This window comes from Molothrus aeneus, chromosome 6 (genome assembly GCF_037042795.1).
Source record: "Molothrus aeneus isolate 106 chromosome 6, BPBGC_Maene_1.0, whole genome shotgun sequence".
Taxonomy (NCBI): Eukaryota; Metazoa; Chordata; class Aves; order Passeriformes; family Icteridae; genus Molothrus; species Molothrus aeneus.
The window spans coordinates 55,504,978-55,577,066 of NC_089651.1; the positions used below are offsets into that span (position 1 = coordinate 55,504,978).

The following is a 72,089-nucleotide window of genomic DNA, read 5'->3' on the forward strand; positions in this document are numbered from 1 at the left end:
TTTAGAAGTCATGACAGGCAGGTGCATGCATGTACACACACAAACATCCCCCCATGCTCACAAGAGCCTTCCTAAGGAAACCAGCCTAAAAATAACCAGCTGTAGCTGCAATGTGAGCTGTGCCTCTGCTCCCTGTCAGTATGCATTACAGCACTTCTTAATTTCACATTTCCGTGGCTTGTCTCAAAAGAAAGCCTGGTATTTCTCCTGTGATCTTTTCCTAGCTTCTTTATATTTTTACCACTCTGTATTCATATTGTTTTCTGTGTCAGAGCAGTCCCTAGACTGCAATATAGGCTTAGGCATTCTGCATTCAACTTCTTTGCTTAAAGTATGTTATAAGACATGAATTTTAATAATTGTTAGAACAGTACATTTTATTTTTAACCTGCAATGTAGCTCACTTTATATGCAACTCAGGCAGAAATCTACAAAAGGTAATTTAGCTGTTAACTGGCACAGTCTATATATGCCAGCAAAAATGCGCTGTCACAAGAAAACACTATATTTAGTAACTATGTAGCAGAAGGAGTTAAAAAGATGTCTTTTTTCCCCTTCATGGAAACTATTTCTGTAGATTGGATCTGGTAAATGCAAAGTAACACATGCTAAAGACTCCTGTGCGAGTACTTCTGGCCGTTTTTTTGAAAAATTTGTTTATATAGTAATATTTGAGATCTTCTGTATGGTCTTGCATTGAAAGCCACAATGAAAAGTTTGCATGTGTTCTTTCTCCACTGTCTGCTTTTAGCTGGCCACCATACTCTCCTCTCCAGCATTGTCTTATTCATGTTTCTCTGACAGCATGAGCCAAAATAAAAGTGCCCTTTATTTTGTCTTTCCATACAGTAATAGTTCATCATCACAGAAATCCAATATAAGCTACTTAATTTCAACACATTCTGTAGCACAGAACCTTTGCTCACAAGACAGACTTCTGGAAAAATAATAATCCTGTATAATACATCTAAATCCCTCCTGATCAGTAGCATATTCTGGAATAATTTCCTTGATTCAGCCAAGTTTCCACTCAGAGGCACAAAATCTGGAGGGGAGAAAGTTGAGCCGTCCAGGTGGCACAGACAGCATTTCACATCATTCCAGCAGCTCAGGCACTCCTGCTTCCCCTCACTGTCTCAGGTTCAGGGGAGGGACACAGACAGAAGCAGAACTGCAGCGTTTGCTGAGCATCACATCTCCTTGCAGCAGACCAGAGGCCCAAATACTCAATGCATCACAAGGGAAGGTTCAAACACAGAACACCAAGACAGAAAATGGTGCAGTTATAGCACCAGAGCACACTGTTTTTGTTTATGTTTGCCAGAGTTTTTGACTGTTTATCAGAATGGCAACAGATGGCACAAGGCAAACGCAGGCACTTTTTCACAGTTTCCTACAAAACGAACAGATGTCTTCATTACATGCTACATGACCGCGTTTAACAAAATGTGACAAGAAGCAGAGGTAGAGAAAAATGGCATATCCCCTTTCCTAACCTGAACTGCCTCTTGGCACAGATTTGAGCTGTGCCTGAGCATGGGACTGAATGCACAAGAGGGAACTCGGGGTGATTTTTGCTTGTCTCTGATCCGCCCTACCCAGCCTGTGTGGGAACAGGGGCAGGGACTTTGGGGTGCCTCCATCCCTAGGGACACGTGGCAGCTCTCTGGACCAGCCAAGATGGACAAGGAGATGTTTTCAGGGCATGACAGTGCTCACCTGCATGAGGGGAGCCCCTCCAACAGAGCCCATATGAACCTCGAGAGCTTTTGTCTCTGCCAAAAAGGACACGTTACCCAAAAGGACTGTTGTGCACAGTCCAGTGCTGCTGGGCCACAGACAGCCCTTGTGCTGCCCAAGCACTTCCAGAGCCTCAGCAAGAAGATGTGGAAGACCTGAACACTCAAAATGCTAAAGGTTTCTCCAGTGATGTGAGTGAGCAGAGCACCATCCACAAAATGAATCTGTCCTGAAAGCAAGGCCCATGTTGGGTCAAATACTGCCTGTTTGCTCATCTGAGGGGCTCAGCAATTCCAGGAAATCCATGTCTTGCCACACCAGGAAGGGGAAGAGCATGAAGGTTTGCTCTGTACTGGAGATTGATGTTTGCAACATTCATTTTTGCTAACTGCTGCTCCAGCAATCAGACAGACTTTCTTTTACTTTCAAATCAGCTAAAGAAGAAACTGAGAGAAATGTTCAGGTTTGGTGGGTAATGGGCACTTGACATCCACTCACTCAGGTGTTCTGTAACTAGCCAAGGTTCTTAGCACAGCGTGAATCAGAGTAAAATCACAGTCAATGTGAAAATTTTACAATAGGACAGCAGACATTCATATATTTTATTTAGCTTCTGCTGAAGAGAACAAGGCCAACCATTTCAGACAGCTCTCTGAGTTAGACCATGGACATAACTTGCAGACCCATGTGCATTTGTGACTGTAAAGGCAGGGACAGGAGCAGAAAGGTCTGCAGCAAAGCACAGCCTTGGACACACTTCTTCCAGCTGGAAGCTTTGAATTGCTTAAATGCAGAACTATATTCCAGTCTGTTAAAGAAAATTTTAGAATCCACGTAATAAAAAATCTGTCTCCAAGCCAGGCTGTCACAACACAGTGGGAGGACAAACCCATAGTGAACAGAGCAGACTTTGCAGGCACTTCTCTTTGCCCACAATATACATAGTTACAAAGGAAGAGACTGAATCCTGTCCCTCTTCCCAGAGCTTCTCCAAATAGGCCAACAGAGTGGAAACTTTCACATTGCAAAGTGCTAAATCAGCTAAATCAGGGTTTTGTCAGGCACCAGATGTGCCAGTGAGGCAAATTCTCTTTCCAACTCTAGCTCTTAGCCTTGCTGGGTAAATCTCAGAACTCTCTCCTTGCCTTTAAGGGCTGTACAGTCCCTATGAGGGGCTTTATACAGCCAAGAAAGCAGTGTACAAACAAACATTGGCAGACTCCCTTTCTGGCAGGTGTTATCTGCCAGCCCAGGAGCAGAGACCCAAGATCTCCTTCATCTGGTACCAGCTCACCTCAAATGTCCTGAGATGTCTGCAAATTTGCCCATTTAGACACACACTGTTGGCCTGCAGCATCGTGCAGTGGGCTTAATAAAATCATACTCCAACAGAGAAGGCTCCAGAGTTCAGTACACGAAAGCAATGATCAGATAAACCTGGTGATCAGCTGCACACTATTTATCAGCACCTATTTGCATCAATGAGCTGTTGGCCAGGCTGGCTGGCCTGGCACAATGACACACGGCATCCCTGAGCTGCACTGTGCTGTCCCCTCCTTCACAGGCAGTGCTGTGACAAAGGGGGACCCTAATGGCTCCAAAGGGCCTGCAGTGCACAGAGCAGATGATTTCTCCTCATTTTACCCTGCCAGAGGCAAAGCTAACTACAAGTCTTCCTGGGAAAATAGTTTCCCCTCACTCACACAGGGTTTTATGCAATGCAGTCCTCTTGCAGTCACCCGTGGCTGGCTCTCTCTGGGGACAACCGAGGCAGCCTTTGCTGCTGGTAAAATTCTCCCACATAAAATGAAATATCTAAAACCCATCTACATTCCCATTCCCAACATCAGGAATAACTGCCCAGGTAAATCCTTTGGCTTTCAGATAACTTGTGCTCAGCCTAGCAAAACTCCATTCCTAACTAGTTAGGAGGACACCAACCAGAACTTCTACTTCAGCATATCATTTTCAGGAGTTGATCCTGTGCTGATGAGAGGCTGTAAGACCTTTCCCAAGGCTTTCAGCAGATAAAATCTGTCCCTCTGGTAGCACAAAGACCAGAATGTAATTGCAGGATGACTACCATCCCCTGAGGAGAGAAAAAAATATCAGGATGCAGCAGAGCAGGAATTCTCCCAAGGAGCAAGGAAGAAAACATTTGTCATGATTTTAGGCAGGAGCACTCTCACCATTCTTTCAACCATTTTATGACTTTAATGACTGGCTTCTCATTGTCTCAGCAGCTTGCAGAATTTTCTCCTCCCTTCCCCTCATCTGCAGCCTGAAGATTTCATCTGCAGCTGCTCACAGAGGTATTGTCCATCTGGAAGGCAGTGGCTGCTAAACCCAAAGTTTCTTGTGGAGCTGCTGCTCTGAGCAAACTGCTTCTCACAAGCCTTATGTTCATCACCAGTTCCCTGGGACTCTTCCTAGTGGCATCTGGCAGCCCCTCCAGCCATAAGAGATCACACAGGGTCTCATTAGCAGCACAAGGCACTGCACAGCGGGGGCCCTGTGCATCAGTTGCAGTGATGTCCTTAGCATTTATGTCCTGAAAGAAAGTGCAGAAATACAGGCAGTGGTGACACAGAACACTTCTTGCACGTGACTCTAAAATCTACAGCAACAGTCTCACCTACTGCACAAAAAGGAAGAACCCCAAATCTCTCCTGTGTTTGAGTGCATGTCTATGTTTTTGTCAGCACATTTAATGCAACCCTCAGAACTGTTCTTAATGCACCTATCTCTGCACAGAAGGTGCAAAGTTTGACTGTTTCCACAGCAAAAGATTAAAAATCTTTTTTCTAGTGAAAGGGGACGAGGGGGGTTGAAACTAGATCATCTTAAAGGTCCCTTTCCACCCAAACCATTCTATGATTCTATGAAAAGCCAAATATAAGAGAGACTTCAAATGTCTACATCAGGTGGCTAATTTCTGCATGTGTCCAAAACTGTGACTTGGGTGTCCTTCCCACCCAGTCAGAAGTCATTTGTCACCTCCTTATCTTAGCCAAAGTTTCATTGGACCCTCTGTTCTTCATGCTGTCTCCTTTGAAGAGAGACAAAAATGGATACATTACAAATCATATGTTTTTCAAACAAAAACTATTTATTAAAATATTCACTTCAGAACAGGACTTCTAGGTTTGAGGTCCTCTACAGCCTGAGACTACAAGCTCAGTTCCTCTCTTTACTCTAAGTGAGTCTCTTCTCCATTAAGCTGGTGTTTCTTCCTGGCTATACATCTTACCTGTCTTGCCAGAACCCACAAGAATAACAAATAGGGCCAACCTACAAGCCAGGAAGCACAAAGAGCTGTGACAGAGAAGCCTTGCCATCCCAGACATCATTCATACCAGTAGCAAAGAAACCCCTTGATGCTCAGATTACACCTCTTCAGCACTAGAAGATGTCTTTTCTGTCATTTCAAACCAATTCATCTGTACAATTGCACACACTCTAAAGGATCCATTGAAGAAAATGTGTGTAATCTGGCTTTTGCTTCAGCATTTTCCCCAGTACACAGGAGAAGAAGGTTCTCTGGCACTGGTCTCTCATTGGTAGAAAAGTCAGAAGGTTAAATAGCTTGAGTTCTCTGGACATATGAGACATTCCTCTTAGAAGGGAGCACAAGCATCCTGAAGCAAAGTTTCTCCTTCAAAAATTCAACCCACCAGTTCTGCCTCCTCCAAAAATACTTGCCCTATGAGTTGTATTCTGCTATAGAGAGTGAGAAAAGACCATCCACAATTTGTTACATCTTTTGCTCAAAGATCACTGCATAATGAAGAGAGAGACCAAATCAGACAGCAGGTCTTCCATAAACTGAGCATTTGCTTACACACCAGAAAAGGAGCTCATAAGACTATGTTTAACACCATCTGGGGATCCTTCCATACAATATTACCATCAATAATAACAGAAGCCTAGCTACAGATTGTTGTACTCTGTGACAGCTAAATATATCAGGCCTAATTAGATAACACAGGCCAAAAAGCAAAAATCTTCAAACACAAGGGAATGCAACCACAAGGGCCAGGGAGATGAAAGAAACCCTGCAAATTAAGTGATGGGATGAACCTGGATTGAAACCACCAGCCTCAACACTATAACTGAAATTTAGGAAAGGTCAGCTCTAAATAAGGAGCCTGGTTTGAACTGCACAGCTGGGGTCTCTCTGTGACTCAAACCAGAGAGCAGGCTCCAAACACTCCTTAGAGCTAGAAAGAATGCACTGGGGAATTTACCTCAGCTGGTGAATATCAGCCTGGCTCCATTGACTTCAATTAGTGTGATGTTAAATCTCCAGTGTTGACTTCAGTGGGATTACAGTGATTTACATCAGCTGAGGAGCTAGCATTTCACTTTGAGGCAGACTCTTCTGTAGCATCTTCATTAGTGGAAATTCCATATAAAGAGAAGAAAAGGAGCCATTCTCTGTTCCAACATCTCCAACTACCTCCTGTAATGGGTATATCACAAATGCAAGACATAGGCTGGCAGCCGACCATAATTAGCCCTGTTTTGTTGCAGTTCAGTCTGTGGTTACAATTACCCTTTCTTTGCTATAAAGATCCAGCTAAGAATTGCTGGAGCCACTCCTTCCTCTTCCTGCCTCTCCCCTTTATTTAACAGCTCTAAAAGCAGGTTTTCATAAAGGCACAAGGTTCTTGCCCTTTCCTGTGCGTGCACAGCTGGCAATTATTGCTAGCAGCCAGCCTTCCCACTTCCCAGCTCCATCTTCCTGCCTGTTTTCCCTAAACCTGTAAACACAGGAATAACTATAATTTTGCTGGATATCACACATGTGATATTCAGGTTTGAGTTCTACAAGATACTTAAATCCAGTACACTGTGAAACGTGCAGCAAGGCACCGTGGTCCTCCCACAGGCTGCAGTGCCAGATGTTGCTGGAAAACAACATGCTGGTTCCTCCCAGATTCTAGATGAGCCATTGCTCGTTAAACATTGAAAATATTATCTGAAACACACAAATGTGGCCTTTTGAGGAATCCAGGGAAGGCATCCATGACTCCTAGGTACCCAATCTCAGCGGTGTGCTTAGGCTGCTTTACATCCAGTGGAGACTTCAGAGACAATTTAAGAGCTAAACCAGGAGTTTACCTCTCCCCATGGAACACATAACATGCCTAAGCTCATAAATTAGGTGCCTTTATTAGAAAGCCTTAAGATGGCATGAATATTCTCAAAATACCTGTAAGATCCATTTCCCCCTGAACTCTTTTTATCGCCTGACAACACGAATCAGACAAAGTGAGGAGCTTTGCTCAGTCCAGGATTCTCTTAAAATATGAACTCCTTGAGATTTGCACAGCTGTTCAGCATCAGGTCCTGCTGCCCAGCACCAAAACTTTATTTTGGGTGGAATTGCATAAATCATGGACTTCACATTTCCCAGGCAAATTGCAGTGGTTTCAGACTGATCTAAAATGGAAGTTTGAATGTCTCAGTGAAATTGGCTATTTTAAATACTTTTTTCAGCCTGAAACAAAGGATTTCTCTTCAATGTTGTTTTGAATTTACATTTTGCTACAATTTGTCACAATGTTCCAAGGTTTAACTCAAAAATGCAGCATTTTAACTTAAAAAGAGTTCTCTTATGACTCATTTTTAATCTGAAACGATGAGACTCAACCCAGCTCTAACATGTCTAGTTTTCTCAAAAATTCATTTTCAGTAAATAAACAGGATGTTTAAAAGAAAAACATGCCACTCTGATTTGTGTATCAGTGAAAAATACACACATAAAAGTACCAAAATCTTATCCTTAATGTGTGCACAAATAGGGATGATTTCCTACCAGCTACTGGTCCTCTAAGGACTTCTTTGAAGAACAAAGTTTCTCTATGACCCAGGCAAATGCCCCTCTGAAGAAGAGTCGATTTCACAGAGAATGGCAAAATTCATAATCTGTCACCTTTTCATACCTTTTATATATTCTTGACTGTCTAAGTATGGAACAAAGTCACATGTAGGATCTAGTATAAAAATACTTCCCTGACTGGGACAGGCTGAGACTTGGCTACAGGAAAGGTGCAATAATTTCTCCTTGCACACACACTTTGCAAGCTATGATGCCTCAGATTCTCCTGTTTCCTCGTTTCCTCTTCTATCTTCCTGCCTTCGAGGGCCTAATACCCAGCCACTCATTCCTGGAAAATAACAAAAATCATACTCTCCATGGATACAAAGCTCTCCTTTCTGGTAGTTAAACATATTTTCAATTTAATGGAATGTGAAGGATGGATTAAAACTGACTGCAGAAGGAAATAAAAGTGCACACACTACTTAGAACTTTTTAAAGCATAGTTCTGTATGAAAAGGTTCATTTTCCCTCAGATGAAGTTTATTCCTTCCTTATGTATTTGTACAGCAGTTGTCATCTCACAATATTGGAGTTTAAGACTCTCTCCCCAGTTATTGGTCATCATCTCCTGCAGAGAGGTTAAGCCCAAGAAAATGCCTTTTTGTGTCAAGAATAACTTTTGTCTGGAGTGTTTCCTGGGTAGTTGATGGGAGGATGAATTTACTTTTCTAGGAAAATGTCACAGAAATATCAGACATGCTGCCCACTTTGGTTGTTATTATCTCATTGTTTCTGGTTTTTTATTTCCCCTGGAAGCTTCCCATTTTCAGGACTTTTCCTCCTTCCCTCCTCCTCCTCCCACAGAGCTCACAGATTTTTCCTCTGGTTTTGCATCATGCCACTTTCCAGTCCTGGTTTGCATAACACATTCCTACTCTGCTGTGTTTCTCAGCCTCAAACTAAAGTAATTTTAATTTGAACCATACAATTGAATTTAGCTCTTCTGAAGGTCTCTAGTTTGATCCAATGGAAGTGGGACATTTTGACCTTCTTGCAAGACAGCTGCAAATGACATCAGGAACTGCCATTCAGCAGCTGCATCTGAAAAAAAAAGAATATGGAATTATGACTAAAATTGCCAGAGATCAGAGAGAGAGGAGGCATGGGTGATAGAGAGTCCCCAGTTTGTTAAAAATCACAGGAGAGGATAGGAAATGTTCTGGGCAGCTGCTCTGAAGTGAGATACTGACCTACAGGAGCAGCTTAAAAATCATGCAGATTTTGTAATTCTAGTTCCTCTTACTTGTCCTTACAGTTCTAGTTCCTCTTACTTGCCTTTGAGTAGCTAAATACAGATTCTATTTCCAGGTTTTGAGACAGAGAAAGAAATCAGACTCTTGGCTGGTCACACGACCCCAGGAAGCTGGGATTCAATAAAAAACATTCGATCTTTTGACAAATCATGTGGATAATGGCTCAAGTACAGGTTCAATGGTGCCCTGAGCAGCCTGATCTAGTGGGTGATGGAGATGTTCCTGGCCATGGTGGGGAAAGCCTGGATCTACAGGACTGACGGCCCAACCATTCTATGATTCTGTGATACCATGACTCACTGGAAGTGCAGCCAAGCAAAGCTCTGGAAGAGCTACACTCTAACAGCAATTAAGCAAAGAAAAATATTCTGCTCTTCATGTTTTCTAACCTGAAAAGGAGTGGAAGAAGCCCCAGAGCTTCTCCCCTTAAAAATGACTCGTTCTTTAAGCTGTTCTCTCTTTCTCAATCTTGCATCTCCCCTCTTTTGACTCCTCCTTTCTTAATTTCTGTTTCTTCCTCTTTTCTCAGTGATCTCACTCCAAGTTCAAATGTGATGCTTTTCCTGTTCTCCCTCTGCCCCAGGGCCCATCCCAGGGAGCCAAGGACAACTCCTGCTGCCATCAGCAGACATTCCCAACAACCCTGGTACAGACTGGGGCTGTGTCCTTAACCTTCCTCTCCATGTAATACAATTTAATGACCTTTTGAGTTTACTTTGACAGAGAAATAAGGGATCCCCATCATTATAAATAATTTCCAAATATTGGCTTTGTCCTATTGACAGCTTTATGTGTATTTGGCAGGCCTGTAAATACACAAGAAATTAATATAAACTCTGTTTTTAAGGTTATATATTGAAGATTTACCTAGGAGCTGGAGAGTGGTAATCCAATGAATTACATGAAACCAATAACAACACTAAGATTTTGTACACATCTCAAATATCTCTTTTTACCATGTCAAATGTTTTAAAATTCTTGATCTTTTTTTTTAAAGACTGCCCATTCAAAAAAATCTTTTTTCTTTCTTTAATCCTTACCTCTGTGTTCCCTATTCAACATTTTAATGGCCTTTTTTCTAATACTGCATTCACCTCAAGTGACATTAAGCTGATGTAATAGAACCATTTTAATCAGTAACAATCAATTTTATTACTACAAAAACCTTAGGGACAGAACATTAAATACATACCATGTAATTAGTTTTGATAAAACAAGCCTTCATTTTAGCAAATCAAATATAATGAAAAGGAAATTTAACAACTATAAAAATCTATGGCATAAAGGAGGAGTGAATATGCATTCTATATGCACAGCAGTACAGCAGCACATTTCATTTCATCCACACACATAATCCATGTGAGGGCAAAGATGAATTCTGGAAAGTCTTTGGAAATGAAGGAATGCCCCAAATGTTCTTCTATTGGTAATATCTACTTTAATTGCTTTGTTTATAAGCTACACCAGTGATTGAATCATGGAATAGAGCTCAGCCTGCAAGGAGGTTGCAGAAGCACTCATTGAATGCACTCATTGATGCAATGATGCCAAGATGAGAAGCAGCACTGAGGAAAGCAGAGTAAACATCCACTACCTAGCTAGTGATAAAGCCAGAGTTTCTACCTCTGTATTTATTCACAGGGTAATTAATACCTGACATGATCCTGCATCCTCTGTGCCGCTAAGGCTGGAGGTGTTTACAAACAACCATTAGTGCTGTGTCAGGGGAGCAGCCTGGGCACATAACAGCCTCCCCTGGAGGCACAGACCAATATTTCTCCAGCAACCAGGAATTCCAGCTGAGGTCACTAGCAGCATGAAGGCACTTTATTCTGTTTCTTACAAGGACCATGTTCTTGTGCAGCTCATGCTATTCCTCGAGCAGGAACACTTAATAGCACTGAGGGGATTTGGTGACGAATTTGTCTTTTTCATTAGGTAGGAGTTGTTTTGTTTTAAATTATTTGGAAAATATAAATAATGTTTTCACACTTAGTAATGGTCCACTGGGGGCATATTTAAGTTGTAATTCTTCAGCCTGGAGTTCTACCACACAGAGTGTAACACAAGCTACAGTCATGGAGACACCATCTTTCCGGGCAGGATTCAGCAGTCTCCTACTCCAGCCCTCTCTCCTTCATTCCTTGGCCAGGTGACCTCCTGGTCCTTGGGAAAGACTCAATTCAGTTTTCAGATAACCATTAAGATTACTTTATACTATTCCACCCCAGGGGAACTGAAGAGCGAGCTGCACCAGAATCGAGAACAATTGACAATATTTTCTTCTCAACAGAAAATTGGATTTTCTACTAAGCTTAAAATCTCTTCAAGGAAACCAGATTGTTTCAGAAAGTCTTCTGATTCTAAATCAGTTTTCCCAGAACAGATTTTGATTCAATATTTTCAAGGGGTTCTCATCAAAAAACCCAGAGCTTCAAAACAAAAAAAGTCCTTGCAACTTCCCAGGAAAAGTTCTTCACTAAATTCTGTCTATAAAAATTACTTTACTACTTTCCTTAATTCTTGCAACATGAAAATAAGGCATCTCCTAAGTAGTTCTACTGAAGCATTTTCAGGGCCTGGTTTTTCTCACTCTTCCCCACATAAATCAGGAGCCACACCACAGCCAAGAGGCTGTAACTACATCTCAGGAAACCCTTCACACTTTGCCAAAAATATCCTCTGCAGAAACCAAGGAATCTGATGCAATGGAAACCCTGTGGCCCAAGAACTGAGGAAATACACCTGAGTTTGGGGAACTGCAGTTTGGGGAACTGAACGGTTTGGAGAACTGTGGAGTTCCAGGTTTGGGAAGGACCCATGAGATGGGTGGTGTCAAGGCTGAGGATGGGATTTCCTGGGTCTCTGGATCTGGGGCACAGCACCCAGCACATCACTCCAGGGCAGAAGAGCCTTGGTCTCCAACTCTTGGCCATGGGATGGGATCCGGGACCTTTGGAGGTTCCAAACAGCCTCACAGGCTGCTGGCCCAGCCCTGGGCTAGATCCCCTCTGCAGGTTGCCCCAGGTCAGTGGTCCTGGGACAGCAGAGCAGCAGCCCCAGGGGATTGGTCTCTGACAGAGAGCTGGGGCTGTGAGAGCCTGGCTGGCACTGGCACCAGCCCAGCCACAATTCCTGAGACACAGAGCAGCTGCTACCAGCAGCAAAACTGACAAGATCATCGATTTCTCTGAGAAGCTGCAGCATCTGGGGAGCAGATTTCATTACAGAAACGCTGTGTGTTGATGTGACAAAAGCAGTCTTTCCTTGGGTTTTCTGGTTCATGTGAAGTAAAGAGGAAGGCTTGTTTTAGACTGAGAGGGAAAAAAACCCGCCACAGTTTTCTGCCACCTGGAAACCCTGGGGGTTTAGCTGTCTATATTTGGCACAGTTTATGTCTGATGAAGGAATAGAATTGGGCTGAGAATCCTGCAGGATCAGCCTGACCCATCCCTTTGCTGTGCCTTATTATCCTTCTGTCTGGGGCTGCTCAGAGCCTCGTGTGGGCCAGGTCAGCTCCACCAAGTGGGATGTGCAGTCACATCCTCAGCCTTGTGTTTCTCTGAACTGCTGGTGACTCATGCACAGGGACAAAATTTTCCCGAGTCATTGCAAGCCCCACAAGCCAAAAATAAATGTTCGAAAGAAATGTTTGACACTCAAAACTGAATCCTTGGTTCAAGGTGACCTGCAGTTTTTATTAATGCTTTGATCACCTCTGTGTCTATGAAATGACATGATTTGATTACCATGTGTTACATCCTCACATTTACTCATACCTCAGAGGGCCTAATTTGTGCCTCTGATGTATTTCTGAAGCAATTTCTATGGAAATATATTTTTTAAATTCCTTTAAGTGTATAAATTTTATTATTAATTCAACATACTACTTTTGCTTCATTGTTCTTTTTTTTTTTCTTTCCTTTCCTAGCTGTTAGAATATGTGAGAGGAAATTTAAGCTGATGAGCCAGGAGGAATGTATCACCTCTTTTTATGACTGAAAGAAACATTCTGGTTCCAATCTGGAGCATGTGAAAATAATTCATGGGCTTAAATTCCTGCAGTTTGATAATTCAGGATGAAAATCCTGGTTTTGCCAAAGTCAGTAGCAAAATTCTTACTGATTTGAATGGGGTAGAATCAAACCTAGAGAGTGACGACAAGGCACCTCTGTTCAGCACGTTGGTCTCTCCTGTTATCTGTGCAACACATGGAGTTTGTTGATAACTTAATAGGAATAAAATATTCAGTGACATTTTTTATGTGTGTCTGCATATGCACTGCAGCTGGATGAAGAAGTCATCATTCCAGGATCCTAACTTTTTGTCTGATCACAAATTACCAGCCAAGGCAGTGGTTTTCATCACTTTTACTCTATTTTTCCTAAACGTGCAATGGATCAGTTTAGGAATGCAAGCTGCATTTTGTAACTAGCTCACAAATAGCCTGCTCATGTCTGCCTTGATCCAAGAGAGAACTTGAACCTGTCCCCAGAAGGGGTTACATAAGATTTAAAATATTTCCTTGCATAGTGACCTGTGTGTGCTGGCTGGCCACAACAATTCACTCATCCCAGCTTCACTAACAGACCTCACAGTTCCCTCACAGGATCCAAGAATGGAAAGGTTGTACAGGGAAGAGTGGTAACTTGTCTCCATCAATGGACTACAGCAGATATATAGGGGAGGGCTCTAAAACAGGGCATTGAAACACTTCAAGAACACTCCCCTCATCACCAGCAGCCTGAGGCTCAGACTTCCAGCAGCAGAGGGGCTTGAGGTGCTTTGTTGGTGTTTACTAAATCTGCATGAATTCTTCTCCAATAACTTGTCCATTAACTCCCCATAATCATATATGGACTCCCAACAACCAGAATATCCTGCATCAAGGAGTTCCTCAGCTTCATGCCATGACACAAAAGACACTGACTTTTGCTACACCACCACCCACACAGGATGTGAACAGACAAGGCCTTAAAAAAATCTAAGGAAATATTTCAGACTTTTGAATAGAAAAGGTTATTGTTTCTTTGCCAGAGCAGTGGAAATAACACACTGTCAAAGGTGAGGGACACTGCATGATCCCAGCTTTGTCACTGCCCATGGGTAGATCCCTGCTCTTACATTTTCCTTGCGAGTTCCCCACATTACAAGTAAATTTCAGAAAGGACATGGCACCATTTGTTGTACAAACACTCTCATGGATAATTATTTACTATATATTTCTGCTTTCTGCAGAAATTACGGAGGGATGAAATCTCACTTTCTCATCTGTTCACAAACAAACCAATAAGCAAGGCTGCAATTGCAGCCACTAGAAAATCAATCACTGACATTTCAGTTGGTTTAGCTCATTTGGAAGGACACACATGGATATATTTGTGCTGTATTTGACAATTCTAATATACATTCACGTGCCTGTATACATTCCCATGTAAAGATGCAGTAATTAGATCTGTGAAATACAAACAGCCAGGGTTTTATAGTGTTCTTCCTCCCCAACACTCCTACACTAGTAACTAGAAATAAATACACAGCAACATGAGGAAAAAGGCGGAAGGGCAGGCTTTAAAAATGATCAACTGATTTCTGCATGGAGGGGGTGGTTAGGGTAGTACCAAACCCTGTCAGGGAAAACTTGCTAAGTGGATTTACTGCACCAAGGTGACCCAACACGCTACTCCTTAATTACCAGTACAGGATGTGACATGTCACAGCACAGCTGTGGTGGCACTGTAATATACATCTGTCTCCAGCCAGCACCACCCTACAAGAGCAGTTTTCACAATAGATGTTACCTCCCTCTGGAAATAGGATTCAAAGGAACAATGGTTTTGGCTTCATCCTGGGTGAAGGCAGGGAAAGGGTAATACCTACACAGCACCTTTATTATGTGGGATTTAGCTAGGACTTATGAAATATGATGAGCTAAACACTTCTGATAGCTGAAGCGCTTAGACTTTCAAATTAGCCATGTTTGTTTTAGAAAGATCTTCAAATAAAACTGGGATGAATTACCTTCTCCTGAGCAGAATCCAGTGTCATTTATTTTCCCTTAAAACAAAGAGAATCAGCAGGATTGGAGGGAACTGCTGTAAGCACGTCCAAAACCCAGGTATGCCTGTTTGTGTGTCTGTGTGTTTATTAGTAGACCAAGGAATTATTATTGGAAAACAGCTCTTGCTTTTTAAAGGCAATCTGACTTGTGAACCCTTCCACCAGGAATCAATATGCAAACCCTGATACAGATGTTACCTGAGGTACAAGCCAGATCAAAGCAATGCTTGCAAAACCTGACTCCTCTTTTTGGGAAAGGTGCTGATGGTGGAGAGGGATTAAAAATAAGTAGGGCATAACAATTCCAGCATGAAACTGCACTCCTTACAGGTAATGCACCAACCCACATAGAAGATTGCTGAAATGCTGAAACCAGCTAGACTGGCAGGGCTGATAGGGGAAATGGAGTCCATCACACTGAGACTTCAAACAGGGTCAGATAGCACAGGGATCTGCAGGCTGGGGCAGGAAAGGTAAGAGGATAGCAGAGGATCAGATACCAGGGACTTTATAGCTGGCCTGCTGCCAGCAGACGGGTCAGAGGCAGAAAACGACACAGTAAAGGAGAAGAGGGAAGGCATTGTCCAGCAGGAAAATGCATTATTGGGTTCTTTCTGTTCTCTGGAGGCTGTCATTCAAGCTGCTTCAATACCTGCAGAATGCAAAAGAAAAGGTGTCACCAGTGTTTTGGTTGTTTGGTTGGTCTAGCTATAGTTAAGGCTCCTTTGCCTGATATTTAGTAAGTCTGGTCTGAATCCTCAGTGCTTTTAACATGATAGACCTGATATGGTTGGACTAGATGATCTTGAAGGTCTCTTCCAGCCTTGACAATTCTGTGATTTCTGATAGCTGCACACAAACTGTATCAAAGAAACCATACACCACTGACTTTCATTAGAAGATTGTTTGCATCCCAGCAGATTCCAGATTCTCAGTCAAAAGATGGATTCTGAAGATATTCCCCCCAGTAAAAGTATCCTGTAGAGGTCTTCTCTTACAGCCTCAGAGGTGCGAGAATGAGGCAGATTTTCAGGAAGAGATGTCTTTAAAAAAATAAAATTAAATTAATAAATGTCACACACAGAAAAGCAGCTGGAAAAGGCCCTGCAGATCATCTTCAGGTCTGAGACAGAAGCAAAAAACTTCAGGCTAAGAAGATTCTGAGACAAATATCCCAAGATTCACTTAATTGTACGAATTGCCTTGCCACCCACTTTTGATAAATGCACAACAGTACTCAAAGCTGCCTGAATAACAAGGTGTATTAAAAGGTGGAAGGTGAGAAAAATTTAGTGTACTAAGAAAAATACATCTCAGTCATATTAAGCAATCCTCCTTTTGAGCTGGAGGTCTCTTACAGTTAAGTATTCTCAGCAGCTCTTACAGGGAGTAAGAATTGGGCCCATTGCCTTTTTTAAACAAGGTGTCAGGAAATAAATGTACATTGCACCTTTTATGTTTCTCCTCTCATTGTTCATATAATAATGAGCAGACCCTGTCACAGGACCCAGAAGATTACATTTCCCATCTGTTACAGAAAGCACAGAGCAATGGTTTTACATTACCATGTAGGGTTCAGGACCTGTGTTCACAAAAGTCTATTAAGAATGCACACTGTCAGGAGATTCCAATTAAGCAGCAGAGGAAAGGGGGGGAAAAGCTGGAAAAAAGACTGCAAAAGTTTAGCTTTGAGTCTTAATTTCCTGGAAAACTACAATGCTTTGGGCTGGTTCTTCTCCAGATGAAAATGCAGAGCTCTCTGTACAGTAAAAAAAGCAACAAGAATGAGGCTGGCCACGTGGCCATGCACTATTGTCCAAGAGAAATAAAAATCAGCCTCTCGTGTGACTTTGCACAGAAAAGTCAATGAAACTTATTGACTGATTTACTTCACCCAAACAGGAAGGTCAGGGACTCTGCTCGAGGATGGCTGAGTTTGGATCACACCTGGTAAACAGGAAGGGCAGGGACCAGTGTGACAAGCCCAGACTGGGTATGCTGAAACCAGAGAGCAAAATAGCAACAGGATGGGTCTGTCACTGCTTTGCAGGATACCTCATCCAACACAAGTCCCAGAGGACAGGTGACCTGGACAGCATGAACTCTAGCACACAGCCTATGATACTTGTCTCCTCCTTTAGTCTCTAAGCCACCATGGCAAGGCTGACCCTTTGTCCTGTTCTTGAAAAGAAACTGTCTCAGGAAGAGCCTCTGACATTAGCTGGTGTTTGTGAATAAAGTTGACACAGAGCTAAAGATCAAACCCCCCCCCCTTTTTATTCCCTTTTTCCATGCATCTTCTCCTTTTCACTTTTAATGTGTTTTCTAGCTTTTCTTTTATGTTCTCTTTAGCAAATAAAATAAAAAGCATCTAGTTTAGATGGCCACTACTGGTCATTCTCCAAAGCTACTGTGAGTTTGGGAGATGCAGGCAACATCTGGACATAGCACTTGAAGACATGATTTAATAGTGATTTAATGGTTGTGGGTTGATACTTGGACTTGGTCATCTTAAAGGTCTTTTCTAACCTTAAAAATTTTAGGATTCTGTGGTCTTTTATATTCTGTATATTTTATATTGCAAATACATTTGGTTTTGTCATTTCCTCTGCCTTTAAGAAAAAGTCTGAAAGTGAACTGAGCAAGGTGAAGCCTTACACTCAAACCCATACCTGATGGAGGTGTTTAATGTGGCACAAGTGGCAGAATCTACATTCTAAGACTCTGAGTCCTTTCCATACCTTAAAATCAAGCATGTGCAAGTGCACCTCTCGGTGAACTGTGGCTGAGACTGAAAGCTATGTTCACAAAATAAAGCTGCTCCTGCCAACCCTTTGTGTCCAAGCAGGAGCAGATAGGGCTCTAGATGTTTGTGTCTGCAGGGGCATCATTTGTCAAAGACCACAAAAGCCCCAGGGCAGCAAAAGCTTTGCCCCCAGGGCAGTGCAGGACTCAGAAGCCCCAGATCCCAACCCTGCCCCACTCTGCAAACACAAACTTTGTGGCTGGTTGACTGTGGCCCAGCAGAGCAGTGTTGTAAGTAGGACACCCTGCAGCACAGAAATGGCAATGAGAGCACCATGACCAGCATCAATCTGGGCACACACCAACCTCCCAGCCCATTTTACAGGCTGGGGAGAGCACAGGGGGCTTGGAGGTTTGCTTGCAACCCTCTGCAAAACATGCTGTGAGCATCCCAGGGCTGGAGAGAGGAGCAGTGCAATAGTGTGAGTATTTACTCCCCAGCCATCGTGCGATGCAGAGAGTCTGAACATCAAAAAGAGAAGAGGTCATAGCCTTTAAATCATCCTCCCTAAAGCTTCACTTGATGGGCAATCAACAGCAGTGCTTTTGAAGAGAGCTGCAGGGCCAGAGAAGTTATGAAGCGAGGCAGCTGCTATTCCATTGCAGACACAAACGTCACAGATGAGCAGGCTCTGGGCTTCACCCTCCTGTGCCAGCCAGGGGAGGGACCGTGCAAGGGAGGCTTGCAGGATTTAAACTTTAAACTGCTACTCCATCTGCATACAAACCTGCTCCAGGCTTCAAAGCAAGGGCTACACACGGCCTGACTACACAACCAGGCTTTGTACACAAAAGAGGAGTTAAAAATTAACTGCGCCGGAAAGAAGGAAAGAAAGGAGGTCACCTGGCCAAGCTGTGAGCACAGGAGCAAAACACTCACAAGCAAACTTATTACACATAATGTGGTCACATATGTCACCAGCCAGAGCAGCCCCATGCCCTCCTAGAGCAGGAGAACAGATGTCTCTGAAATGAGATCACCTCAGCAACCTGTATTTTTTGGGCATCACCTTTTTTCCCTTGCTGCCAGATTTGAAAGTCCAATTTGCCAGGATAATGTCCCCTGCATGGATGGAGGCTTTCAAAGTTGAAGCATTCGTCTCTTAGCAACTGGAGAGGCTTGAAGGATCTTTCTTTTTTCCCTTTCCCTTGATCCCCACTGAGATATGTCAATTATTTAAATCTTCCCAAATAAAGATAAAGGACCAGATGTCCTCATCACACTCCCCATCCCAACAACATAATGCAAAGAAGAGAACTCCATGAAGGGGTTAACAAAACACCATTACCTAGAAAAGAAGGAAAAACCCAGTCTGTATCCTTCTGTTGGGTGGCAGAGGCCAGGGCAAGTGATTCCCACAGGTGCTTGGTCTATTGGAGAAGTGGCAATGCCAGGAGAGAAGGGACAAACCATGTGCTGAGATCTGAGACTCACACTCCCTCTAAATCTGATGGACATGGTCTGGGCACTAAAGCACAGAGGTCCTGCTCTGTGGTAGGTGTTCCTCAGGGGACAGCTCAAGGCTGGCAGGAACAGCACTTTGGTGAGGGCATGGGCACTGGGAAGTGCCACAATACCCACTGGGGAGGAGCAGCAATATATTCATTGATATAAATCACCAATTTAATGAAGTGTGATAGCAAATGAGGCGGTTGTTTAACAAGATTTGATGGCAAGTATTTCCTTCATAGGGGAAACAAAACTGTCAGGGAGACCCTCCTGTTATGAGATAGGAAAAGTCATGAGGTTCAGAAAAGACCCCCCCCAATGTGTCCTAAACATCTTTTCAAAGGACAGTTCAGGTGCAGCTGGATCCAGACTCAGTCCTGGACTTGGTCAATAATTTAAGACTAAGGGATTATATGTGCACAATCAATCCTTTATATAATTTAGCTAAGATTTCAAAGTTTATCATGCTAATAATCACTTACCAAGAATCTGCCGTGGCAAGAAACCTCTCATCCTCAAGGAGAGAGGTGTCCCCTCAAGAAGAGATCTGGTGTGCAGCCTACTGCTGTGCAGGAGAGCTCAAGAGGCCCTGGGCTGTCAGCTATTCATGGAGTAAGAAGGTTAAATTATAGAGATATTGACAAACAGCAAGAAATGTGGTTCACCATTCCAGCCAGTCCTTGGTTCCCACATTGCCCTCCATCCCCCCGGAGCTCCAGAGTAAGCTGGATGCAGCTGTCACAGCCCCACTGGTGGTTATGGCACGCGGGGAGGCAGCTGGGAAGGTCACAGGAGCAGGGAGCTCTGCAGAGCAGGGATGGCTGCTCCCCAGGCAGGAACACCCAGGAGCAAGGGGGACCCAGCCCTGGCAGTGCTCTCACCAGCTGGCACAGCCCCAGAGAGTCTGGACATGGTGAGCAGAGATGGATCCTGGTGTCTCTCCATGGTCCAAGCCCAGGCAGCTGGTGCAGCACATCCAGGGGAAAACCAGGGAGTCTAATGAGGAATAAATGGAATAAAGCCAAAGGGAGGACTGGAAACAGAGCTACTGTGCTGGTGTTCACAGGTGTCCCAGGATGAGGGAAGAGATGAGAATGTTGACTCCATGTTTCAGAAGGCTTGATTTATTATTTTATTATATATATTATATTAAAACTATACTAAAAGAATAGTAGAAAGGATTTCATCAGAAGGATAGCTAAGAATAGAAAAAGAATGAATTACAAAGGTTTGTGACTGACCGAGACAGTCTGGACAGCTGGATTGTGATTGGCCATTAATTAGAAACAATCAACATGGACCAATCACAGCTCCACCTGTTGCATTCCACAGCAGCAGATAACCATTGTTTACATTTTGTTCCTGAGGTCTCTCAGCTTCTCAGGAGGAAAAATCCTAAGGAAAGGATTTTTCATAAAACATGTCTGTGACAGGCTACAACATGGGTCCAAAGCCCATCTGGAAACAGAGGTGAAATACAAGCCTAGAAACAGCCTACAAGGAACATTCAGGATGTCCAAATCCAAAAGCAGATCCCTACAGCCCAGCACCAAGGAGGTGGGTTCACCTACAGCAGAGTTCATGCAGAGACTGAAGGCATAGGCTTGAGCTCAAGCAGAGTCTCTGGCAGAGCCATTAAGATTCATTTCTGCCCTCAGAGCCCTGACAACGTGTCTGGAAGCACTGGGGTATGGACAGCAGAAATCAGCTATGGACAATATTTGAAATTTCTTCCTCCATGAATGCCTCTCTGCTAAATAACACCCTGCAGCACCATCCAGGTCATGTTGTTCCTTCTTCTTCACAGGCAGCTTGTGGCATCAGGAGAGTACCCACCTCACACAAATGACTGAGATTTGTGCCACAGAGCATCTTCTGCACTGAGTCATGGGACTGGAATCCCAAATTGACCCCCAAAATAACCCCAGTTTGGCCAAACCATGAGCATCCTCACCAGCCTTCACTTCATATGGCCCAAGTAGCAACATGGGAAGCTCCTTTCTGCTGCAGGTACAGCACTAGCAGAGGCCCTCACCATCTCCCTATTCCCTTAAAGCTAAAAATCAGTGTAAACTCACAGACTAGCATATGGTGTGTCTGACACCACAAAAACAGTTAAATTTGTCAGCATAATTTCAAGAGCTTTGCAGGGATCTTTAGTGTAAATAGCAGGGATCTCCAATGCAAGCAAGGGGAAGGTGGAACCTGAGGCAGCTGAGTCAAGCCTGGCATGAGGCAGGATTCAACACTGAATAACAGAAAATGGAGACATTTCCTCCTCTGCCTCACCCTCAATTGTGCTTTTAAATATCCCAGAGTGAAGGGATCAAGGGGGTCACATTCCTGGCGGGATTCCCAGCTCTGACTCAAGTGTAGCACTGTCCTCTACAGAGATTTTTAATGGTGCAAAATACACTTGAAATAATTTGTACTCTAATTAGAAACCTTGCCTGCAATTCTAATTGAAAAAAAAATTCATATCTAATAAACAGAATCTATTATATCCTCACTGCTGTGCCAAGGTTTTGTTATGCTGTATTTGCTATCTCTCTTCAACCCGTGGAAGCTTTAACAAGAGTGAAAATACATGAGACAAAAATAAATCCATATCTACTCGTGTTCTTCTTTACACACACACAAGCACAGTAAAATGCAACTAACCTCAGCAACCAAACCTGACTTAATATCTTCTTGTAATAAAGAGGGTGAAAAGCCAAGAAGCATTTGCTTGCATGGGAAGAAGAATACATTTTTGGACATTTCTCCCTGAAAGCAATAGGACAGGCCAGAATTTTCTAGTTTAAGTTAGGAGATAGAAACAATTCAATGGTACTAGTGGAAACAGGTCTGCTCTGCTGCATTTACATCTCACAGTAACTCAATATGTGAGCACACATATTTGATGATGAAGTAAAGCCTAAGAACCTGCATGTGAAAAGAGACAAGGTCAGTGTTCAAAAGTGCTTCAAAAACCCATAATGTCAAGTGATCTGCTCAGGCAGGCTCAGCCAGCAGCCTGGAAGCACAGTAAGGTGTCAGCATCTCTGGCCAGTGAGCAATTGCCCTGCTGAATTCCCAACGAGCAGCAAATGGGCAGGGCAGTCCCAGCCAAGACCTTATGGCGAGTGACAGGTTCAGCCTAATGCACCTCTCTGCTTTTAGCAGCACTGGTGATTCCACCAGGGTCACCTCAGCCTTGGGTTAACAGCAGCAGCTGTCTCAGAGCTTGTCTCACACGCCCCAGTCCTTCTCTTACGGCTGGGAAGTGGCATTTGGCATGGTCACCCCACAACAAATGGACCTCCCTTCCCAAGGCAGGCAGTGAGCATACCAGGGTGTTCTGCAGGCCCTGCCCTCTGCCTGAACACCCTCTGGGGCTGAGGAGTCTCCAGAAAAGTTCTAGAGCTGCTCTTGCACAAGAAGCTCATGTGCTTTATCCCTCACTCCAAAGCTTTATCAGAGCCCTGTAGCTGCACACGTGGGAAGGACACCTGGACATAAAGAAGAGCAGGATGAAGGTTTGTCCACACCTAAAGAGTCACTGTGAACTCAAATAGAGCTATTTTATGGGAAACAGAACAGAATACAAGGTGCAGTGAAAGCACACAATGTAGGACTGGTCTACTGGAATATGTACAAAATTAGAACACAAACCAACTGTCCTTCCATTGTGTGCACCCCAGCAGAAATAAAAAGGCAGAAGTCCCAATCATCACCTGCCCTTTTTAAAATTATTTTTGACTCCTGTTTAAAACTGTGCAAGTTTACTATTGTGTATACTAGCTGCTGGAAAGATATAGGTTTTGGACTTGTAATTATTTGTGAAACTCAGAGAATATCAGCAATAAAAAGGGTGGCATTGTTTTGAGGTTATTTTTATTATTTCGTCAAAGGAACACAGCCCACCAAGGCTACGCAGTACCCATAAATCTTGTAATTTTTTTCTTACAAATGTGTACAGAAATATTTCCCAGTGTCTGCTGAACATGGTGATAGCAAATACATGTAGGCACAGCATGTAATTTTGAGAATATTTTTGTTTTATTTATAACATGGAAGTGAACAGGACAGTCTGTTTGCAGTTGCCATGGAAATTGCTGGCATTAGCTCACTTCTTACCAAAGAGGAAGCAAAGAGCTTTTGACTTTTTTGCTATTTAACCTCTTTTAATATTAAAATTCTATATACTGCAGTAGTACAAATTTCTCCTCCTTGGAAGGTCAAGGGCATTCTAGAGCTATCATTGCTTAAAAGTAATTAGCTAATTTGAGTACTGTGCATATGCTTGGTGAACATGATATTTCTTGAAACAGACTGAGCTCCTCTGCTTAGAAGCATTTCCCTTTTTTTTTTTTTTTTTTTTTTTTTTTTTTTTTTTTTTTTTTGCTTTGTAATATTTAAGAGAAGTCTTTGGATTGAGATTTGGAAAGCTACAAAAACTGGCAAAAGATGTGCAGAGGAAGTTAAAGCAAAGCACCTCCACATAATTTTTACTAACTTCTCCCTACCCTCTTGCTCACTAATACAATCCCAAAGGGTTCTCACCAGTGACACACATTTGTATTTCATTGACCACCTTCTCCCCTCTTCAGGTTCAAATAACAAAAGTAACACAAAATCCTTCTTCCCTTGCAGAATTTTGACCTTGAAGAGGCAGAAGTAACTCTACCAAGTCTGTGGTATTTCACTTTTGCCTGTGCAGGTAATGGCAGGTAAAAAGTTCCCAGTCAATACAAAATTAGTTAACAACACAAAACCCCACTTGGATACAACAGCAAAATTCACTTTCTGTGAAGACCCATTCTACCTGTATCTGCACAATCCTGGAGTAGCAGAACTGAATCTTACACAGCCTCAAGCTCAGTGTTATGAAGGCTGAGTGTCCTCAGGATGCAGCAAGGGACAGAGGAGAAGCATCCACCTTGTCTCAATCACTCGTATTTTATTGTTATCAAAGATTAAAAGGCCTGGAGCATCCACTTTTTCCTGTAAGTCTGACCACTGGGGGAAAAAACACACAGAAAACAAACAAACATTTATTTAATCCATAACTTGTCTTTTAGGAAAAGATTTGAAAGTTTCTGGTGATGGCAAATCCACCAGCCCCTTGGAGACTGGAAGTGGGGTTAATCCCTTTTTGGGGGAAAGAGGCTCATTTTGCCTATTTGGAGCAGGAAGGAAAGAGGTCAGCCCAGGGGAAGTAGGGAGGATAATTATTTGTTAAAACTTACAGTTCCTCCTCTCTCTCAGTATGTCCCAGATATCAAGGATGTAAAACTTTATAGTTCTAAAAAAAAAAAGAAACAAGAAAGAGCATCAACAGCTTTAATGCCAAACCTAGTTTCCTTTTTATAACCAATCACAAGAAAGAACATCAACAGCTTTAATGCCAAACCTAGTTTCCTTTTTATAACCAATCACTGAAACTGAAAATATTTTTAAATACAGAATAAAAAAGGAACATCTCCAGCTAAGAAGTCAAAAAGTCATTCACCCACCTTGGTTTTCATTAGTTGATGCACTTTAACTCATTTCAACCATTCCCTGCACCCCTTTCTCCTGTTAAGCCCCCTGCCACTCATTTTCAGCTGGCACCACGCTGTTTCCTGCAGGCTCTGCAGTAACACTCCGTGGTGCAGGGTGTGTGATGCTCCCTGATCCACCTCCAGCAGGCTGGGAGCGAGCTGAGCTCTGGAGTGCAGGGCTCAGAGCTGCTGCCTCTGGCCACAGAGCACCTCCTGCAACCCCTTCTGGAAAACACAGGAGACACCACTGGGCAGGGCAGGGCAGGGCAGCCAGGACACTACAGACATCGTTGGTACCAATTTTAGGTGAGGAAATTAAAAAGATATAGGAGAAAACAGGCTGGACTCATGCCATCCAGTTTAGAGGTAAGCCACAAATCATCTGTCACTAATGCAGGTGATGTGAGGCCATGTGTCAGGTGCCCTTCCCAGCACCTGCCCGTGCTTCCACCTCACTTCTCAAAGCAGTCACGTGTGTAAATGTGGATAAAAAGGGCAGTTTGTCTTTAATGGGGAATTCTTCAAGTCAATATATTGCTTAACTGGCAAATAACACAGAGCCTTGGACAGAGGTGAAATGTGGAGCTCATCTCTCTATTACAGGAGCCTGGCAGCAGCATTCAGCACCAGCTGGAAATTGTGCAGGGTCTTATCAGGCCAGGCTGTCAGGAGGCAGTGGCAATAATCTAATCTTGATGTGAGAAATGCATGGGTAACCAATTCAAGGTCAGGAGAGCCACAGACCATAGATATTTGTTAAAAGATAAGGGAGCCTCTGGAATAACTTTTAAGATCTTGATTTGCTGAGGTAGGAAAAGTATCTAAAAAAAAAAAAAATAAAATCTGCTTTGCAGCAAGGAAAAGCGCAGGTAGCCATGATGGACAAAGAGCACTTCACCTCAGACAGAGCTGCCTTTCAGCACTGCTTCAGTCAGTGATCCATCTGCATCATTTGTAAGGAGCAGTAATGGGCTGCCAATATTTTAATAAGAAGCTGCCACAGAATTCCCTCTCAGCTGTGATAAATCTGCAGGCTCGAGGGAAGGGTTGTTTGTGGAAGGAAGAGGCAAGAAATTAGAAATCTATCTATTTGTCTTCCCTTTCCCACTGAAATGTGCACTTCAGCAAGCCCAGCCCAGCAAAGGGGACACTGATACCCTGCGATACAGCACTCCACCCCCCCTGTGAGCTGGAAAGGCACGAGCTCCCTCCAGAAGCTATTTAGAGTCATCAGCACACAGTGTTCCGGTGATAATGAGCCCTGTCCTGCAGCAGGGCTCCCCCAGTTACAGGGGTTTAAGCAGGAGGCAGCTGATGCCTGTGTGGCTGAGAGGGACAGAGCTAACCTGCATCCCTGAGCCCAGCTGCACTGCCAGCCCCCAGGAGACCAAAGCAGAAAATGACAGGGGCTAGAGAGACCAAGAATGTACAGGCAAGTGGAAGGAAAGGTAAGCAGGATGTCAATCAGAAATGCAGGATTCAATGTCCTGAGCAACCTGGACTGGTGCAAGGTGTCCCTCCCCACAGCAGTGAGGTTGGAATTAAATCTTTAAGGTCCCTTCCAAACACTCCACGATTCTGTGGTTTCAGGACACTAATTGTTTGCTGGCACACCCTGCGCTATCACTGCTCATCTGGGGTTTTTTCCATACAGAAATCCCATGTCTCACAAAAATGAGCACACAACCACAAAACCATCTCTGAGTTTAGAGTATAGATGTGCATCAGACCTTCAGGGCTTTGGGTCACCCCACTAGCAGCACCCTAAAACAATACCCTTGGCTTACCATCTGCTTTTGAGTAAGTGGTTTGCATAGTGGGCAAGACTTCCTTGGGTTGGAATTAAAGGTCACAATTATCTATGCCAAGGAAGACAGGGACAGAGTGGAAGAAGTCAGAGCATCCATCCCAACCCAGATATCTGGAACAGAAAGTAAAAGCAATTCTTGGCAGCTGGCTAAATTAAGAGGGACAAAATGGGCCTCAAACAGACAATTAGTCAGTACTTTGCTGCTGCTGCTGACTGTCCCTGGTTGCAATGTATTACCACTATCTGCTATTATTATTATTATTATTAAGCTTCTGCAGTCAGATGCATACTAATATTTTATTTCTGAGGGACAATCAACTACTATAATGACAGTGCACAACCCTGTAAAATGCACCACTGATCAAGCTCACCAGCTGACACGCAGCAGTTAGCTAATGGCTTTTTTATTTCTTCTTTCTTTTCCCTCTTTTAAAGGGATGATTGTTGGCATTTCAAGCTTTTCTTCCCAAACATTCAGTAAAAATGCAGGTATATAGAACGAGTCAGTGTTTGTTGAGAAATTTGTTTCTGAACACGATTCAAGACCTTTTTTTTAACCAAGTCATCCTATTTTCCCTGCTTCAAGTTTTTAGTCTAACACAAGAAGTCAGGTCATTCCACTTCTTTTAATTCTTTTACTTAGGTAAAAAAAAATATCTATAGAGGATGTTTTTCTTTCTAGCCATAGTAATGAAACACATTTGCTGGCTTCACACCAAGGATTGTAAACAGGTATCTGTCCTTGTTTAATTTCACAGTAAATAAGGGCTTCTGTACATTCTTACAGCTGAAGTAGTTAAAAGTAGATTTATTTCTATCTCTAGTTCTTATGGCTTGGTTTATACCCATAGAAAACTATGTTGGACTGCTACAAGGTAATCAGATCCCTGGTGGAAAAGCAAGAAGGGTCACAGAATACATATTGTTAAGTAAAAATGAAATAAAAAAAACTACCTAGAGAGAAGTGAAAATGCATTAACTTTGTCCCCTGTCCTCAACTCTCTGAGAGCCATGGGGATTCAGAGTTTATAGAGACTACCTTTCTTCAGCAAATGGTAGAAAAATTGAATTAGATGTATTTGCATGACGATGCTATTGAGTGGAAGGAGAGGAATGGGCAGAATATGGGAACAGCAACGAGCTCCCCTCTCTTTTTTTGTGGCAGAACAGAGAAAAGGCTGCTAGAAAAGGCCAGCATGATCTGGTCCAAGGTCTATGGCCAGCATGGGGCAGGCATGATGATTTTTATGATTCACATTCTACAGCTGCAGTGCTCCACGTACTTCTAGCAAAGGTAATGATGCTTTATTAGTTTCCACAAAGTCCCTTTCCACTCTGTGGTCAGTTCTGTTCTGTAACTTCCATTTTTCCATTATTTCCTCCTTTCCATTTAGTTTGTAATTGCCGTTTTCCCCCTCCAAAGCCCCTGCCAGTCAACCATCATATTGGTGATTGGGGCTGAAGTGGCTCTGAATGAGCTCTAATGACAGACTGGGGCCCTGCTGCGCTCAGCAGCCTGCAGGCAGGGGAGGAAAGAGTCCTTTGCTGCAGCCTTGCAGTCCCAGCCCCTCCAGCCTATAATGCTTTGTCTTCTGACTCTTCAAACCTTATTTAACAGCATCCAGACAAGGCATTGCTAAGGGCTGTGTAGCCCCCATGGGTACACACTCCTCAGGAGACCCACAGGTAGGGGACACCTCCAAACCAGTAACCACGTAGCCTCGCTTCATTCACAGCTCTCTTCATCCCTACTTCTCTGATGATGCATTCACCTCCCACAGGCTGGCTTTTCCATGAAACAACCTCTCCTCTGGAGTCTCCCAGCACTACTTTTTCTGTGCTGGGGCCTGTTTTATAACAGGCTCCTTGTTCTCCTGGCACTGTCCTGCACCTCAGGATTGCTTCCTGCCACTGCTGGCCAAACCCACTGCCTTAAAGGAATCTGGAGCTCCCCTGGATGCCTGGCTGCACCTCAGTGCTTCTGGGCATGGACAGCACAATCCAGGGCTTTATCCTCCCCAGCCCAGAGCTGGATGCATGGGACTTTGTGTGTGTGGAGCTGAGTTTACTCGCTCCAGTCCCTAAAGTAAACGTGGCTGTGCAGCAGCACACTGGAAGAGAGGAGAACACCCCACAGACATTGGGTGTGAGGCTCCAGTGATGAAGGCCCCCTGTGTTTTCATCACATCATAGGAACACAAAATCCTAGAATGGTTTGGGCCGGAAAGGACCTTAAAAAGCATCTGTTTCCAACCCCCCCACTAGATGAAGTTGCCACCCACTGGATCAAGTTGCTCAGGGCCCCATCCAACTTGGCCTTGAACACTTTCTTCCTGATATCTATCCCAAACCTCTTCTAGTTTAAAGCCATTCCCACTTTTCCTATCACTCTGTGCCCATGGGCACAACAATTTAAACAGCCAGATAAGAAATGACAGAAAGCCTCTTCCCAACAGCATAATGATATTCTGTTGGATATCATCATATCAACAGGAAGCTTATCAATCCTGAGGCAGGACAGGAGAGATGGTGACCAAAGGTGACAGGGCCTAATGGCTTCTGAGGCTGAGAGCCAGTGCTGAAGACTCCAGCTCTGTGTATCAATTTCCAGTCACTAACATTAAACCACAGTGACCACAAAGATAAGTGCCCACACAGGAGCTAAATTAAATAGGATCAAGAAGGGCAACATGGATACAGGGAGATAATCAATAAGCTGTGCTACCAACACAGATGGGACAGACTGGTCAATATTTTATGAAACAGTTACTTCAAAATGAAAAGGACTTTGGTTTTCTCAGTGTTCAGGAGCTTTCTGATTAAATTCTGGAACTCTAATACCTTTATCTCTTTCTGAATAACGTGGTTTTTCCCTATTGTCCTTATATTGGCCCATATCAAGGTTAGCAGATACTAAAAATTTTCAACACTATTTTTAAAGGATAATTTTCAGCATTCTCCATTTCACCACTCTCTATGCAGTGATTTTTTGTAGAGCACAACCCAAAGAAGTCTGTAAATACCAGTAACAGCCACATATACCAACAGCACACTTTTGGGAAGGTATAGATCACCCAACATTATCAAGCTAGGGAAGAAAGCACAAAAACATGTTTTCCAAAGGAAAAGATAACTAAGCCTTATATTGGAATCTATATTATGGGAATTTATATAAAACATTCCTAAAGGTAAAACTAATTACAGTCTGGAATAAATTTTTGCTGATGTTTGTATTGAAAACTGTACATTCAGATATGATGGAGAGCAAAAAAAATAGGGGTGTTCCTTAGTCCAAAACCAAGTAATTTAGTTCTAATTACATAAACAATAAAATCAGGAGAAGCCTTCCAAAGGCTTCAATATGTCTCTGGGCAAAACTCTGGAAGCTAAATAACAGTGGCAGAGCTTCAGGCTGACCAAGATCAAGGATTCACTGAGAACATTAAGTCCAGCAGAGACCCCAACATCTTATCAAAGAAACAAACTGACAGGAAAATAGATCTTTCAAAAGTCATGAGATTAATGGATTCCCAGAAGGCTGTAGGTGTCTTGTAAAGCAGGCAAAATCACCTGGTTAAGTTCAGCTAATTCTGACCTAAAAAATTCAGGATGGAAATGAGAATTATCTAGAAGACAAGGCCAAAGTGGAAAAGAAAAGCATAATTCCAATCAGAACTGTTCATAACTTAGAATTTTTCTCCTACTGAAAAGCCCAACATTTCACAGTTTTTATTCAGAGTATAAATGAAAATTTGACATCTTAGTTCCCTGTAGGAAATAAAATATTCTAGCTATTTTTTTTATGAAACATATTTTTCATAATTTTTTTCTCCAAATCAGATGAAAAAGTTTGTTGCACTGACTCCCAAAGATCCTCCAAACAGCCAGAAAACTGAGAGAGAACAAAATTGCCCACTGCTATCAAGACATCTCTCACTGTCACAGCTGGGATGGCCACAATACACAGAGTATCATCATACAACTTCAGAAAGCTTCAAACCATACAGAAAAACACCAAAACACTTCAGAAGGCTTCAAGCATCTGCTCTTCTTGTTCTTTAGCCCAACCATTTATCCCCCTCATGTTGATGCATTGCACCTGTGTGCCCTCTGTTCCCTTGGGTGGTTGCTCAGTGCCCTTGGGCACTCCATGGCTCATTGCTGTCACTGCTGCTCACCTGCTGCTCACAGCTGCACCCACTGGGGATGAGGCTGGGCACAGCCCCACTCCCAATCACCACAAACTGTGTAACCTACATCCCACCATGAAACTAGAGAGTCTTTCTTTCAGCCCCGCAGTCAGGCCTGCAGCCTCTGGCCCCAGTGCAGCTCTGCACACTGGTGCTGTTGATATTGACTGCTCTGGGTGAGTCCCTCTAGGTGCACGAGAAGCCCCTGCCCAAGACAACTTCACCTCTGTTTCAGTCAAGTCCACTGAAACATGGAAAGGGCAGGAGGTTCATCACAGACTTTAGTGCTGAGGAGCAAAGTGGGAGCAGTCCTGGCCAAAGGTCTGGGCTTGGAGCCAGCACACACGACGACGGACAGACACACAGCCACAGCCTTCTATTGCTGGCCAAGCAAGGAGCAGCTGCAGATGCTGCACTAAAGAAAGCTCGTGCTCCCCGCAGCTGTTTGCAGAGAAAGCACTCTCAGGACAGCCACAGCCCACATGAAAGAACCTAAATGTCCTTCAGCTGCAGAGGAGAGAGAGTCCAGAGCGAATCGCCCTTGTGTCGTCACAGCTCCAAACTGGTGGGTCCTGACCTTCTGTTACAGGGTGCAGATGGTCCTCTGGAGATGTCAGTGGAGAGAAGGGACTGCTGAGAAGGTGGCAAACATTGTCTTTCCAGTGTTCTGCCCTCCAAACTCTGTAGTCCATGCCTTGCCCCCAACATTCACTCCATGCCTCTCTCATGAGATGAGGGTACCTGGTTCCCAGGTATTTCTTGCCTCACTGCTCTCTGAAGGGAGATATGTACATCATCAGCTGCCAAAGCACTGGGTTGGTCTTCTCCTTGTTCTCCCAAAAGGTGAGCTTCCAGCTTTTCCAGGGCCTGGCAGTAACGTGCTCCCCACTCTTCCAGGAGCTGTGCCATTACATGGTGGTGGTTGTTGGCCAGTGCTACCTTTAGCAAGAAGGGCCTGAAAGACATGAGCCAGCTCTGATCTAGCTTGACAGAACCCACACCAGAACCTCCAAACTACCTTCAGCTTATTTCTGAAGATGAATGTTTATCAGGACAAACACTGTATTTTCAGGAAAATCTGGTCACTTAGAGTAAAAGCAGAGGCCCTGTAGCAGATGAAGTAAAAGCTCACAAGCCTTTCCAGCACCATTAATACCAATTTAACAGGCTGGCTTCTTTTAAAGACAGTAATAGCAAATTCCCTCCCACCTCTCTAACTAAAAATTATTGTTTGAAACAAATGGTGCATTTGAAATCTCTTTTGATTTTAGAATCCCACACATCTTTACACACAGTGTTAGGATGCCCTAAAGTGTTAAATACTTCCCCACCATCCTCTTCCTTGCAGAAATATCTTCCCTGTATTCTTCCCTCCTCCTCCTTTGACATTAATGACTATAATTGACATTATTGTGCTGGCCTAGAACTCAGGCTGTCTTGTGCTAGGTCTTATCTTTGCCACAGATTTTTGTATGATTTTTTTGTATGAAAAGTCATTTCATATCCATGCATTGGCTTCCACGTGGATGGATGTAAGAAGTTTTATTTTGTCTAATCCTTCCCCTCTTTGGCACAGAAGATGCACAGTGCTTAAGAGAATGGGGCCCCACTCTAGGTTATCACCAATGGCCATTCCTGCCAAATAAACCCTGCTGTGCACCTTCCCCACAAGCACTGCCAAAAAGCCAACACAAAACCAAGTGAGCCATAACTTGAGCCTTCTGGAGGGAGAGACAAGGATGATTTTAGGACTCAGTTTCAAAGGGTTTTTCTCTTATAAAAGAGCTCCACGCTGAGTACTAGAAGACCTAATCATAAGATCCTCCAACAGATCACTGCTACAATCAGTTAAAAAACAGCACCTAAAGTAGTAAAATAGCCAAATGCTGCTGAATATCAGTTGGAACTCAGTGTCCAATTCCCTTCCTGCTGCTCTGAAAGGCTGGGGTGGAAGAACAGCTGAGAGCTCTTAGAGTTTCCATTATCCCTGCTCTCCATTGCCCCTTTTTTGTGTATACTGGGCCCTTGTCAGTGATATCCATTTAACAGCACTCTCCTCAGCAAAGGCCAATAGCTGCACCTAAAATAAATTGCTCTACTAATCAGCACAAGCTGAAGTTAAAGGGCTGAGTGGCTCTGTGAATATCAAGAGTGGCATTCCATCTGTGGGATGCCATCTGTGGCTTAGGCTCAACCAGAGTGCCTATGTTTAATTAATGTGGCTGTAATTTGCTCAGATCTTAATAGATCATGGACAATTCCACTTAATCACAACACAAAATTTGGCATATTTGAGCCATCCCACATGATATTCTGTGGGAAGAGCTGATGTGATGCAGAGTTTGAACTAACTCTTACCCTTCATGGAAGTTTGGGTCATTGCAGAGGTCAGGGATGTGTAAAGCAGCACAGGAAATCTGAGATTGCTGTTGCCTGTCCTGTACCTGACCTGTAAATAAACAGAGGATTGATGTGTCTAACTTGGCCAGTGCCTTCACACTTAAAAAAAGCAGAGGTCTCTCACTTGAAACGTGAGAGCAAAGCCTGAAAGTGAGGAAGAGCTGCCAAAGGCCAGGAGCAAAGAGAACTCAGGGATAAACTCATTCCTTCTGGAGTGGCAAGTACAAGGTGAGAGTGGTGCTTGCAGCAGGGAAGAGGAGACGCCAGGCTGAGGGAGATGGATGTGACAGAACAGAGGATACAGAGAGGATCAAAAGCAGCATGAGGATGTATGGGATACAGTGAGAAGAAAGGAAATATATTCTTGCCCAGTACTTTTTTCATCAAGCATCTTCCTATACCTAAATTATTTTCTTGATTATGTGTGTGGTGAGACAGTGGAACAGGTTGCTCAGGAGAAGTTGTGTATGCCACATCCCTAGAAGTGTGAATTGCAGCAAATGGTTGCATTTCACCCTCTTAATCAGTAATGAAAAGGTGCCTATTTATAGGAGTACTGAAAGTTTGATTTCCTTAAAGAAGTTTAATGAAAGCTGAGGAAGTGCAGAAGAAAAGTGTAGGGGGTGGTCAGATCAGAACAGTCTGTGAGGGCCTTTATTTTGTGGCATGAAACCCATGATGAGAAAATCAGAAATTGCTGGCCAGCATTTAACCAATTTCTGACACAGAGAAAGGTCTCATTTGATTTCAGGGTCACCCAGCCCTGATTTCCCCAGGGAAAACCCCAAAGCACCCTGGTTTGTGCACAAACAGGAGGGTCTGCTGAAAAGCATAACAGGCTCCAAATCCACAGGTATTACCTCTCCTCTGCTGACATATCAGAAGCCCTAAACAGCCAAAGTCAAGTATAAAGAAGAAATAAAGAAATTGCCATTTCCCTCCAGAGGCTGCATCCAAAGCAGAGATGGTGACTGAATGCATCTTTCCAGAGGTCTACACCTGAACTATTGGGAGATCTTCCCTCAGTTTTTCATTTAAAACAAATTCAGGAAAAAGCCCACCCCATCTCAAATTGCCAGGATGCCACTGCAGTAAGAATGCTTGACAGAGAAATGCAACAACCAATGCAACTGAAGGCTGCCTTCAAAGACCTGAATATCTTCATGTGATACAAAGATTTCTTTTCATCCAGCTGAGAAGACTCCAACACGAGGAGAGCTAGTGATACATAAGCTCTGCCAGAAAATAAGCACTGAATAGTCCTTTGCTGCTGCTGTTTTACAAAAATAACACCTACCAGCAACACGGGAGATCTGCCATCACTTGAAGTCCAAATTCTTTCCTGAAGTGCTATTTCTGAGGTGTTTTCTCAAGTGCTGGTGTCTGTACCATTGGTGGGAAGTGATGCAGCACAGAAGAGGGAGGGAGTCACTGAAAGCTGTGCCAGCTGCTGACCATGGCATCCTCAGCCTCACAGACTCATCAGCTCTATGTCACCAGAGGCAGAGCACAATGCAGGTTTGTAAGCAGCTCTGGAGGGCAGGGAGGCACTCAGAACACACCTCCAACTCTGCCTTCCTCAGACTACATTAAATTATTCTCTCTGGCCCCTCTAGCATGTGCCCACAGATCACCCTGTACTGTCAGCACAAGTGCTTCCCAGCAGCAGTAAATCCATCAGTTCTGCCCATGCCATGGCTGAGCTCCAGCCACTCCAGCTTGCTACGGCTGTTGGATTTGACACTTTCTCAGTGCTCCTTTTCACCACTCTTCCTGGGATTTGGAGATGTTTCCCATTACTCTGAATGTGTGCCTTTCTAAATGGCAATAACACCCAGATACAGGGACAGTTTTATAACACTGCTGTTGTTTGCAGTTGTTGTTTCCAATTTGAGTCACTTAAAGCCTAATTCTTATAAAGTACTCCATGAGCATGGCTCTGCACTGCACTGAGTGTAATGCAGAGCTTATCTCCCTTGCTATACCTGGCACTTCACACAGATGCCACTGACTTTCAGTGCCTAATATTCCTGTTTTCAGCAGGTGACAGCTTGTGCTGCTCTAGTGGTGCTTCACCAAACTACAACCAGGCCAGAAACCCATTCTGTAAACCTCCTTAGCAGATCATTCACAGGACTGGCATTGGTCCTTTCCACTCCACTGAATTACAGATAATTGAAATTAGTGGCAATATGCACTCACTGCAAACTGCTTAAATTTATGCCATGAAATTCTGGATCACTGTCAGAGCTAATATGACTATTGGAAGTAGATGTGACAGGACTCATCTCAGACTTTGCTGATCTTCTAGTAGGACAGTGTTATGATCTGCAGCACATTCAGCTTAGTGTGTCACTTTTTGTGGTGCATCACTTTGAACATCCCTTTTCTTTCTCAGTCTCCTTTCCCAGAGAGTTCTGGATATCTGTGTGCTTTATGTATTTCATTTTAAGCTTGATAACTCTCTTTGCTTGTAAAATGCCAATTTTCACTGTTTAATGCTTTCCAGTTTATTTTGGCCCCATGCCTCAGTGAGGATACAGTGAGGGTCTCAAAGACCTAATCCTTCTGCTAAAACAGTCAAGTCCCAGATCAGTACCAGATCTGCCACAAACTCCAGATCTCCAATTTCTGTGCTTCATTTTTGCCCTCCTGAGTTACAGGGAAAAGACAAAAAACTAACAAACTAAAACCCAAAACCAAACAAACAAACAAACAAAAAAACCCAGCATAACTAGTGAAAACATCAAATGCTTGAGAAAAAGCTGTTATCAAAATCAGGTCACCTTCTGCCACATTCCTGCTTGCTGGCACTTGTACCTTGCAAATACACAGTGAAATGGCTTTTATCTCCCAAATAACCTCTATAAAATGTTTAGCTCTAGCAGGACTTTTGGTTGTTTTGGTTTTTTGCTTAGTGCGATTTCTTGTCCCCTGGGTGGTTTCTTTTCCACCCCTGAACCCACAGGTTGTTCAGAACCACTCAGAGCAGAGGTGTTTGAGGCCATTCTGTTTGAACTGTTTCATCTCAAAGATCAGATCCCTGTGGCTCTGACCCTTCTGTGCATCAACATATGCCATAGAGGAGAGCAGTTTGGACAAAAAATGGATGGAAAAAACTTGAACACTAAACACAGATAAATGTAGAGGGGGAATGGAAAAATACAAGTGTTTAACAACAGAATTGTAATTTCCTAATGAAACAATCAGCAGAACAAAGAGCTTCTCTCCCAGCACAGGGAGAGGCAAATGGAGAGGGAGAGCCTTGGGGTGCCAGAGATAAGAAAATCACATCTGTTGGACTCTCCTGATGGTGTTGGCCACCAGCCCTTAATGATCCCTAGCAAAGCTGTGTACATGTCACTAACCCAGTGTCCAAGCTTTACCAGCTGGAACAGTGGGCAGCAAAGTTCAAAATGAGCCAATTTTATCCCAGAACATCAACACTAAATTGTTCATGCCCAGCCATCAAAAGGATTTCAGCCTAAACAGATGGAGTTTAAAGATTTAACAAATGGTCAGTAAAACACAGTAGGGTTGCTGGAGTTTCTGCTCCTGGACACAAAGCCCTGGTGGTAGCTGTGCCCATGCATGAATTTGCCATGAAGGCAGGGGGGTTTTCCCCTTCCCCCAGGCTCACCACTTGCTGTGAACACAAAGGGGAGCTGCAGGGTACAAGTCAAAGGGGCCACAGGGAATTACATATCTGCAGCACCCACGTCACACTGCCTGTAAGGAGAACATCCCAAAGACAGAGGGCTCAGGGGCACACAGCAAAGCTGACAAACCTGCCAGCCTGGCAGTGCCCATGGCAATGAAAGGGACACCACGGGTAGAGAAAAGGTTAAAAACACAGCAGACCAAGGGATGAGTTGGAAGGGATGCAGAGAGGGAAAGCAGAGATGTAAAGGCAAACCAGGACCCCAGATGATGTCGCATTTACAGCAGCCAGGCAGCACCACTCCCACCCCTTTAGCAGCTGGAGCATCGGTCAGCTGAACTCTAATGGAGCCAATTTGCTGCTGGAAATAATGACTAAATTACTCCCATTTGACCACTGAAGAGGCTGAAGTCTAAGCAGATGAACATCAGGAGGTAACTGTTAGTGTCACCAAAACTGCAGGAAAAACAAAAACCCTCCAACAACATTTTTTAAAGTTAGAGAGCCAAGGCATTGCTTTATTATCTGGGCCAGGATATACCACAGAAATAATCTCATCCATATATAACCTGGGTATGCAGAGAGAATCATTCCATGACACATGACTTTTACTAGATTTTTCAGATCTTTTATACAGTCAACACTCATAGAAACTAATTGGGTCAGTGTTTGTTGGTCCCAAGTTGTGTAGTTCTTAGTATTTGGTCCCCTATTAGATCTGGATTTCTTTGCTTCTGATGTTAGTTGGATCTTCATTCCTTGATTTTCTTATCAGTCACTTCCAGAGGAGATGTGTCCAACTCTGCCAGTAGCAGAGTCTGGGCTAGATGTTCATAGATGGCCACTGGTGTCCCTTTGTCTTTTGGGCTGCTCCCAGTCTGTTGATGTGTTGAATTCATCAGACCCCACCTGGTGGAACAAGGCTCTGGAAAGAAACTTAAAATTCTTTTTCCCCGGGGCAAAGGCAAACAAAACCCCTTGACTAAAGTTATACAAAAATTTTTAAGCAGGTGTGTTTTCCAACATTAGGAGCAGGCTGATGTATTGTGAGGGTTTCTTTGCCTGCAAAGGGAATCCCCAGCACCCTTCAGCAGCACCAAACTTCTCTTCCTGCAGAGCCCTTCTTCAAGCTAAAGTTTCTATCTCAGTTCCTGCCAAGCTCCAAGGAAAGACAGCTGGGCCAAAATGCCAGCTGACAAATGAAAGGGTTTATTTGAGGAATAAACAAGGACAAGCCCTGCAGCAGCAGCAGCGCTTCCAACCCTGCCCTGGCCCACCCCCTGTTGACAGTGGGGGGAGAGGATCAGTCACTACAGAGGAGTGGGAGAGGGCTGTGTATTTATCATTTCTGCTCAGGCAATGGCAGTCACAATCTTTGCTCTCACCCCTGGTGGGTGAAGCTGCTGAGGGTACAGCAGCTCCTGGGGAGTTTCTAGACCAGTGGCACAGCAGCCCTGTAAGAACTCGTGTGTCAGAAGATGTGTTCAATACAGCACTGCTGGAAGGTCTGAACAGCATGGGAGAACCAATTTGTTTCATGAGAGACCCCTACAAAATCCTGGTCCAGATGGATTCAGTTCAGCCATTTCACCTGGCTGCCTCTGCCCATTGCAGGGTGAAGGCAGGAGCCCAAAATGGAAACTAATGAAAAGGGCAGATGAATTCCCAAGTGCTCTAAAATAAGCAGAAGTTTTGCCAAGAGGCAGATCCAGAAAACCACTTAGGCACCAAAGCCCTCAGTATTTCCCTTGCAGGCTCTGACAGCAGGTGGGAGACATCTCCTGGCTAAGCCCCAGGGGCTGACCTGCCTCAGGCCCCACAGCCTGCTCTCACCAAATGCTGAATGGCAACAGAGGCCAAGCTCTTCTTATTTAGATGCTGCAATGCCTGGCTTTTACAAGCTCTTTTTTTATATTTTTTTAGGGGTCTTCTTTGAATCTTTTCCCAAGAGACATCAAGGTGTTTATTTCCTTATCCTATATAGGCAATTATTCTGTTACTGCTCCCAGGATAAAACAAAGAGTGAGGCCCTGGCTATACAAGCCTTGTGTGACAAGCCCTGGGAGACCTGTCAAAAGAGAAATGAGACTGAAAGAGATGGTTGCCCACCCCACATACCCCTCCCCACCTCACTTCAGTACCAGTTGATGATTCATATGCTGCCTGTCACTCAGTGGGAAAGATATTGCAACACTCCATCAGCATCACCCAGCCCTGATCCACACAGACACCCCTCAGAGAGGCAAGCTTCAGAGTTAAAAGCAGCAGCACTCACAAGGGAGGGAGCCAAGATATTCCACAGTGAGCCTGCACCACCTGAAGATGTCTGAGTATACTCCTGTGGGTATACAGCAGTTCAATAACAGGTCCCAGTCTGTGAATCCACTTGTCTCCCTTGTTCCTGTCATCTCTTCCACTCCATCTTCCCCATGCAACTGCCTGAGTGAAGGATCCCTGAACCCCCCTATCAGTGACCAGCTTTGGTACTTTGCCATTTCAAGAGAGAGTGTTCATTTGATTTCTTACAGGAGCTCAGTAGCCCTAGGCCTCCCTAGTGATTTGGCAGGTTTGAACTGTTTTGAAAGGAGCCAGAAGAGAGTTGCAGCAATTCCCCACTCCTGAAGATGATGAGGAGCAAATCCTTGCACCTTGCAATAGCCAGGGCTGTGCACACAGAAATGGCTCTGGTACAGATTGCATTCACTGGGAGCCTCTCAGCTGCTTGGACCTGCTCCTTCAAATTAACAAAGCTCAACCTGGAGAAGGAAGGGATCTCTCAGACCTTACACGCTCTTAATGCAGTTGCATTTCCAAAGCACACTGCAGCTGGCAGCTGAAATGCTCCCTCCAGGCTCCAGGGCTCCCAGTCACCCACCAGGAGCCAGGAGCAGAGCCCCAGCAGGAGACAGTGACAGTGACAGTGACCTCACCACAGTGCTGCCCTGCCATAGCAGCAGAGATGCCCCAAGCACTGGGGCTGCAGCATCATCACTGGCTCAGAGGCTCAGCCCCAGGACCAGGGGCCACCATTGCTCAGAGGGGACTTCTCAGCCCAGCATTCAGATCTGCCTTCATCATCTTTTGGCACGGGCCTGATGTGTGAGTCATGCCTTTAAACTGATTAGAGATACAGATTAGGTGCTCTGCACATTATTCATGGCAGAGCTGCAGGTAGTGCATGAGCAGAGCTGGTTTTGGTCATCTTCCTAACTGGAATGATCTTTGCCTGCTCATGGCCCAGCCTCCTGCCCTGCAGCATTAGTATGCAGGTCCCAGTGACACCAGGGTGAGTCACCAAGAGTAACACATCACAGTGCAACCCAAGCTTTAATAAACAGGGCTCTGGATTTTTAACTTTATCTCTATTTCCATTATAAAAGCTTTCTGTTATTATCTGTGCACGTAGTTGTACTTGTCAAACCAGAATATTCACAGGGATATTTTTAATTCCCAATCACTCAATAACTTATAAGGAATGCAGAGCAGGCACGAAAGCCAGGACACCTGGGGTCCTGTGTCTTGGAGCACAAGCACAGCAATGTAACTCCAAGTGAATGCACTGCATATCTGCCCAGGAAGATTTTCCAGCCTGCTTCAGACTTATCCTTGCTGAGATTAAACCCTCCCAGCACCGGGCAGCTCTGCACTTGCACTGCACAAGGCTCAGTGGTACTTGGCACCACATTTGGGTAACTGGCATTCCCCAAATTCATCTGTCAGATCAGACCCAAAGAAGGAGGAACAGCATCTTCTCAAAGAGAAAAAAAAAAAAAATCCATCCGAGCTTTGTAGGAAAGTTGCCTTGAAGACATCTGCTTGTATTCCCCAAGGGCTGTGCCACCTTTCTGACTGAGCAACAGCCACAGCATCCCAGAGTCCAGACCCTGCTGCAATCTGTGCTGTGACACTGCTCCCAGGGTAACAGCCCCTAAAGCAGGGACTCTCTGCAGTCTCCTCACGTCTCCAGCTGTTCATTCAGTGTAGCCTGGCTCACCTTGGCATGGAGACAGACAAAAATCAATACCTGACCTATCTTTCTATGTCTCTGACATATTTCTCTTCAAGACTTCTCTCATATTTGTTTACCTCCAATGAACTAATGTTTTCCAGATTTTCTAATCAATATCAGCCAGGACTTGAAAAAGGTGCTGAGCAAGATTATTTAAAAATGATCCAAATGAATCAATGAAGACAGCTAGACTACAAAGTTATTACTGTCATTGTATTGGAGAGACAGTGGGGGATGCTGGGCCAGGCTGGTGGTTTTGGGAGTTTGTTGTGTGACTGTGCAACAAAAGTCCTCAGGGCTGGGTTTTAGTGATACCTCCATAAATTCCTAATGCTCACAGTCATGGGATAGATAAGATAGGCAGTGGAGATCCATGAGAAAAGATTCACATTTAGAGCTGATTTGAAAATTGGTTTCAGGAAGTGCTGGAAGAATGAAAGGGTGAAGGGACTGGAGGGGCTGATGCTGGATATGTTCCAGAAACCCAGAGAGAGGAGAAATGAGGAAGAGAAGAAATGAGGACAGGAGGACATGGACAATTCAGGGTGAAATCCAGTCTAGAGAGGGTCAGAGGGCCCAGAGTGGAGTCAGGTCCCAAGGGGCATCTGCACCCGGTCCCTCAAATTAGACAATTAGACTAATTGCCTCCCGACAACAAGCTGTGACAGGAGGCTGCAGCTGTGCCCCTGGAACCTTGGCAGCCTGGTCCTGCCCCTGCTTTAGCCTTGGAGAGGTGCAGGCTGCCCTTCAGGGAACAGCACGGTGCCACAAGGGCAGGGGGCTCCTGACAGTGCCACCAGGCTGGAAAGTTCCAGGGCTCCTGCAGGTCCCACAGGTGCTGCAGGGCAGAGGAGAGAGAGTTTCTGCACTGCCAGAGGGTGTAATCACCTCTGTAATGCCACAGGAGTCCACTCAGAGGGAGCAGGGTACATTCAAACCATTTCACTACCTTTGAGAACTAAGGGCCTTTGCATTGTTTTCAAGGAGAGTTCTTTCCACAGGGTGAAAGGGAACACCCCAAGGACAGAAGGAGCTGCAGACTGGCCAAGGCCTGCTCCAACCCACAAAGCTGAGATGCAGAGATCCACAGATAAGGCTCAGGGCATGCTCTGACATCCTGGCACCATGTGGAGCCTGTGCTGCTGCCTGCTGCCGCAAACAGTTTCCCTGCCAGCTTTGTCCCTGCCCCCTTCTAGCCTCTGCCCCAGCCCTACTCCTTCTGCCATAATCCCACATTTGTGCCCAACTCTGAAACTCTGCCTTTGCACTGTGTTTTTTCCGCTCTGCAGTCGAAATTTCTGCAGCTTAACCTCAAGAGGGTGAATGTCCCAAAGAAGCAGAGAGGCACTGCTCTGCCTGCTAAACCCAGCCTGAGTCACCCCACAGCATCCCTGACACTGCACACAGCTCACATCCCCCAGATGTCTCACCCTAGGTGTCACAAACATTTCCTTCTGTCTCCTCCATCAAGCAGAGGCAAGTTCTGACTCTGTGACTCATTAAGGACTCTGTCTAATTATGTCTGGGATTGGTTTTCTGTCTGGACTTCAAAATTTCCAGAGGCAGGACCCCTGGAGATCGGACCCAAAGCTCTCTCTGACTGCACTGGATGTCCTCTTCCCTTGCAAAAGGTGAGCAGTAAGGATATCTCACTTTTTGGATGATGAAGGCCTCTGGCAACAGCACATAATCCTTTCAGGCATCCTAAATCTGGGGAGCTACAACTACACGAGGAAGTGAGCACTTCAGGCTCAGGCTTCTCTCTCCAGCAAATCCCGGTTCAAGTTCTGAGAAATCCAGGCTTAGGGAAGCGATTTAGGAATGAGCTGCCCCTCAAGGGCACATGCAGGGAGAGGCTGGGTAGATCAGGAGTGAATTCAGAGACAAGGTAAGTGCAGGGACTGCCTGTAGGGAACAGCCCCTGCAGCAAGGGTTCCCGAACAATACTGGGATTTACATTCGAAGAGAAATAGCTGATTGCCTCCGACGGCCTTTTTGACATTCATGGGGTGCTGGCAATCAAGAGATCAGGATGTGAGAGCAAACCATGGCACTGGTTTGTTGGACAATGCAGATAAAACCTCTGGGAGTAGGGTGACTTGTGGAAAATGCTGTTGCTTCTTAGAAAAGAGAGGGAGTGGAGGACCTGGCTTCTCCTTTGGCAAGACATCTATAAAAGGATAGAAATAGACCGTGACCATCCCCCCTGCCTTGGCCAAAGTCGTGCCCTGACCAGACTGACCCACAAGAAAGAGCAATTTCTATATTTCCTTCTGCTGTACCAATGGGAAAGTCCTTCACCTTTTTTGGATTCAGCTTGGGCATCTGCACAAGGCACTGTGACACACTGACAAGACATTCCTAAAGAGTCTTTTTATGTCCCTACTAATTACCTATATTTTTAATTGCAGAGGGGAAGTTTTGAAAGCCACACAAAGAGCAAAATCTAAAAGCAGATTAGTGAGGTGAAAGAGAAATGCCCTGAAAGTATAGATTCAGGTAGCAGTAAAAAGACTTTTTGTCATTGCTTAGAGGCATACACTAAAAGTATATTTTCAGTGCCTGGCTGCCACAAATAACTGTACTACAATTAGATGTGTGTATTATAAAATTGTGTGGGTGTGGTAATTATCACCCTTTGCAGCAGAATATATTTATACAGATCCTAAATTACAGCAGAAAGAAACATCATTTGCAAAGGTTTAAAAAAAAAAAGTGTTGAGAGGGAGGATTAAACTTTCCATTTTATTTTTGGGAAGTATTCTATGAAAAAGTAGAGTGCACCACATGTTGTGTTGGGCTAGGAATGGGTAACTGTGCAGTCAGAGGGAGGGGCAGCCTGTGCAGGTCTCAGTTCATCACAGGAGTGTCTAAGTGTGCTTGTGTGTGTGCACACACCAGGAGGACCATTACAGAGGTGCTCTGCTGCTGCTCTCTGCCTAAAATTCTCCTTGCAGCAAACTGTGTGTGATGTGAAAATCCAGACCTCTCATGGGTGCACAGCAGCCCATGCCTGCATACCCAGGATGAGGGTCAGGCCTTGTGTGTGCAGCAGAATCTCACCTTTTGGTAGGAGTGCACCTGCAAATGCCCCTTCAGCACGTGGAAAGGTCACAGGTGCAGCTGTGGAGAGCAGCTGGATCCTAAGCCCACAGGATATTTTCTGCAAGAATCTTCCTTTTTCAGTTCTAACTTTTCAGTTCTAACCTTGCATTTGGTTTTCAAATGCAAAACATCCTTGATCCTCTAATCTACTCACTACCTAGCCTGAGATTGTTTTCTTATGCTGTAGTTCTTGCAGCAGACACAGATGAATCCATCACAGCTTCCACCTTTGCCTCTACTGTGATTTTATGGGAGATTCTTTTTATCCCAAAAGTGTTTCTATTACACGTGGATCCATCACATTTATCTCTTATGTAAGACTGCTTAAGCACTTTCTTGCAACCTCTTAGCATCTGCCCAAAGCCACTACAGCTCATTGCAATGAGATGGAGCTTGACTGGGAGCTTTTCATTATTTGGAATCCAATATTCCCAGCTTGCATATTATATTTGCAGAAGCCTTGTGAAGCTTTATAAAAATTCTGTCACATATATTCTATTTTGATAGGGCTATTTTCATTGTGTTTCCAACTCTATTATTTAAAAATTGTCTAACTCTGTCTCCCAAATACCATTTTCAGGCAATTTCTTCTCCTAATTTGATGAGCATCTCCTCTGTCTCTCTCTCACTTTTTACATAGCTCTGTTCAAATTTTCTAAGAGGTCAACTTAGAGGGCAGAACATGTTTTTTATAACTGGTGTATTCTGGGTTTTCCTGGCTGTTTAAACGAAATCAATATATTATCCTTCAGTGCTGTTGTATTGATTCTCCATCTGTTGAAGGCTGTAGCCTGATTTGGTCACAATATTGTTTGTGTGAGCTGGGGGCCAGAGGTCAGCAAGGTCATGACTCCACCACAATAGCACAGTCTTGGTGTGCCTCATTTCCTCCCTCAGCCATCAGCTTCTCAAAGGCCTGGCAGGCTGGGCTGATGAAACAGAGTTGGGCTGGTAAAACAGAGTTTTCTGCAAATTCAGGATGGAGCAAGACAAATCATTGGCTGCTCTTTGTGCTGATGCCACACAGCAGGATGGTGGAAGTTTTTTAGGGCATCCTTGAAGTAATTCCCAAAGTTACTGCCCTCTGCTGCTACAGGAGCTCCCTCAAGGAGTGCTTTTATAGGATCCCCACAGCAAAGAACCAGAGGACACAGTCTCAGACTACATCAGGGAAGGTATAGGTTGGATATTAGGGAGAAATTTTTCCCCAAAAGAATAATAAAGTACTGGAATGCTCTTCCCAGGGGGGTGGTAGAATCACCATCTCTGGATGTGTTTAAAAATGTCTGGACATGGCACTTGGTGCTATAGTCTGGTTGAGGTGTTAGGGCACAGGTTGGACCTGATGATCTTAGAGGTCTCTTCCAACCTCATTATTCTGTGATTCTGTGATTCTGTGAAAGCTGTAGTAGAAGGATCCAGAGCAGTGCACATCTGTGACAGCCCCACCAGCAGCAGAAGCCACTGCTGCACCAGTGCCTCTCTCAGAGGCTGCAAGGAGGCTTACAAGACCTGCAGGGGTGTTTGTGCTCTCAGCCTTCCTCGGGCTACAGGTCCCGTGTGACACAGGACAGACCTGGCTGAGGAGGTTCCAGGTGAGGTGTGTGGGCTGCAGGTACCATCTAGAACAGTAAATCTGTGTTTCCAGCCACATTTCTGAACAGAAATTTGTCAAGGCAGCTTTTCCAGCGTGCTTAGGAAAGATTTTCTTCCCTACCCTCAATTAACACCTGGTTTCTTACAGTGACACTGATCAGCAGGAGCCAGACCAACACTGTCCACACAGCTCTGGTCAGATCCAGCAAGTCTATGGACTTTTTTTGTTAGATATGTATTGGAAGAAGCAGTAGTGCTGTGAAACGAGTGTGAATGCTGTAGACACAAGGAAGGAAAGGAAACCAAACAATATCATCAGCCCATTCAGCTTGCACAAGAACAGCTATAGCAATAAAGTCTGGGCCCACAAACTGGTGCTGCAGTGAAGCATCACTTCCAAATCTATCAGAGAAGTTGCACTGTTGATCACACTTGAATGAACAGGCAGACAAATATCCCAACATGGAAACACCAGGGACTCCTGAGCCCAATGGAAAGGGCCAGCACTAGAGTCAGGCATCTGAGTTTGCTCACCAGCCATGGCATATCCTTTAAATCAGTGAACAGAGAGCCAGCAGGCCGGCAGAAACAGATAAACAGAATTTCAACTGGAAAATGTTAATGGCACTACCACTCATTCGAATTTTACAGTCAATGACAATTTTTCCCCTAAAAACTTCTTTTTAAAAAGTATTTGGGAAAAAAAAATAGAAGCTGTAGATCCTGATAGGAAGTCTAGTTCCCTTTTCTTTTTTTTTCCTGTTCATTCATCTACAGTGCCATGTCCTCAAATGTGTTGTATTTCCCATAAAGCATCAAAGCTCTGGGAGAGGATTTGTGAGTAGATTCAAGTATTGAAAAGGAGGGGGCACATCTGAGAAGCACAGAAGGACAGAGATTCAAGAAATACCTAAAACTCAAGCAAAGAACCACTGCCCTACTTTGGTCCCTTGACTGAACAGTTTAATAAAACCCACAATTTTCTCCAAATTGTCTACACAAAAACCACCTAGATACCTTCAAGGATTTAAGGTCAGAAGTTCATCCAGTCTGGATGAAGACTCACAGAAAGGGGCCCCAGGTGGAGCAGCACAGCACACAGCACTCTGCCTCTAGAGCCTTTTGGGAATCATGGAATCATTAAGGTTGGAAAACACCTTGAATATCACCAAGTTATGAGGCTGGGTGTCTCCCTACAGAGCAAAGGAGATTATTGCTGTGCTCACCATGCCAGAGCCCTGCTCCACATCCAGTCTGGTGGCAGTGCAGTTGGGTCCCTGCCTCTAGGTTTCCTGAGTTATTTCAAGACCAATGAAGATATATTTTCCTTTGTGAGATGATACTGATTTATAAGATATTCTTCTGGAATGTATTTACTTTTTTTAGTGAAGATGTTTTCCTTTGTGATGTAACACAGATTTATAACATATTCTTCTGGAATATATTTACCTTTTTCTTCCAGGAGGAAAAAAAAAAAGCTAACAGTAATATTGATACGCTCTACAAACAACTGTGGCAAAAATTAAAAAAAAAAAAACAACAACAACAAACAAAATACAAACAAAACTTGAAAAGTTGTAGAAGTTTCATCTCAGAAGTTTTCCCTTTTTTGCTCAAACTTGAGGTTTGATGAAAGGCAGAAATTAAAAACCACTTCAGAAGAGAACAAGACCATTCAGCCAAAACCCTTGAGATTTTTCATTGAAGATTTCAGGACTCTTATTATCATTGTTTCTATGTTGATGAAAAATCAAGCAAGAATGCTTTCCCCAGTGGGTTTTAAAAATTAAAATTAGAAGTTCCTTCTTCTTTTATTGCCTTTTTTTTTTCTCCTATGAGCCCTTCTCACCCAGGTTTACTATTTTTATATTGAGTCCCAGCTGCTAACTAAGCCTTGGCTTAGTGCTCTTACTGCAATGATGAGGCATTTCCATTTCTGATTTCTAGCATATGTTGCACTTAATATAACACTGCCCTTGTGCACCAGTTACCCTGGAATAATGGCTGTACCAGCAATAGAACAGGGGTACAGTCCCTCGAGAGCAGCCAGGGCATGAAACCTGTGCCAATATGCAGATGTCACACAGTTAATAGAACAGTGATACATCCTTGAACTATACAGAGAGGTATTTTTGTAATGTATACAGAAATATGTTTGATACTGCAATGAAGGCTTCTTTTTTTAGATTTCTCTTAAATGAACTTGGAAAAAAATATCTGCAAAAGAGCCAAGAGATAATGACAAAAACCTGAACAATTAATTCTGGGGATGAGGCATCCACAGCCTGAGCTGATTATTTTTTGTTTCTTAGGTCTGTAGCCTGGACTAGATGATTGCAAAGACCAAGCTCTTGTGCAGGATTTATGGGACTTGATCCTTTTCAAAGAGGAAGAGACATTATACTGCAAGATCTGCCTTTTGCAAGGTTTTTTACAACTTCTCCTTCGGGAAACCAGAGCAGAAACTCTGAAAAGAGAAAACAAGCAATGGATTTGAAACCACTATTGGACACAACTGGCAAAGATTATTTGCTGATGGCTGGTACTTTGTATGATGCTATGAGCAGTGTCACAGGAGGTTTTTGAGGCTGCCCTGTGCAAGATGCTGAGCCTCCTTCCCTTCTGGAGATAACAGTGGAGGCCACACCAGTCCCACCAGTGACCTGGCTGGGCTCTGCACCAGCCAGGCTTTGTGACTCAGATCCATTTTTGCTTTATTCTAGGAAAGATTTAGCTGAGCAAACATCTTCAGGACCACAAGGTGAAGTTTTCAGCTGCAGCTGAAGCAGAGCATCTCCTTGCCCTGGGACTCAGCCCAGGCAGCCTTTGGGAAGATGCAAACTGGAATTTCTGGGTGGTTTGGCTAAATCTGCACACCAGACCTAGCACAACTTAAAGCCCAGCTTTTGGCTGGTGTAGAAGCCTTTGAGACCAGTGCTTACCTCCCATCCACACAGAGCAGCAGAGGCAAGCACAGGGCTGGGAGCACTTGCAGAAGGAGCAGCTTTCCCTGCTGCAGGAGTAATTGTTTCTGCTTCCAACTAAGTCAGAAGTCAAAAAGAAATTCTATCCAGGAGATAAACAGTGCATTACATAAGACTTAATAAAAAGTAAATTGTCATCAGATTTATTGCAGTTAGAAAAAGGCTCTTCTGTCTGTTGGCATAAAATGAGTACTAGTTTTTAAGAGGCTAGTGAGAATGAATGAAACAGTATATTTGGAGTTCCATGTCCTAAGGCTTTCTGTGCAGGGACCTGTCAAGCTTTTGGAGCAGAAATGTTTGAAAATATTTTTTGAAAAGTCATAAAATTGTATAAGATATAACTCAGGAGCATCAGGTCTTGATCAATTTTGCTTGTATGTGTAGTATTAAAACAAAACAATAAAATCAGATTTAATATTCCATAGTGAATTCTGATCACTGGATGTTTGTTTTCCTCTCCAGGCTGGAGAAAAAGCTAAAGTATCAAAGTTCTTTTCAGAATTTAAGTTCAAAGATTATTTAAATTATGAAAGATCTTATTTTAACATCATTAGAAACAGCTTGCTTCAAGGCTGCTTGGCACAACTGCATCAGCTTATGGTCCTTGGTGCCTACTACAAATGGATGTTTGAGAGTTCATTGCTCTTATCCTTTCTGTGAGTTGGGCTCCATACCAAGCATATATCTCCTATGATGCCTCTGTAGGAGCAAAACCCAGTCAAAGCAGAAAGATCAGTAAAGGAGCCAAGTCTGTGCTGTGGGCAGTGATTTTAGGACACAGACAGACCCAATCTAATAATGTTCAAAACAAGAAGCTTCAGTTCAGTTCAACAAACTAAATATTTTTACTTGGATTAAAAAATACCACTTTAGGGATTTTCTTTTTCCCCTCATGGATTTTTTTTTTTAAGAAACTGTGTGTCCAACCAAAACCAAAATGCACAAGATTTTACCATTTGTTATACACAGGAATATTGCATTTAATCTAAGGATCACTTAAAAACCCACCACTGTACAAAATTATAATCTCAATTCTTTGTCCTTTAAGCTGATACTTTCCAGTAAATCACACAAAAGTCTCAACAGGCAGGAAAGACAATGACTCTTGATTGGGAAGAGAAGGAAGCCAGTCAGTAACTCAGATCCCAATTAGCCCCAGCTTTAAGCCAAGCAAACTCCCCAGTTTAATGGTTCACAGAGGAATAAATCTATACAGTAAAAGCTACCAACCAAATAAATTCCATTGCCTTCCCCCAGAGTCCTCTACTCCCATAGGTCCTTCAGACAAAAGTCTATTTTCCTCCTTAGTTGTTAAAAATATTTTTAGTGCTCTTCAAATACGGAAGGCAGAAAAGGAAATAAAAAAACCAATAGAATTTGACACAAAAGCACCCTTCTCATTAGGACTTTTTAAATAGCATTAGAGCTCATTGAATTTCATACACTATTAACATTCTTACTCAATCCAAGGCAAACCAGTCAAATCCAAATCTATCAGATTTTACAAGCAAAGGAATATTGCCAAGTTCTAATATTTCTCCTGTGTTCAATGTCAGAATGGGGTATGGAGTCTCTTCCAAACTCCAGATTTCCTCTTTTAAAAATCCTTTTTAAATCTACTACTCCATGGTGTTTAAAAAAACCCAAAAACTACAACAACAAAAAAACCAACCAACCAAAAAACAAAGAAAACAAAAAAAAAAACCACAGCAGCACAAAACCAGAGTTAAAAGGGAAGTTAAATCTTGAAAGCAACATCTATGGAGGATTCTCAGATAAACAATGTTTTGGGAGTGAAGCTGGCTTTAGCACAGCAATCAGCCAGGATTTGAGATTAAAAAGTAGCTAAGACCCTACCAGACAAAGCCTTTGCACAGATAAAGCTGACTGTGACAATAATAAAGCCCCCAAAGACACAGAGGCATGTCTGAATCCTTGGCCAGTCAACACCAAGCTGCCTCTCTTCAACTGGGAAAAAGCAGCCAGGGAGCCTGGTGCCACTGAAATCAGTGAGAGCAGGCTTGGAGCCCAACAGGAGATGCTGCTGGGCTGGCTCCTTGCTGCACAGGCTCTGAAGGCTCACACAGGTAACTGCAGGGATCTGCAGTCTCAGCCACCTCCACACAGCCTTGCTGGAAGTGCAGCCACTTGCAAAACCTTGGCGAGGTGCTGTGGCTGCAGGAACAGCTGCCTGGGGTGAGAGTGTGTGTGTGTGTGTGTTTGATACATTTCCATTGAATGGCTGGCAAATAGAAGTGATAAGGAAGAATAAAGTCTGTAGTTAGAGCTCATTTTGTATGGTATGGGATGTCTTGGGGGTTTTATGGGTTTAATATATTCGCTGCTCCTGCTGGATCTCAGCACAGACCTCCAGATGAGAATGTCTACTTGAGATGCAGGTTGCACTACAACTCATTTATAATGAATATAACAACTTGTGAAGTGGATTTAGAAGTCATTGAGTTATAGATTATTTGGGTAAACGGGGCACAAGCACTGCAGCAAGAAACCCATTTAAATATTAAGGCAAGCTATAAACTGAGAAAAGAACCGATGACAGGGTAATATCATGTCAGAACATGCCCTCCAGAGAGGGACCTCTACTGTGTATTGATCTGAAAGAGCTCCAGAAATCATTCTGCAAGCCCATAAAGCTCAGCAGTAAATGCAGAAAGGTGAGCTGCAAAGGCCAGCAGAGAGATGGGATGCACAAGCTGGACCAAACCCTGCCAGCCTCATCTCATGAGGAGTTTCTCTCCCCTGGTCTGTAGCACACTCACCAACCCAGTGTTAATCAGTGAGTAGGAGTAGGAAGAGTCACTCCCTTGAACTGAAAAGCCATTTCTGGGAGGATTTTCACCATCTGTGCATCAATTCTGTTACTGTTCACAGGCACCTTATTAAAATTATTGATAACAACTTGTCGTCCAAACGTTCCCGTATCAGAAGCAACAAACAGGGTTTTCAGACTTGCCTGTCACTCTGCTTAGTTCAGAATAGTTTCAGTGCAGTTTCAGAGACCCCCTTGAACCCAGCATTGTTCCTCCCTGCTGCATCACACACACAGCACATCCAGGTGAGGTTGTGTGATTCAGCAGGAAGGGCTCAGCAAGAGAGGTGAGCACAGTCAATTCAAGGACACGCAGCTCCTGAAAAACAAGAGGTTCCTGTTTGGCATGCAGTTTGCAGCACAAGAGCACTGTTACACTTGTTTGTCGTCTTCCCTGCCTCCTGCCCTTGTTTAGAGAATGCTCTCCCGTTTTTTGCCTCATCAGGGGAAGCACTGCACCTGGCTGATGGGCCAGGGGCACCCGGCATCACCCACACAAGGCTGGAGTGTTGCTTTTAGTGAACACCCAAGCGGGCTCCTTGGATGGTGGAGCACTCTACACAACATTAAAAACGCCGAGGAGCAAAATTCAGAGAGAAGTGCAGGAAACTGTGAAGGTGTGAGCTGTTGTGCAGCGAGCACAAAGAGAAACGTGGTCCGGGTGAGATGGGGACTGGGGAGAAGGAATGAACCCAGCCTCACTGTTACACCCAGTCTCATCCAATTTATAGCAGGACATTTTAACCGGTAATAACAATCTAATAGGAGGGCATAGCTGGCACTTCTGAAACCCTCTGATCTGAAGGTCACTCATTTTATCATCGAGACAATCTTTTAAAAGCCCCGTTGGCGTGAAGCATTAACGGGAGGTGATCAAGGCTTTTAATCTAAAGCCTTTTATCCACAGCAGGCTTCGGTGGCGCATCCTGCACCTGGAGGCTGGAACACACCACCGAGCACACACAGCGTGGTGATGGCCCCCAAATTGGACTGCCCAGACATGCAGGAAGGGGTTCCACACCACATTTCCCCTTGTAACCCAGGAAGGGTCACAGCACATTTCCCCTTGCCATCCGCCCTGGCGAATTCCTGCACAGAATTCCATGGGAGCGCCGGGTCAGGCTGCGCTGGGGGCACCCCGCCAAAGGGGGTGGCTTATATCGGGGCCAGACCTCTCCTACAGCAATTAGTGGCAAAGCCTAATAACAGGATTAATTAGGATATTGCCAGAAGAGACTAATTGTCTACTGCAAAACTGGCTCTTTAACCCGTTTCTTGGCTGAAAAGCTTCCCAGAGACCTGGGTGAGAGCTCTGCAAGCCAAATGCAGGCACAGACCTGAAATGAAGCTGAGAAGGGAAAAGCATGGTGAAGGGCTGTGAAGAGAGAGAGGGGCAATGTCCGACTGAACCTTCTGAATAAAGGCATTCCAACATCAATGGGTGACAGAGTTTCTTCTCTGATAATATTTCATGAGTTCCAGAACTCACAGTTTCCTAATGGATATCAGTGAGCAATTTATTTCTAATCATCACTGAAGAACAACAAAACAGGACCCCTGTTTTTCCCTCAGCTGTTACACTAATTTCTTTCAGGCCAAAATTAGAATCATGTTAATTACAGCTAATCTAATGGCTTGTATTCTGTGTTTTACTTTTACAGCCACCTTAACAGGAGACACATCACTGCCTTATTAAAAACAAAACCAAAACAAAACAAAACCAAAACAAAACAAACAAATTTAAAAAAAGGAAAAAAAACCCCACATTTCTGCAGTACTTTTTGCATGTAAAGATGCAGAGATGTATATACACACACCAAATTCATGTCACTCTTACACTTTATAAAAATCTAGGGATTGGAAATCATGTTACAGTTTAGAAATATGAACTATTGGATATTCCTTTTTCCCAAGACAATAAGAATGAGATATTCAGTTAGAGTTACATCCTGAAAATCTGGTGCTTAGTATTTTGCTGTTGCCCTGGGGTTGTGAATTAGAGATGTCCTAAGACAGTAATACAATTCCATGGTACATCCGTCTCAGTCCTGCCTGGGATTGCATGGGAAAAATGCACTCCAGTTCCACACAGATCTGTGAAGGTTTTCAGAAACATTCCTCATCCTAAACTGTGGCAAGAGGCCAGCACTTCAAACATTTTTGGTTACAGTGAAATCCCCCAGGACCACAATTTGGAAACATCAAAGCTCAACATGCTCCCCAGCATTCTCCAGCTGCTAGTCTGGCACCCAACAGTAAAACCGTAGCTGCTGTGGATTAAAACTGGCATGGTTCCTCTCTCACCTATTCCTTGAAAACAGTTCAAAATCCATTGTTGTTGCTTCTTCAAAGGCCTGTACCTCTGAAAAGCACATTGCAATCCACAAGTGTGAATCAATGTCTTTGAATTTTGGTGACTCTGCCTTGTAGGGTGCTTAATCCCACCTGGGATTCCCAGCTCAGCAGCAGATAAGCAGCCAGACAGGTGATCTGTCAAGAAGCTATCAGGAGTTCCTTAGATGAGCCTAGCCTTGAGAAAGACCTTCAAGAAAAGTCCAGGCCCTTGAGGAAATGTGATTAGTCACCAACAGCTCATCCTATCCTCGCCCACACCAAGTGACTGCAGTAAATCCACCAGTGGGAATTGCACACTATCCAGTTTCCTGGTATTGTGCCACTGCAAGAGCTCAGATCACACTAATTGCTGCTTAATGTTCAGGACAAGGCAGAAAAGGGAAGAGGAAAAGGAGAAAACAAGGAGAGAGTCGTGGAAACTGGTAAGAGCTCAATGTGAGAGGGAAACATCTGGAATAGTCATGAGAACATTCTTCCAAATGGCTGTGAGTTGTCATTCCCTCCTAAGGGACCCATGAAAAAGGAACTGTGTGCAAGGGCAGCACTCACCCTGGCTTCCACCATGCAGAATCAGCTTTTAGAAAAAATTCTCTTTCAGACTTTGGAAAGAGAACTTGCCACTCTCTCTGCCCGAGCCTGACACTAGGACCTGATTCCCTGGCTCACAGGGAAGCTGCTGAATAAATAGGAAATTCTCGCTCCATCACCTGAGCAGTGAGGCTTCCCAGCAGGCTGAGCAATTGCTCTTAATCCTGACATACCAAGCCAATTGCTAACCATCTCTCTTGACATGAAAAGTTTTGTTAACACTGCACATTTGGGATGCTGGATAATCACATATTCTCTCTCCCTTTTATTCCTTCTTTCACTTATCCATGTCAATATTTCATTGAGTTAGTTACTCTATTCTCCTTCACCTTTTCCCCCCTGCCACCAGTATGATTTTACTAAAATTACTTACTTGTTTATTCCAGTAAAAATTTCCCCCACTCTGAAGCCAAACAAGAAGAAGAAAAGTTGAATTTAGAAAGATTTGAAATTCCTGAAATAGATGACAGCTGAGAAAAGACTGGTATGTTAAATCACTCAACTTCACAAACACCCTACTCTCATTTAGGCTTGACAGATGTAAATGCCAGCCAGGTACTACCTGCTAGTAATGTTACCTTTACTTAAATTAAGCAAAGACATAATAGAAAATCCTTTTCATGTATGTTAGCCATCTGCAGAAGAGTGGCTCTCTAGCTGCTTTTTTCCCCCCAGTTTTTCATTTATGTCATGTACAGTGGTGGGAGGACAGGCTTAACACTTTCTTCAGGTTAAATAACTAAGAAATCATCAAATGCTCCTAAATCATGTCAAAGTTCTGCCAGTGTCCTGTCCTGAATAACTTTTTTTTTTTTTTATGCAACCATGAATCAAAAATACTGACTAGGTCTGCAGTAACTGCAGTGATGAGATAGCAAGAGAAGGGCAATCTATAAGAAAGCCAGTCTTCACAAATGTACACAGTACAAAAATGCCTACCAGACAAAATAAGAAAATGAAGGATTTGATCCATTTAGAAACCAGGCAAAAAAAAAACCCCCACATTCAATGCCAGATTGAAATTCAGATTGAACAGGAGGTTTCAAACCAATTGCCAGGTCCACCAAGAAGCAACACCTTCTGCTGTGCACAGCAGACTCCTGGTGATATTGGCAGGTGCAGAGAGATCTGCTCGGGGCACGGCACCGAGGTCGTGGCGCCAGCTCCCTGAAGGTCACTCTGAACACAATATACTCCAGAGACCTGGCTTATCTCAGCTAAAATTGCAAGGGGTGGAAGGATGGGATGCTGATAGGCTTCAAATAAAAAGATCCCCATGTTTGAGGTTTTTCACTAAAATAAGATTTTCTATCAGGAGAATTGCCAGTTGCAGTCTGAGACCCAGTGGCCCTTACTCACAAGGTGATTCATTCAAACAAGAGGCTCAGAGACCATATTTTCTTGTTCAGTGTGTGAATGCCAAGCAAATACTCAGTCAAAACTGGTTGGTTTAGAGGTGGGAAATTGGATGATTGTAATGCTCACCCCTTTGTGGATGATGCCTTGCACTGGGAGGAGGGAATGGAAGCTTCTGAATAATGCTTTACACTGGGAGGAGGGAACAGAGCTTCTTCTCATTTTTATACTGTCCAGGCAAAGGAACAATCAAAAATGCAGGGACAAGAGATTCAACAGTGAAAAATCAGGTAGCACCTTCCATCTGACAGTCCCCACGCCAAAGGAGGAAATCTTGGACATCCACCCTGGGGGCCCCAGGATTTATCAGGATCTGAGCCCTCTGTGCCAGGCACTGTGCAGATTACAATAGCATACATAAAACCAGCCCATACCCCAAAACACTTGCAGAATGTTTTTAAGATGCTGTCATTGAGTAGCAAGAAGGGGAAAGGCAAACAGGGGTCAGTACCTTGGGTTTGCTATCTGGAGTGAGACAGCCCCACCCAGTCACCCTCACACCAAAACCTTTGTCTCCCACCTCTCCCCTTTCTTTAGCCTCATATGCCAGGTGACACCAGTTATCCTGTTTGAGGCTGACAGAGACCCTTTCCCCATCATATCAGATCACTCAAAGTGCTTGGGAGAGAGAAAACACATCCCCAGGTCTGCACCTGATTTCTGATTCTCCCTGTACAACCCCCTCTGGAGAAAAAACCTTGGGATTTGGCATAGGTAAATGCTTCCTAAAAAAAAGCCAAGGACCTCAGGATATGTCATAGGGATGACAGAAACCTGTGGCACAAACAAGTGGGCAGATCCAGTTCCCTGTCTTTAGCTCTATCTGCAGTGGTGCAGTTTTAACAGAATTGTTCAAGCTCCTTCTCAAGGTGTACACTGACAACAAGAGATGAGTTCAATGCTTGTTAATTTTATCACTCACTGGTGGAATGTCCCAATGTCCCAGACATCTTCCAAAAAACTTCAGGAAGAAAACCAAACACTTGCTTTCTCCACTTTCTCCTTAATTCAAATCAGTCACATTTTTTCTTGAGGTGGCTCAGCTCTGCTTCTCTGTGGGTAAGAGAAACTCTTGTAAAGGGACAGAAAGAGGCTTGATGTGTCCTGAGAACTGCAGGTAGTTACTATGCAGCCAAAAATCCTGGGGGCAGCCATAGGAGAACAGCAGGTTTATGCCTACAGCAAGCTGTGGCAGCTCCATCACAGGAGCCTCAGACATGCCAAGACTGAGCCAATATAAAAATCAGCTCAATAGAAATGTGTCTCAGAGCAGCAGCTCCAGTGCTCCACAGGGGCAAGCAGGGCAGCCACCAAATCCAAAATCCCCTGCAGGACCTATCCAAATGTCCTGCTGGGACAGGACCTGAGGATGTGTAATCTCTGGTGAGTTGCTGAGAGTCCTCTGCTTGTGTGGCCCCTAGTGAGACCCCCTGATCCTCATCCCTGCCCAGGGGGTTCTTGTATACTGGTAAGGTCAAGACTTGGGCAAGCAGGAGCAGGGGCACTCAGTATCCAGCACAGTTATGGCTGTAGCAAGTAAGAGCAAATGTTAGTGTGCTAGACACTGTACATAAACATCTCCAATAAAAAAAAATCTGAATATATAGGTTGTAAAACTGTATGTAGGACATTATATACGTAGAATACCAAATTCTGCACTAGAGTTCCCCTTAGATTGCTGAAATGTGTCAGCTCCACTGTGTTTCAGACACACTCAGATGTGAGCTCAGGCTGGGATGTTTCCCTCCTACTCGGCAGTGTAGCCTATCCTCAGGGAAGAGTTCAGAGAGAGGTATTCCTCACTGCAGGGAAAACAGCAGTGCATTTCAAACCCACCTCTAAATAACCCTGACAGGCTCTCAGAAAAAAAGGATTTGGTTTTCTTTGGCAGCAACGTCTGCTGCACACCCAGATGCTTTCTGTGCCCACCCCAGCAGGCTCAGCCCAGCCCAAAATCTGTCAGAGTCTCTGACAGAAGCAAACACCAAAGAACAGCCCTTCACTTCTCCTGGAGATGCACAGAAAAATCCCTTCCTCTGCAATGCAAATTCCAGTTCTCTCCACACCTTTCACACGCCCTCCTCTCCGCTACCGTCCCTGAGCTCAGCTGCCACCAAATCTGACTGATGAAAGGTGGCAGCTCTATTATATTAATTCCTTCCAGGAGACAGAAAAAAAATCCTCACATGCTTTTCATATCAAGCACATAGCACATTTCAGAGTTTCTCTGCCTGCTCTGGCTTTTCTTCTGCACGAAACGTGGCCATCAAGGGGAGTGCTCCGCAGACTGGGAGATGCTCTTGTCAAACAAATGGCAGATTTTCACTTACTGCTATTTTCATATTAGATTAAGATTAAGTATGCTTTTTGGCTGATCCAGTATGATAGCTGCCTGCAGCTGCTCCAGTCTAATGGACCCAAGCCCTGTCTGGGTGGCCTGAAAGGTGTGCTTGTAGAAGGCAGCCTAAGTGGTCCAGTACATGAACTCACACCAAAGGCAAAGTCTTAACAGAAAATTAACAAAAGACATACCCCCACATTTTCCCAAAGTAGGAATTTTTTACATACAAATTCTCATGCTGCATAAACTCAAATTAAAACACCTCCTGTAATTGCATCTTTATTTTAATGACAGCCTGCTTTCATCCTCATAATCTGCTGCCCATCGTACCACTATGGATGGTTTTTACAGCTTAAGCACCATCTTGACATCAGGTAATTGCACCAATCTGTGAAAAGTTTCCCCACACAACAGTAATTCCCAATAAACAGTCATTTGATCATCTGTATCTGTATCATTTTCTTTAGTTCCCTTTTACAAAACCTGTGCTATCTTTTGTCCCAATACTGTGCCCTGAGTGTTGGCAAAACCCCTTCACCACAAGATTAATCACAAGGAAAGGATCTGGACCAAAGAACCCATCTTGCCTGATAAAAAGGTAATTTATGGACAATATTCACAATTTATTCAAGCTAAAACACACTCTAGTGTCTTTAGGATTTAGTGTTTCCCCACACTACATTTGCTTTCTAAGCAAGGCAGCTCACTCACCCCCTCACCCTGGACTGGGTCTTTCTTGGAGGGCATCCTCAAGCTCAGAGCCATCTTTCCAAAACCTTCCCCACATTTCTGACCAAGCCTTCTGTCTCCAGAACAAGCTCAGCCACAGCAGAAGCAAAGCAAATGTCCCCAGGACACCCAACCCACGTCAGAAAACTGGCCCAGGCAGCCAGCTTTGTAATGAGCACAAATCAGCCAGAAAAGCTGAGAACACTTGACCGTTGTCTTCTCCACCCTGTATAAAGGAAGGAGCAGAGCTCCCAGACTCCGGTCACAGCCGGGGGACTTGGAGGCACAGCAGGTCCCAGACGAGCCCCAGAGAACACAAGGCAGCAGGATATGGAAACTTCCCTTGGCATCCAGACATGCCTTTTACAAAGGCAGGGGAACTAAGTGCATTTTGCCACTCCTCAGTTTTGGGCCAGTTCCCAAAGGCTCTTTGTGCCCTGCCGGGCGGAGGAAGCCGACCACCCCCAGGAACAAAGGCTGGGGGACAGCCCCGGCTTCAGGCTGGTGCCGCTCTCCTTGGCAGCAGACTGTCCCCTGAAAATCCCCACCAAGCCTTTTCCTTTAAGACTTTGTCCAAAATCCTCTGCACACCATTCAATGGCCTTGGAGCCAGACCCTCCTTTGCATTACTCTACTGGCCACAGCAGTAGGGAATGGCTCTACAGCAATTCCTGGGAAACTGAGAGGAAAAGCAATGGGTGGCCAGACATGCATCACCTCCTTCACAGTTTTCTGGTGCAGGGTCCAGCCCTGCTGCTGGATGTAGGAGTCAGACTCTGACAGAAAAGGATTATTTTGAAATCTAACAATGAAAGACTGTTCTTCTCCTTGCAAAGCGAAAAAGAGAGGGAGAGAGGGAAAATCCCTTCTGCAGTAGTTTCTCAGGCAGAGAGAGAATATGAACAGGTTTTGCAGGAGCAAAAGGGGAATTGGGGTCACCCCGTTACTCTTGTACAATACTTTGCCATGGAGAACAGCTGCACATTTAAAGAGTGATTAAAGTGGATGCACATATAGACATGCCCATTTATTCAGCACTGCTCCTTGGGGCACTGCAGCCTCAAAGCCCACACAGGGGTGTCTCTCCCTCCCAGCATGGTTCCCACACCCAGATGGGCTGGTTTGGGTCCCCAAGCACACAGGAAAGCGGGTCTCACCAAAATGAGCACTCTCCCTCTCTCTCCCTCTCTGTCAGACTGTATCTCCAGTTTCCACTCCCCAGCACAGCAACACCTCCCAGCCCACCCAAGTAGCCCTTTGACTGTGTCAATGAGATCAAAAACCTAGAAAAGGACAAGGGGAACACATTAGGTTGTTTTTACAGCAAGGAAAGACCCAAGTAACTTCACATTGCCAAGATGGCCAGTCAGAGAACAGCCTTCACCCATTAGCCAGCTCTGCTGGCCTCAGAGGAGAGAAAAAATCCCAAAGCTTTTGGATGACAAACTGGAACATAACTGGAACATCTGCATCTAAGCCAAGCACAGGAGGCAGTGTGGGTGAGCAGAGGACAGGGAAGCACTTGGGGACAAATGTTTCTGCCATGGCTCCAGCACTGCTGTACCAGGCAGGCACTCCTGTTCCCAGGCTGCTCCATCCCAGGCTGCTCTAGCAGGGATGTGTTCTGCTGGAAGCTGGGAGTGACCTCAGCTGGAGTGGGTGCTCACATGAATTTACTGGTTCAGGAAACTCATTCACCAATTTGCTGAGGAAGAAGCTGCCACACTCTCAGGTCATCCAAACTCCTTTGTCAGGCCACTGCAGCATCACATGTCCTACCAAACCCAAATCTAAACAACACGGAAAAAAAATTATTGACAGCCACAAAAGTAAGAGGATGGTAAAGTAATTCACTTTGGCCAGTACACTTTGAGTTTGGGAGGTTATTTCCTTGTTCCTGGGGAGATGTGGCTGTGCTTGGGATGGGGATTTTCTCCCTGTCACCCTGCTGCCCCAGGCCACACAGCCACACCAGGCAGTGATTACGGAGGGGTGAGACTTTGCAGCCCTCTCTGCGAAACCTTGATCTGATTTATTCAGTGTATCCTCTCTATGTTAGGTGCCTGGCATTACTCTGTATTAGGAGTAGCAGTTCAGCCTCTGACTTGGAAGAAGTGGGGAAGACCAGGGTGGTGTTTTTTCCACAGCTGAGAGATCCCACAGGCCTGAGGAATTTCCCTCTCCCTCTCTATTAGTAGCAGTAGGAGTGAGTGATGGGGGCAAAGCTGTTATCACATTACACTCTGAAGTGCCTGTGCTCTCTCCCAGCTTTCCCAGTGGATGAGAAGTGTAAACACCTCTCCCTCCCAGCCCGTGCCCAGCACAGGGAGAGCAGCAGCTCCAGCATGGAGGTGGCCAAGGAGACAGTGCAGCAGGGGCTGGGTCTCCTGCCAAGGGAGTGCAGGGACAATCCAGCACAGTGAAAAATGATCTGAGGGGCTGCACTTCAAACTCCCCCTGCTCTGTCTCTGTCAACTCATTCCTCATCCAGCTGCTAGGAAAATACTCCTGGAGTGCTCAGAGGTTATGTACTATGGTTTGGCCATTTGCCAATTCCATGAGGCTTTTTTTTTTTTTTTAATATTACAGCCTTAAAACTACTATTAGGACTGGGTCCTACAGCACAAACCCTCATTGCTACAGCTTAGCTGCCAAAACATTGCATCAGCCATCACAATAGCCTGGCACCAACCAAAGAAATACAGCATCTTCTCCTTGTGCTCAGCTCAGAGCACAGATGTCAAAGTCATCAATGGCTGGAGCTGCTTGGAGATTTTGGGATGAGAATAAAGTTTTGTCAAAACATTCTTGTTCCCTGGAACAGGAATTGTTTTATTCAAAGCCTCTTCAGTCTGATAAACATTAGCTTGGTGCAAGGCAGAGGTTTCCAGTAGGTCAGCAATGAGAACTGGGACCAGTTCAAAAGCAGGTGATGGATGCAGGCAAAAGTGCAGGGCCCCAGCCAGCTGTATAATGTCATTGCAATGTTGGCCACCATCCTGATAACAAAGCTGCTTTACTGAGCAGCTGCATGGTCTAGGGACATCCACTTGCCAGAAAAATGGAAATATTTTACTAATGTTCATAGTGAGATCAAAAGCAGACATACAGAAACCAACATTTCTGGCCAAAGAGACAGCCTAGTTTCCAGACAACTGTCTTCACAATCTCAGATCCAACTCTCTGCCTCCAGTCTCTTTGCATTCCCTGCATCCTCACTCAGACATCTCACCTTCCTGAGGATTAATTTTCCTTTGGCTTCCATGCTACTCTTCTGTCCTGTTTCTACTCATACCTCTCACAATGTGTCTGAAGATCCTCCTCACCTCCCTTGTCTCCTGATGAGAGGACCCTGCTCTCAACACTGCCTTTTCCAAGACCACTCCCTTCCCAGACACAAGTTCAGCAACCCCATCCATGCAGGTGGCTCCTGGTCCAGCCCTGACCCCAGACTGCTCAAACAAAGCCATGCTCTGTCCTCCAGCTGCAAGCTTAGACCACACCACTGAGACAGGCTCCAGCCTGCCTCTTCTTTCCACACCAGAGCCAGCAAGGTCACCCTCACAGGGCATTTCCAGCTATAGATTCCCCCCAGGATCATCACTGCCAAGCTGAACCTTCCAGGTTTAGTCCTAATACTGCTACACAGGCATGGCCTTTTCTGCCATTTTTACAGCCAAAAACCTGGCCAAGTTCTCAGCTTCTCAGTTACTGCAGCATCATCTCTTCCATCCCTCACAAATGCAATCCTCTCCCCTCCAGAGCCACTCTGAAGGCTGCTGCAGAGACACCCAATTTGCATCTCTGTGCCCTCAAAAACTCACCCCAGAGCACCAACGCCAACAGAGCCCACTTTCCTTTCTTTTCCACCCACTCTCCCCCACTACCTATTATCCCTGGGCCAAGACACCACCTCCTAAGAGCTCAGCCTGAGATACAGCTTTCCACAGCCACTCTTTCAGATGGGTACCCTGGTGCTTTACATGTCTGAGCTGATCTTTCAAGTTCCTCTTTGCTACAACACCTCCAAGAAGCTGGATCCTTCAAAGGTTTCTGCTGGCTGGCATCATGGCACTGATCCTTTCTGCTGCCTGATCTGTCTGTCCCCACCCACTGCTGCTAATGCTGTATTTAGGCTGCAAACTCTGAACCTGACACCAGCAAGTCCTGACTGAGTTAGGAAAATCAACTGATAATAATATCATCATACACCTATTCTGACTGCTGGGCTTAATTCAGTTCTTGAAAAAGCTTTAAGACACCTTGTATTTTACCAGCTCCATGGCCTCCCTAAAGCACTTTATCCTGAACACACCACTCTGGTCCCAGGGCAGCTTCCTGGAGCCCATCAGCAGTGGAATCACAGCAGAAACTGTGGACATGCCCACCTGCACTGCACTCAAATCAGGGAGAGGCAAAGCTCCTGTACCCTGTTAGCAGTTCCCAAGTACCCAAGAAAGTCCTACAAGGGAATCCAGCCTGCTTGAGAAAAGTGTTATTGTCCTACAGCTAAAGTAACATTTTATGGGCTTTGATGGTGTGCTGGGCATGGAGTTTCATGAGTCACCACACTTGCAGCAATGTCATTCCTGGGCAGGAAATAATTTGGACACTGCTTTAGGCTGTGTCCAAAACACTGTTGCTCATATTTATGATGCACAGTGTCTTAGTACAACAACACCAGGCATTTTTCAATGCACACAGAGTTGAGCAGAGACCAAGCTCTAAACTGAATTTTTTTGGGGTTGGCACAATTTGGGTCTTGCCAAGCTGTCCAAGCTCAGGGCTGGCCAGTAGCTGTCCCCCATTTTGTGTCCAGGAAGGCCAGAGGTAGCTGTTCATTCTGGCTTTGCATGGCCAACCCAGCTGCTCCCTGCTCCATCCACTCACCATCAGACATTGTCAGCTTGGCTTCTGTGGGACCCACAGGGGCAGGAATTGGTCTGGAGGATGACTGGGGTGGCTGCAATGGCTACACAGTGCCAAGCTCTCTGCTCCTCATTGGAACAAACCAGCAGGAACTGCAGTGCAGAGCTGCACCAGGCAGAACATTTTTGCTACTGAGCAGGTCCTGGCCCTCAGCATGACCCATCCATCCCCCTTCCAGGACCAGGCTGAGTTGCTGTGCAGCCCTGTGCCAAACAGCTGTGTCATCCTGCCCAAAGGCACCTGGTGAGCTCTGACTCACATCAGTTTGTCTGATGCAGACGTGCTCTCAGCCAGTCACAGCCATGATCCTGCCTGGAAGGGCTTTCAATGCCATCAGTCAGACAAGCAAATATGAATTTGGGTCACCTCTGCCTGTAGTATTTTTTCCTCATTCCAAATGCCCTTCTTCTCTCCTTCTCTCAGTCCCAAGGACTCTCCCTCCTTGTTGTTTTAGCAGGACAGGGAGTGCTGGAGCTGCCAAGCTGGGTATGTACCTTGGCTGCATCCTGACCTTGTGTTGGAATGAAACTTGTTTATCCAACTTCCTGCAACATCCATGTTTCCACGAGAAAAAGCCATCCAGACTTGGAAAATTGATTTACAAGTCCAAAACCCAAGTTTGTTTCCTGTGCAGGGCTAGTTTGCCTTAGCTCTAATAGGGATGCCTGCTAGACCACAACAGAATGACAGTAAAAGCTGTGCCCTTAGAGTGGCCAGCAAACACTGCAGCCAGCAAATCAACACAGACTTGTACCAGAAATAAATAAATAGATAGATAGATAGATAGATAGATAAATAAATAAATAAATAAATAAAAGACACCTCAACCTGCTTCTAATTGGGAGAGTTGCAGAATGGAAAGAACTTGTGAGAAGCATTAGGAGCAAAGCAGGGCAGAACAAATGCCTTCTCCAGACACATTTTGGAAAAAATTCTGCTAATAAAGAACCCATGTTATTGTACAAGAGAGTCTCTGTCATATTATTCCCCAGCACCTGATGCACAGAACAGCAAAGGGCCTCCTGTATAAGCAACAACTCTGCCCAGACCATTTTTAGATCATGAAGTTGTTGCTGCTTCTGAGCCTGAACTTCAAAGCAGCCAGGGCAAACAAGGTTCACACAAATGTACGTGCAGAGAAGGTAAACTGCCTAGGAAGCCAAAAAGTAAAGTCCAGGGAAAGGAAAATATTTTATGAGTTTTCTTGTAAAAAGAAACTTGCATGGATGGAGGAAACAATTTGGCATTTAGCTGAAAGACAGCACCAGATAAATGAGAGAGTCCCATAAAGACTTCACCCAAAGAGAAATGACTGCAGAAGGCTGATAAATCACCTCAGAGAAACGAGCTGGGGTGCAAACAAACAGGCAGTGCCACTGAAAGGAGATCAGCATCTGAGTGTGAAAGAAAAAGGCCCTGCACTCCTCAGCTTTCAGACAAGACCAGACTGTGCAGCCAGCTCTCAGGCAGAGGAGATGACCATGCCCAGACCCAGGGACACCAGAGCAGAGCCCACATCCATGTATATACACACAGGTGTATTTCCATACCTGAGGAAAACTCACTGCTTTAATCAATGGCACCCAAAATCTGACAATGACAACCTGGTGGGTGTGCAAAGAGGGGCACCAGGTTATCCTTTGGGTTTCACAGTAAACACACAAAGAAAATATTGCACAAGAGCCTTCATCCAGCTACTGCATGGAAATTACCCACAGCTGACACCACAGCTTCTCCACCAGGACAGTCTGAGATGGCCCTTTTATAAAATATTGTCAACGTGCATCAACAGTTGATCAGATCCCCAAGGCCTTCCACAAACATATTAAGGCTGGACAAATGATGCAAGGTAGATCTCCAACATCCCACCTGCACACCAATACTCCATCTAATGCTTTTTGCCACATCCAGATAAGATCTCTCCTGAATCAGGTTTTGCCAGTGTTTCCCCCTTTTTGCTGGAAAGGGGAGGAAGTCTGTCTCCACTGCTCTCAAGTTGACTTTGAGAAATACAATAGTTTTGTCTCAAATCTCCTCAATGTGTTGTATCAATTCACCTCCACTGCCATAAACCCTGTGAATGGGCCTCGGTGTGTGGGAGACAGACAAATACAGAAGGAGCAATTCTCAGGCTATGAAAGGAAAAGGCTTGGAAAGCTCCCAAAAAAAGGTCTCGTGCAGGTCAGTACAGGAGGCTCAGCTCTGCACCATTGAGGGAGGAAGCAGCTTCATGTTACTGATAGGTGAGGTGTGTGAAAGAACAATAAAATGCTTCAGTTGTGGGACACTTCAGGTTACACTGGGACGTTTCATGTCACACCTAAATTAGCACACGTCAGAAGTGACATTTTCAATGGCACTAATGCCACTGAGCTGCTGCAGCAAAAGCTCAGGGTTTTATTACCCAGGGTTTTATGGAGCTCTCGCTTACAGAGAGGCCCCTTTACGCCTGTCTGGCACTGGAGAATGGCCCTACAGTGGGTGCAAACAACATCACATTCATCCTTGTGCCCTCCACACTGGCAGAGGGCTGCAAAGGGGCCCTGTAGCAAAAACAAGACCTCAGTCCAACCTATTGTCTCGAGGAATTATATAGCCTAAATCGCCAGAGTACATATTTTCTTCCATTAAAAACTAGTTCAGAGCATGGTTTCACAAGAGACAAAACTTTAGTATGTATAAGCTGTAAGATGCTATGTCAGTTTTTTCATTGGGTCATCACAAAAATTTCCATCCCTTTGTGCAGCTTTGCTTTGTTAGCATGTTTTTAACATTGCTGATGAATCCATAGAGCACCTTCCAGATGTGCAGCTTGGTATTTCAGTTTAGGGGCATCAATATAGGTGGAGTCTTCCAGCTGAACTTGCTTTCCTCCAAATTCAGAAAAATAAAATATACATACACATATATAAATAAATGCAGTAGACTTCCCTGAGCTTAGGGCATTTCAGATCTAGGTTGCTTCTGAAAAATCAGTCATATTCATTCACACATATACATTCAATTTCTGCTTTCCCAGATACTTCAATAAGAGTCTTCCACCACCAGCCCCAAACTGCCCTTCCTTCCAGGCAGCACAGTCTGCTTTTGGGTAAGGCATACTACTACAGGCAGAGAAGATGTTTTTAGTGTAGCTCCCCCTCCCTCCACACACTCCTGCACGCCCAGCAGTGCTGCTGCCAGCCTGTGCCTTCAGATCCAGATCTGTGAGGACACCAGGAGCAGGACAGGGTGCCCAGCGAGCGTCTGGCTCACAGACACAGCCACGTTTGCACCAGCGCTGGGCTCGGGAATTGGGTTAGCACTGATTGGGGCAGGCTGGCAGGAGCATCCTTTGCTTTACCCATAGACAGGCTGGTCACATGAGGAACAGCTGGAGTGCACACAGAGCCTTCTTTAATTAAAGTGCTACTCGCCATTTTTCTGGCAGCGTTCCCAGAAAAGCAATAAAATGGCAGCAGAGAAAACAAATACTACATAACACACTTCCACTCTCCTTTATGTTCCCAAGACCCCCCCTTCTTCCCCAAGCCTAATCTCCTTACTTTCTTTTTCTTTGTTTTTTTTTTATTTTTAATTTTTATTTCAGTTAATAACCATTCCTCATTTGTGACAAGCTAGGAAAGGAAAAGGTCAAGAGGGAAGAAAAAAAGGGTCAGGAGAATTGAAGCAGCCATTCACTGCTGTTCATGATTAAACATGTGGAACAATGTACCTGCTTATTAGGACATCTCCTGCTCCCAGAGAACATCTGCAGAGCACACACACCCTTCTCAGAGCCGCGAACACCGCACGGGAACAGCACAGCCTTCACGTGCCACTCATTATGGAAACATTCTCCTCTCCCCCCTTTCCTCCCTTGGATCCACTGTTTAAACAAGCTTGGGGTTGTCAACACACCAATAGCTGTTGTCTTATCCCAAATTAGCCAAAGCTGGTTGCGTTTCTCCAACGCAACCCAAGGAGAGAGGAGCGGTGCCTGTCCTGCAGCACACGGACATTTCACAGATGGATCTGCTCCCAGTGAGAAACCTGTGCAAGGATAATAATAGCCACAATGCTATTTTTGTTGTTGCTGTTGTATTATTAGGCTGTCTCCAGCACAGGGCACGGAAAGAAAAACACAGGGACACACAGAACAAAAATGTGAAAGCAAAGACAGGTACACGTTGCTCCCACGATAGAGGAAATGCATAATCATCTTCTGAAGGAGACCAAGGTTATCAGGGACAGAGGTGCTGAAACACAAAGGGTGTTTCACTGCAGGAAAGCATGTTTGAGTTGAGAGAAATCAGGAGCTAACCCAGTCCATGAAGTTTAACTGGAGTGCAGTGGGAGATGGGGTGTGAGAGCCAATCCTCTCTGAAGGCAAGGAGGGAAGCTGGACCTAAATGAAAAACCAGTCCCAAATCCTCAAACCCAAAGCCCACAATGGAGCTGATCTGAAACAGAGAATGTCGGAAATCTGGATTTGAGGTTTTCAGCTTGAGCCCATCCCTGTGTCTGAGATTTACAGTTTGACATGTTTATATTGAAACAAGATGGCTATAAATACAGTATAAATACAGTATATTTTTCTCCCAGTAGATTCTAAGGAGAGGAATGTTTAAAGCACTCAGCAGGGGACTAGCACAGCTCCCAGTGAATTTAATTATAAACTCTCCCTGCTTTTGCTCCAACTAGTTTAGGCTGGGAGTAGTTAGACTGCTTTTGAAAATCCCGCTTTATTTTTGAATAGCTGCAAATCATCTATATTTAAATAGCTGGATGTGCATCCTAAGGACATATACAAGAACATATTTTTTATTAGCACAAATCAGAAATTTTCCAAGCAGAACTTTTTTAATTTAGAGGGTAAGGAAGAGAGGACAAAATTAATTCTGTGCATAGGGGGGAAAATAGCAATTTTGACAAAGCAAATTGATATTGTGACTAACCAAAGGAATTATTTCACTTTATAACAATTGGCCTGAACCATTACCTCTCAGAACTGCTGGCATAGCCTCAGGTGCTGTGGATGGAGGGATGGACTTATTCTCTGCCATGGGCTGGGATTTCTGGCCAGACCACATGCCCAGTCATGCACTAGTTTCATTAGTGCTTTAAAATCAGCCAGGTATCATTTCTGAATAAAAGCAACATGGCTATTAACTTATTGGGCAACACTGGCCTACTAAAGAGTTTTATCAGATCTGTCTGATGATCCATAGCAGGGACAAGAACCTCTTGCAAAATTTTATCTGTGGCCATGTAATCCTGTGTGATTATTTTTTCTCATTGTCTGAGCAGAATTATTTTGTCTCATAAGCATTTCTGGCATTTCACTCTGCACAGAATGAACCAGTTTCAAAAATGGAAAAAGGTGGAAGGCAAAAAAGCTATTGTTGATGTACAGCATCTTTAATTATAATACTTTACCTTTGGAGAAAACTATTTTTCATTAACTGAACGGGTGGTGGTATATGATGGTGATTAAGTTTAATGGAGCTGAGTCCAAGGTGGGGAAGATAAAGTTACAACTGAGAATCCACTTTAAGTGCAAAGCCAGCTTCTGTTTGGAGAGGTGTTTGATGGAAAACTGCACTGCTTCTAACTAAATGAGGCTTAGATAGGTATAATTTTGTATGTATTAAAATTAAGATTCCTCTAGGTATAAACTAGGAAAGTTTCCACACAATTACCACTCTTGAGGAGCACAGAGAGCACACAGCATAAAGAAAATGTCACTTTTTGATTTAATAAATGAGACCAAACACATGTTTTTCCATTGGGAGAAGGAAATAGAGCCATCAATGAGCCAGGTTTAACCAAAATAACAGAATAAACTTCAAAACCATTCACTCCAGTGAATTATGCCGGTTCCAGTCTAAGGGAAATGTTTTTCTTCCTCACCCTGGTTTTCCTGACTTGGGCTGTCTCTCCTCCTGCCTCCTGTGGACCCTCCAGCCCCTAAGCCCTGGATGGAGACTCAGGGCTGTGTATGAGCATGGCCTTTTCACCCCCCTCTGCTCCCTGATTTAATCCAGAGGTTTATCTCGGGGAGGATAAAGTGCAAGTGGGAATTTCTCCACCCCAGGCTCATCTGGAGCCAGCCCCCTCGAGCCAGGCAGTGACCTGCCCCCATCTCTCAAGCACCATGAAACACAGAGAAAAAGGCTCCAACTTCTCCATTAACCATTGTCAGCACAGGGAGCAGAATAAAGCAGGGAAAAGGTGGGGAGGTAATAAACAGACACCATCTCCCAGGGATGTCTTGACGAGACAAATATCAGACGCCGAACAAAATGCATCCCCTCTTAAGTGGCATTTCTATATTTAACACCATCTAAAATGTGATAATTTACACTGTCACAACATGTCTCTTAGAAACAGTCCCATTTTACTTGCAGTCAGCCAAAGTCTGGAACTCAAATTCCGACCTCCTTTCTAGTAGGAAAAAAATAGAAGGAAAGGAAAGGAAAGAAAAGGAATAAAAAATAAAAGGAAAAGCTAACATCTGGCAGAGCTGGGTATTTATTAGACTTTATAAAACTCCACGCTTCTGTTGTACATAAGACAGGCACAAAAGGGGCCCCCAAAGTGTTATTTCCCCACCAGTGTGAAACAAGTGGCTTATTCAGTAAGTTTTCAAAGAACAGAGGCAAATGGATTATCTCAAGGAGAAGTTAAACACAGAGAAATGCACTGTAGCTCACTGTTGGGTTTAGCTGCCTGCTGGATGTGGAGGAAAGGGGGAAATCTATAAAATCTATCATCGTGGTGTCCAGCTGAGACTTTACACTTCTCAGGGAAATCTGAGCTGTGAAGCACCAACAGCTGCTTTTCTCCCAACTTGTGAAATCACCCACAGAACGAAAGTGTTTTCTTAAGAAATTCTCAAAACACAGCAAAGAGGAGCTCACTAAATCCTCTGGCTCCTGAGGCCGGGTCAGGATGACAAGGTTTTTCCAGCCTAGCTGTGACTGTCAGGCTCAATGAGGTGTGATTTGTGACCAGTGTAGCTGGGCTGGTGAAAGCCCCAATCCTGGGAGAATTACACAGGCTTTTGCTTGTTTTCCTTCATCCACCCTCTCCAAAACACAGGTTACCTGCTCAAAGCCAAGTTCTTCTCCAGGAGTGCTTGACCAGCTCCAATCCAGGGAGAATTACACAGGCTTTTCCTTGTTTTCCTTCATCCAGCCCCACCAAAACACAGGTTACCTGCTCAAAGCCAAATCGCTCTCCAGGGGTGCTTGACCAGTTCCCCACTCCCAGCTTTCCAAACAGGGGCAGATCCAAGGTAGGATTGAGAGTCCTCTTCACTTTGCAGCCTGTCTCCTTCCTGGGATCTGCTCCAAGAGGTGTGCCCAGCCCCCAGATCACACACAAACCCAGTGTTTTCTTTGGTCTGTGGGGTGAAAGAAGCACCCTTTAGGTAAAAGTGTTCAGTTGCAAAGTCCAGGCAGTGAGAGCCAGGACCCGAGAGTGACCTTGTAACAAGAGCAATAATGTTCCTACCTAATTCAAAAGCAAAAAAAACTGTTCAAAATTTGGATTTGTGACTTATCTTTTGTCTTGCTGAGACTGAGATGTTTCTGATCTCTTCAGGATGAGGGATGCAAGGGAAGGCTGAGGATGATGGATAAAAGTGAAGGATGAGCAGTCCCATGGGATGATCAACACAGTACTTGGTCCAGATGCTGTTTATAGGGCACAAAAGTAAGAGAGTGGTACCAGAGCAAGGCAGAGCTGCTGGAGAGCGAGGGACAAAGTCCAGCCTGACCATGACACAAGTTCCCCAAACCCTGGGGTCAGCTCAGGGAGCTTAGCTGAGCCCTTTCCTGGCAGAACCCAGCAACTCTGTGCACTGTCTGGGCTAATTAGTTTTTCTTTAGACCAGAGAAATTCTGGCTGCCATTTTCCAAAACAAGCAGGTCCTTAACACAGAGATACCATCAACCAGTAAAATGAGTTTGAAGATTTCTGCTTGGCACAGCAGTGCAACAGGCTGGAGGAGGGAGACCTGATATGTGAGAAAGCAATTTTTTTTTTCAAGTATACAGGGAAGCTACTAAAATATCCTGCTTCAGCCAACCTGAAACAGTTTGGGTTGCACTTACTGAGTACTCTTAAATGTATAAATAGTTTCAGGGCATTTGGCACCTTTCACAGATTGAGAGACACAGCTGATGTCTCTTCTGCTGCAGCATCTCAGGCATTAATCTCAGTTCAAATCACATCCCTGTTGAATTCAAAGTCTTTTTCCTCCAAAAATAGCCTGATCATGCAGCTACAGGGCATGTCCAGGGGTGGGCACAGCAGGGTATTCCCACACAGGGTAATCAGAGTTTCTTTCCTGAGCTTGGCTCACCAGACAGAGAGATAGTCTGCCTCTTCACCCTTCTGCCCATTCATGTTTCACACAAATGGTAAAAGAGATGGAAATCAGC

The 72,089-nt window shown here is 44.4% G+C and overlaps 1 long non-coding RNA gene across 1 annotated transcript; it reads right to left on the reverse strand.

The window, feature by feature from the left end:
• Positions 1–24,052: 24,052 nt before the first annotated feature.
• On the reverse strand, positions 24,053–58,821 carry LOC136558361 (uncharacterized). The gene is made up of 3 exons (XR_010783863.1): positions 58,714–58,821; positions 24,424–24,479; positions 24,053–24,193 (listed from the first exon to the last, which is right to left on the reverse strand). It is a non-coding gene; the product is annotated as an uncharacterized lncRNA (long non-coding RNA).
• Between the last annotated feature and the right edge of the window lie 13,268 nt (positions 58,822–72,089).